Source organism: Vicia villosa, unplaced genomic scaffold (assembly GCF_029867415.1).
Source record: "Vicia villosa cultivar HV-30 ecotype Madison, WI unplaced genomic scaffold, Vvil1.0 ctg.000864F_1_1, whole genome shotgun sequence".
Classification (NCBI taxonomy): domain Eukaryota; kingdom Viridiplantae; phylum Streptophyta; class Magnoliopsida; order Fabales; family Fabaceae; genus Vicia; species Vicia villosa.
In genome coordinates this window covers 27,587-99,675 of record NW_026705391.1, presented here as the reverse complement: position 1 = coordinate 99,675, position 72,089 = coordinate 27,587, and the positions used below count along the sequence as shown (strand labels likewise).

At 37.2% G+C, this 72,089-nt stretch overlaps 2 protein-coding genes across 4 annotated transcripts in view; one reads left to right on the top strand and one right to left on the bottom strand.

The window, feature by feature from the left end:
- Window positions 1-52,088: 52,088 nt before the first annotated feature.
- LOC131631817 (uncharacterized) lies at window positions 52,089-64,218 on the bottom strand. Of its 3 annotated transcripts, none has more exons than XM_058902590.1 (19): window positions 64,065-64,218; window positions 62,686-62,989; window positions 61,967-62,155; window positions 61,751-61,834; window positions 61,185-61,244; window positions 60,578-60,622; window positions 59,868-60,070; window positions 59,094-59,567; window positions 57,829-57,955; window positions 57,525-57,722; window positions 57,315-57,404; window positions 55,188-55,250; window positions 54,746-54,820; window positions 54,595-54,645; window positions 54,197-54,274; window positions 53,713-53,847; window positions 53,372-53,479; window positions 52,650-52,715; window positions 52,089-52,460 (listed from the first exon to the last, which is right to left on the bottom strand). In XM_058902590.1, exons 2-19 carry the CDS (start codon window positions 62,977-62,979, stop codon window positions 52,392-52,394), a joined length of 2,409 nt encoding a protein of 802 aa, XP_058758573.1. In that variant the 5' UTR covers window positions 62,980-62,989; window positions 64,065-64,218; the 3' UTR covers window positions 52,089-52,391. The 3 variants fall into 3 exon arrangements, with proteins under 3 accessions (XP_058758573.1, XP_058758572.1, XP_058758574.1); XM_058902589.1 differs by lacking the exon at window positions 64,065-64,218 and adding an exon at window positions 63,761-63,949; XM_058902591.1 differs by lacking the exon at window positions 64,065-64,218 and adding an exon at window positions 63,114-63,421.
- Window positions 64,219-71,372: 7,154 nt separating this feature from the next.
- Window positions 71,373-72,089, top strand: part of LOC131631821 (uncharacterized) — a 6,888-nt gene continuing 6,171 nt past the window's right edge. The window contains exon 1 of the mRNA XM_058902594.1: window positions 71,373-72,089. This exon is cut by the window's right edge and continues 259 nt beyond it. Within this exon, the coding sequence (XP_058758577.1) occupies window positions 71,373-72,089 (717 nt within the window).

Below are 72,089 nucleotides of genomic sequence, written 5' to 3'. Positions count from 1 at the left end.
AGTCGGTGGCGACTCTTGCTTACCGTGACATTTCTATAAATTCAGTTCACCGTATTACAGAACTGGCGACTCTATTGGGGATTTTTCGAATAAAAGAGGGGTTACTTTAAAAGTTTAGGATCACTTAAATGTTTTCTATTGTTTGCTTTGCTTGCTTTATTTTTCAGGGCTGTTTCGGGAAATAAATGAAGGACAAATCCTATACCCGGATTCAAGTACACTTGAGATAGGAGTGGCATAGTCATGGCGACCTCTTTCACATATGTGGGAGATGAGTCAATATGAATTTCACGCTTGAGTTAGGACTCCATAGCTATATGCACACCTTTCTCAAATGAGGGAGGTCTATGTATGTGCATGTGGGTGCGCCGGAGCTCAAGGACCTTTAGTCACCTTTAACCCATCTTGGCCTTTAGGAAGTAGTAGGGGGACTACTCTTGACAAATGTTGAGAACCTAGTCGCTACCCGATACTACAATTCAGATAGGTTCTTTCCCAAAGTATCATTGCATGATGCGAATGTATCATGTCCGAGGGTGCTTTAGAAGGGCTGACAATTCTGGGTAACTTGGTAGAACCCGTTGCTGATATCATCCTTATCCTTAGAAGTATCTTTGGGCAAGGGTAGTTACCTAGTCAAACTCCATGCAAGCCTTTAAAACTAAGGACATTTGTGTGACTTGTTTGTGTGTGCTACTAACCCTTATATTTCCTTGCAGGATCTGCTTGTAGGACATTTCGACCTTATTACCAAATGCTTTACCTATCGTATTGCATTTCGCATGACATCATGACATCATAACATCACATGTTAACTAACCCTTTCAAGGATCTTAGGAATTTAGGGCGCCCAATTTCAGGTGCTAATTATTAAGGACTAAATTCCTATCAAGGGGTAAGAGGATTTATTTTCCTCTGGCCACATACCTTCCAATTCAGAGACTCGGTACCTATCAAGGGGAAAGAAGATTTATTTTCCTCTAGCCATGTACCTTCAAATTCAGAAGTATCCCGAATCAGAGGCGATGACCCACTCGATATGGTGAGCTTGATTCCCAAAGAAGAACATCCCAAAATCAGATTTCTTCGAACGAAGATGCGACCAAATCATTTTCTAAAACATGCTAACTATATTCCTAAAGATCCTTGAAAACATTGCATCTGAATTCATAACATCGCATAGCAGGTTTCTTACAATAGGGTCTCTCATCCTTCCTCGCTGTTTATTTCAGCATCATGGATCTCGAGCAATCAGTCAAAAATCTTCAGGCTCAGAACAACAAGTTCCAAGAGATGATCCTTAACTTTGCCAAGGGGCAAGAAGAATTAAGGACACTTCTGATCAAGAAGGATAAGAGTCAACATAAGCAGCAAGGTAGTTCAGATAATCGGATATTCAAACCTAAGCGATCATTTACTCTGTTACACATGCCGCTGTCTCAAGTTCTGCAACAACTGCTCAATCAGAACTTGATAACTCTATTACCTCCAAATTCATTTCCTACTAATCCCACTCCTGGGTATAAGTACCATGCGAGATGTGCATATCATTCAAATAGTCCTGGTCATGATACCGAGGATTGTTGGCAATTGAAGCACAAGATTCAAGACCTCATTGATGACAAGATCATTGACTTCAACTCACTTGAGAAGCCTTATATGGCTAATGCTGTGTACAATCGGAAAGGTCGTAATGAACGCAACCAATCTGTGGGGACAATTCTGATCTCTACACTAGTTCCACAACAACGACACAAGCCAGACGCACCTAAGCGTCAGTTCACAAATATCAATATGTCACTAGCTCAGGCATTACAATACTTGATGAAGTTAGAGTTGATTACTTTAAAGGATCCCTCCAAGAATCCTAGTACTTCCGCTCGCGGCTATAATCCCAATGCAAGGTGTGCATATCACTCCGATAGTCCCGGGCACGATACCAATAGCTGATGGGCATTAAAGATCAAGATCCAAGACATGATTGATGCTGGTAAAATTGAGTTCAATCCTCCTAAGACCCCTATGGTGATCACTGCTCCCATACCTAACCATGACAAGGCTGATTAATGTCTAGAATGATGGACTATTGGCTCATTAGCTTTACTTTCATTCGCAACTTCTATTTTGTTTGTTTAAACATTCGACTTATGATAGACATTATCTGTTTTAATAATCATCATCAATGCATTGCATATGTTTGTCTTGAATAAATTATTTCGCTATCACTCATTTAAACTGTGTTTCACTTTGTTTTATTTTGTGATATTCAACTCCTGCTAAACTGTAAGCCTTTTGAGGGAGGATGACGAAGACGATACCGCAACCTCATACAATATGCTTTCGAACAGACTATGCTGACGATGTACAGGCATTGTTTCAATTCCTAAACAGTGGAGATATAAGGATGTTAATCCCTCGTCAACCCCTTTTGAGCCTAAGGAGTAGAAGTTTTCTTTCATATGCAATTTAAAACCCTTGATCATAACCTTGGGCAGGGTAGTTATTCAGTTAACTCGATTATACTAGCCATTGTTTACACAAATAATGATGGATCCCCATAACCATTAAAGCCATGCAATCAAGATCCACCAGAAAGAAAAAAACTATTAAGTCAAAACCTATGAAGGAGACTTATCGAAAATCGAAATATCCCGTTGATTGTAATCTCAAAATAAACAGTTCAGGCAAAAGTTAGGGACAACAAAGTCAAAAAGAGGTCGCTAAAAATCCTCGACAAAATAAAACGTTTCAAAAGAGGCCACTACAAATCCTCGACAAAAAGAAAGTATTACAACAAAGGATGACTGCCTGTCCAAAATAAACCTCTGATACTTTAACCATCATCAAACATCAATGTTACAACTTCAAGTTTTGCTAAAGGCTTAAACACAGAGTTAACTGAGCATAGGATCGAAGAACATCGTGAAGATTGGGATGGGTATAAATAAATTTTTGAGCCAATATCCTTTGTTTCTTAAACCGCAAACCAAGACACGTTACCACCCTTGAAAGTCCTAACTGAAGCATGGTTAGTTCGAAAGCATATTGTCACCAAAAAGGTATCCTGACTCCTTAAGGTTTGCCATAAAAGCTGAGTTGATATCTCCTTTTACAAACATCACGTTTTATAAACATCGCGCTTTTTACATCTTCTGTTTTAATGCTTTCAAAAAATCAAGACAGACATATGCATTACATCTCATGAATTCATTATTAAACATATTATGTTCCATAATTTCAAATGTTTGCAACAGGAAGAATCTGCACAGGGTACGACTGATGACTAACAGTTATCCCGACATACAAAAACACTTCAGCAGCAACATCTCTTATAACTGACTCAGTTGATTAGAAGTCAATAAATACAAGGGGTATGACATGCTTCGACTAGTCAATCTGAGGCAATCAGGTCAAGATTCAGAGAATCACTCAGAAACGTCAAACAATCAAGGGCATGCACCCAAGTGGGTCTGAAGCTACTTCCCGATCCTTCAGGGGCATCATACTAAGTACTAGGGGCATGTCACCCATAGTACACATCTCATAAGGTCCTCGCGAGGCGAATCTCTTCAAATTCCCTAATAGCTGGGGCAAAGCTATGCAAGGCATGTTCAATACTTCGATCAATACTCATTGGTGTGTTCCAATCAATACGAGTCCAGGAATGGCAAGTGATATAATCACTGGGGGCAACGTTCAAGACATCCATATCTTCCCACAAAGCCGGTTTCACAGGGATCATATCCCCACAGAGCAATCATTAAGAAGATACCTTCAAATGTTCTCGTCCCAACAAAGACTTAGTTCCTCACGGAGTTTTACATCTTCGACACTGCCGATTCCCAAACTCTTTTCTCTTCTCCAAACAAGGTTATTCATCTCTCTTAGCCCCAGTCAGGGTACATCAAGATCAATCATTCAAATGGCTCTCATCCCCAAGCAGAAATCATAAATCCCCAACTGAGCATCTTCAAAACAAGATCAGACATCAAAATCACAATGATATAGAGATTTATTTTCTCAATCAAGAAAAATACTAATATACTCCAGGAAGGACAAATCATGTTCATGCATTCATACATCATGTACCCCATGGCATATGCATAACACTCTCATTCATTTCAAAAAAAATTACAATACATGCACTACGACATTGCATAAAACTAGTGTTTCTTTTTCAGTCTATTTCTACAATCAAATAAACATTATCTTCTAGATATAGTGCAGAGATAATCAAGTTAGAGATTTAATTCTGACACTCATTCTAGATGGAGATTTAGTTCTGATACTTAATTTTGGATGTCTTCAAGAGATGGTTCAGAAATAATCAAGACAAAGATTTAGTTCTGAGACTTAATTTTGGATATCTTCCAGAGATAGTTCAGAGATAATCAAGACAGAGATTTAGTTCTGTTACTTAATTTTGGATATCTTTCAGAGATAGTTTAGAAATAATCAAGGTAGAGATTTAGTTCTGACACTTAATTTTGGATATCTTCCAGAGATAGTTCAGAGATAATCAAGATAGAGATTTAGTTCTGATACTTAATTTTGGATATCTTCCAGAGATAGTTCAGAGATGATCAAGGCAGAGATTTAGTTCTGATACTTAATTTTGGATATCTTCCAGAGATATTTCAAAGATAATCAAGACAGAGATTTAGTTCTGATACTTAATTTTGGATATCTTCCAGAGATAGTTCAGAGATGATCAAGGCAGAGATTTAGTTCTGACACTTAATTTTGGATATCTTCCAGAGATAGTTTAGAGATAATCAAGACAGAGATTTAGTTCTTATACTTAGTTCCGGGTATTCTCCAAAGATAGTTCAGAGATAATCAAGACAATGATTTAGTTCTGATACTTAGTTCTGGGTATTCTCCAGAGATAGTTCAGAGATAATCAAGATACATTCAAAGATATAATTCTATCATCACGAACGGTGTAGACACGATCATCTTTCAAAGATATAATTCTATCATCACGAACGGTGTAGACACGATCATTCTTCAAAGATCTAATTCTATCATCACGAGCGGTGTAGACATGATCATCTTTCCAAGATCTAATTCAGTTACTACGAACGGTGCTGACACGGTCAATATTCCAAGATCTAATTCTATCATCACGAACGGTGTAGACACGATCATCTTTCCAAGATCTAATTCAGTTACTACGAACGGTGCTGACACGATCAATCTCCAACAAACACTTCCCAATACATCGAGCTCAGATACAGCCTAACGTACGGCTCATTCTGGTACTTCTCAATACAAAGGATCCAGTCTAGCGTATGACTCATCCTAGGATACAACCTGACGTACGGTGTATTCTGACAACTATCAACACAAGGGACCTGGTCTAACGTACGACCTATCCTACAGCCTAACGTACAGCTTATCCAGACATTTATCAATGCAATTGAACCCAGTCTAATGTATGACTCGTCCTAAAGTACAGCCTAACGTACGGCTTACCTATCCAGACATTTATCAATGCAAATTGGATCCGGTCTAACGTACGACCCATCCTACAGCCTAACGTACGGCTTTCCAGACATCTATTGATGCAAACTGGACCCAGTCTAGTGTATGACTCGTCCTAAAAATATAGCCTAACGTACAGCTTACCTCGACACTTATCAATACAGTGGGTTCAATCTAACATACGACTCATCTTAAGTATATCCTTCAGATACGGTCTAACGTACGACGTATTCTGACTCTTAAGTCTATCGAGCTGGATGGCATCTTTAAGCCCATCTCAATCAAGTCTCTCAATATCCTGGCCCATACTGCTGATAAGAAGCTCTGGATCCATTTCTTTCAAGAAAGTCAATCAGGAACACAACTGGAATGGTACTATCAACTCGAGGGTGCCAATATTCGTACTTGGGAAGACTTGGCTGTTGCTTTCTACCAGCAATACCAATACAACGCTGATCTTGCACCGACTCGCATGCAATTACAAGGCATGTCTATGGAGCCGAAAGAAAGTTTCAAGGAGTATGCTCAAAAATGGAGAGACTTGGCAGGCATAGTTCAACCCCCTTTAGGGGACAGAGAATTGGTGGATATGTTCATGAGTACACTAACTGGTCCTTTCTATAGCCATCTAATTGGAAGCTCTTCTTCTTGTTTTACCGACCTCATACTGACTAGGGAACGTGTTGAAAGTGGAATCCGAAGTGGTAAGATTCAAGTGACTTTAACTTCTAGTGTCACAAAAAAGTTGTACAATGGGAGGAATGAATCCGACACTGTTGGGGCAATCCTGGTCTCTAATCAAGCATCGATACATCAACAAGACAACCAACGTAAACAAGGCGCATCCAAAAGACAATTCACAAAGATCAACATGTCTTTGACTAAAGCGCTGCAACACTTGTTGAAAGCAGAGCTACTTACACAGATAGCTCCTCATCCAAATCCCAACACTTCCTCCCCTCGCTATAATCCCAACGCGAGGTGTGCATATCACCCCCAATAGTCCTGGACATGACACTGACAATTTCTGGACATTTAAAAATAAGATTCAAGACATGATCGATGTTGGGGAAATCAAGTTCGACCCTCCTGCAAACCCTAACGTGATCATTGCTCCCATGCCTAATCACAACAAAATTGCTAATGCTGTGGATGGCTAGATGACAAACTTTTGGATCATTAAATTTACTTTCATTTGCAATTTCTATTCTGTTTGTTTAAACCTTCGATGTATGATAGACATTATCTGTTTTAATAATCATCATTAGTGCATTGCATATGTTGGTCTTGAATAAATTGTTTCTCTATCACTCATTTAAACTATGTCTTTACTTTGTTTATGTTTTGTGATACTCAACTCCTACTAAGCTGTAAGCTTTTTGAGGGAGGATGACGAAAATGATACCGCAACCTCATACAATATGCTTTCGAACAGACTATGCTGACGATGTACAGGAATTGTTTCAATTCCTAAAAAGTGGAGATATAAGGATGTTAATCCCTCGTCAACCCCTTTGAGCCTAAGATGTAGGAGTTTTCTTTCACGTGCAAATTGAAACCCTTTAATCATAACCTGGGGCAGGGTAGTTATTCAGTTAACTCAATTATACCAGTTGTTTTTACACAAGTAATGATGGGTTTCTGTAATCATCCAGTCAGGCAGACAATATCCATAAAAAAGAAAAGGAGATAAAAATGTTAAGTCAAAACCTATGAAGGAGACTTATCAAAAATTGAGACATCTCGCTGACTGTAATCTCAAAATAAACATTTCAGGCAAAAGTTAGGGATAACAAAATCAAAGTCAAAAAAGGGTTACTGCAAATCCTCGACAAAAGAAAAAAAGAAAATATTACAAGAAGGATGACTTCCTGTCCAAATTAAACTTCCTTACTTTAACCATCATCAAATACCAATGTTATGACTTCAAGCTCTGCTAGGACTTAAACGAATGGTTAACTGAGCATAGGATCGAAGAACATCACGAAGATTGGGATGGGTACAAATAAACTTTGAGCCATTATCCTTCGTTTCTTAAACTGTGAACCAAGCCACGTTACAATCCTTGAAAGTCCTAACTGAAGCATGGTTAGTTCGAAAGCATACTGTCACTAAAAGGGTATCCTAACTCCTTAAGGTTTGCCATAAATGTTGAGTTGATATCACGTTTTTTACAAACATCACGTTTTCACAAATATCACGCTTTTACATCGTTTTTAATGTTTTTCAAAAACTCAAGACAGACATATGCATTGCATCTCATGAATCCATTATTATACATATTCTGCTACATAATTTCAAATGTTAGCATCAGAAAGAATTTGCACAAGGGTACAACTAATGACTAAAAGTTATCTCGACAGACGAAATCACTTCAGCAACATTTACTACGTCTGACTCAATGAATACAAGGGGAAGGACATGCTTTGTCCAATCAATCAGGGGCATGCACCCAAGTGGATCTGAAGCTACCTCTCGATCAGTCAGGGGCATCATCCTAATTTTATGATTACTAGGGGCAGGTCACCCACAGTATATATCTCAGAAATTCCTCACAATGGAAAATCTCTTCAAATTCCCTACCAGCAGGGGAAAAGTTATGCAAGGCATGTTCGACACTTCGGCTGATACCCATTGGTATATCCCAATCAATACGAGTCCAGGAATGGCAGTTACTATAGCCACTTGGGGCAATGTTCAAGGTATCCATGTCTTCCGACAGAGCCAATTTCACCGGATCATATCCCAACAGAGTAATCTTCAAGAAGCTATCTTTGAATAATCTCTTCTCCAACAAGGGTTGGCATTCATAGTCGAGCTTGGTCAGATGGAACATCGGAGATTCTATTCACCTCTCTTATCCCCAGTCGGGGTACATCAAGATCAACCATTCAAATTACTTCTTTCCCCAATCAGAAGTCAAAGATCCCCAGTTGAGAATCCTCGAGCATGGAGCGGGAGTTCCTACTAAAACAGAAGACTTATACTCTGTATTCTTCACAACAGTCAGGGATTTATTTTCCCCGCCAGACTATTCTACGATCTACTGTCATCATTGACAACATGTTGCATACATACGTCATTCATAATCAATCATTACATAAATACATACCATGCATCATGGCATTGCATGTTGCTAACTTTGTTTTTCAGGCAAGTTTCCAAGCAGATGAATATCATCAACAAATCAATCTCTGTCAGATATACATTCTGGAAAGCATATCCCTCCAGACATTCTGAAGACACCTACATCAGATATACATTCTGGAAGCTCGAATCCCGGACATCCTGAAATTTCCAATCAGATGAACATTCTGGAAGCTTGACCCCCAGACTTCTGAAACATTCTTATCAGATATACATTCCGGAAGCTCGAACCCCGGACATTCTGAAAGTTCCAATCAGATGAACATTCTAGAAGCATGACCCCCAGACTTCTAAAACATTCCAATCAGATATACATTCCGGAAGCTCGAACCCCGGACATTCTGAAAGTTCCAATCAGATGAACATTATGGAAGCGTGACCCCTAGACTTCTGAAATATTCTTATCAGATATACATTCCGGAAGCTCGAACCCCGGATATTCTGAAAGTTCCAATCAGATGAACATTCTGGAAGCGTGACCCCCAGACTTCTGAAACATCCTTATCAGATATACATTCTAGAAGCTCGAATCTTGGACATTCTAAAACTTTCTATCAGGGGCATATTTTGACTTGTGACAATTATCTCTTTCAGATGGCATCTTTAAGCCCATCTCACAAATCCTTCTCATCATGTTAGTCCCCTGGCAATGACATCTACATCAGTCCCCTGGCAGTAATCGAAAACATTCAAAGATCTAATTCTATCATCACGAACGGTGTAGACACGATCATACTTCCAAGATCCAATTCAGTTACTACGAACGGTGCTGACACGATCAACATTCGAAGATCTAATTCTATCATCACGAACGGTGTAGACACGATCATCCTTCCAACATCTAATTCAGTTACTACGAACGGTGCTGACACGATCAATCTCCAACAAATACTTCTCAATACAGTGGATTCAGTCTAACGTACGACTCATCCTAATTATATCCTTCAGATACAGTCTAACGTACGACGTATTCTGACTCTCAAGTCTATCAAGATGGATGGCATCTTTAAGCCCATCTCTGAAAAGTACCTTCACCATCAGCAAGGGCAAATTTCTTGGTATTCTAGTGTTCAATCCTCTTCCACCTTCAGATTCTGATAGGCACACAAGCCAATCTACATCCTCAAGTGTAATAAGATTGAATAGGGGCAGCTATCATACTCCAAAATTTTCCCATCATATTTCAATATATCTTGACTCATATGATCTTCAGTTAATCTAGCATATGCAAGAATTGGGCACACTTACTTATCTCCTAAGCAATCAACCCACAACTAGGGTTTTACTTCTCTCGAGATCAAATCAAGTTCTAAGACCTCAAATGGATCGCATGGTATCTCATATGCTTCAAAGGATCCTCATGCCAAGTTTCAAGCTCTGATTCATAAGATTGCTCAGTCAACTGCTCAGATGGTCAACAGTCGATCTATTTAACCTAAAAGTCAACTATGGTCAAAATACATTCAAAACTCCTGATTTTTGGTCAACATCCTTCATTTGAAGTAAGATTCATCATTTGATTAAGAATTGATCATGATTCATCAAGAAAAGCTCTAAAATCATCAAAAGTCCAAGTTTCTAAATTAGGGTTTCGAGGAGAAAGTCAACCCAACTTTGACTGATCATATCTCTCTCATACTTTATAAAAAATTCCCCATCCAAAGCCTATTCTTAAGGAAATTTCATTCTCTACAACTTTGATGTTGGGCTCAAGGTCAAGAAATGCTTCCGCATAAGAGAGATATGAGCCAATACATTACAGGTCCTTCTAGGAGCTCGCAAAAAGCAGTTTTTTCTCAGAAGCCATATCATCAAGATAAAATTTCTAAATGGAAAAAGGGTTTGAAAGGGGCTTGTAGAGGACATCTTTGGATTTCCAAAAAGTCCTAGATCATCTCCATATGACAAAAATTGAATGATTTATGGCTTGCATAAGTTGGTCGATTTTGAGAAATTGCACTTAATGCAAAATGGAGAATTTTGGTATTTTGAATTCTTGGGCCTAACTCTTGGACCTAAAACATATCCATGGACCATACCAAGACTTATAAACCTATTTATTTTATTTTTATGATATTTATTTCATTTATTTTAATTTTATTCATTTAAATGTTAAATAAATTAAGTAAAATATGAAATAATTAGATTTTATCAAAAGATGGATTTCACAATCAAATCCAATCATCCAAACATGATTAATATGGATTAAATTTCCTACAAAAGGGATTGGAAAAGATGGAAAATAATAAAATCCAAAATTAGCAAGTTTTCACATTATTTTTCAAATCAAAATATTTTCTCTTTAAACATGAGGTCCAAGCCCATCCTTTAAACCTAATTCTTCTTATAAATATGCAAGAATGTGGCAAGGAATAGGGGACAAAAATCGGTGAGAGAACTAGGGTTTACAAAGAACAAAAACTCAATAGACATTGAAGTTGGCGTGCTCTTAATCCAAGGGCTTCTTAATGCTTCTCAACCATCTAATCTTGTTAATAAGGTATCAAAGGGTAAGAATGGATAACTGACCAAGTCGCATGCCATCCATATTGTATAATACGCATTCATGTTATTCTTGGTGCATGAGTTTTCGTTTCCAATTGTTCACTATGATTTAATAAAATCTAATGCCTCTAACGTGTTTCTGGTGATGTTTAGAAAAGGATAGGACCATTAGTTCTAAGCTTGATCGTGTGGAACGAGTTATGCCATGCTTAGGGTTTCCAAGAAGAGCGTTTTCGTTCTCTCACATACCAGGGGTTACAAGCCAAAACGAAGGCATCATTACACTTGTATCTTGATATGGATATGATCTGGGTGCTTAGGTTGAGTGTTTAACGTCGCTTCTTTGAGTTTTTAATTTTACAAGAACGGCCACGAAAATTTGATGCAGAATCCATAGCTAAATCGCAACAAAATCGTAGCAAATCCTGGTGCCCAAACGAAGAAGAAGATGGAATAGTGATGGGGACTTTTCGTCCACGCGTGGCACTGCCCAGATGGCTGATCAACCATTAGCGACCTTCTCTCTTTACGTGATTGGTGGTTCAACGTCTACCTGGGCCCAGTTTGACTATTCTTAGAATTCGCAATTATTTTTTTATATATTTATTGGTGACGGAACCATTAAACGAATGAAAAGTTGGCTCGGTTGGCAAAAGCACAGGTTCACAATCATTAAGACGCTGGTTCGATCCCCAGCGGTCACCCCTTTATTTTTAATATGGTTTTGTTTACAATTATTATCAGGTTACATGCAGCGCCCTTACGCAAGTCTGTGGTAGTCTCTCAGCCTTCAGCCATTGGATCTCATCATGTCTGAAACCTGTTAGACGATAGGAATGGTCTAGAGGGGGGTGAATAGACCACCTTTTTTCGACTTAAGAAAATTTTAGTTTTTGAAACGTGACTTCCCTGAATCACTTAATCGTCTAAGAGCGATTATGTTATCGGGGACCGGATATGTGCACTAAACCGAACGGATGAAAATGTCAAGTTATGAATTACGTTTTTAACGAATGTCTCAATTGTATCAATTGCACACTATATGGTATATTACTCACAATGAACGTTTTCACTAAAATTTGAACAAAAATTTGATTGAGTAATTTTATCGAACACTTGGTGATCGATATTTTACCTAACCTTAGTTTTTGTTCAACAATGGTAATAAACGAAAACAAATGGAAATATGATAAAGTAAAAGTGATAAGGAACACGATATTTGTTTAGGTAGTTCCTCTATCGTCCTCGCAGGAGTACGTCTGCCCCTAATTTCAAATGAAATTGGGAAAGTTTTATTAGATTGCAAAATGTTTAACAAGGATAGAAAGTACCAATCACCAACTACACACATGCAGTAAAATTGAATGCAATTCGATCCTCCCCTTGATTCAAGTTGAATCAAGTCAATGTCTAAGATCTTCACGATCAAGACCCCGATCGTTCCTTTCTCAATCCTCCGGTTGTAGCAAGTTTGTTGAGCGGATCTTCAATCCCTCAATCCCTTATGCACGGCTGAATTGATTACCAAAGCGAATCGATCGTCAAAAACCTTCAAACAAAATCTTTGATGAAGAAGGAAAAACCCTAAGGTTTTATACAAGAAACACCCTCAACACTCTTCACTCGAACAAGATGAATGTCTACCGTCGAATCTCGAACAAGACAAATATCTACCGTCGAACCTTATCAACATACGTTCCTTACTTCGATCGAGAAAGATGATTATGTTTGATTCTCGATTAATAAGCGAAAGGTTGAAAATGAGAAGAAGCTGAGTCTATCTTTCACGTTTCTTGTTGTTTTGCTTGAGAATGATCACTTGAGTATTTATAACACCCACAATGTATAAGCCAACTTGAAAACAGCAGAAAACAAGGTTTATTAGCGACAGGTCGACCTGCTCTCTGCATAGGTCGACCTATTGAGTGTATAGCACCTGAAAAAGAGCAAAGTGTGACACTTGCGTCGACCTGAAGGGTCGGCGTGCGCATTCCCGTGAGTTCCCAAAATGATATGCGTCGACCTAGTCACTCAATGCGTCGACGCATTTTGCTTTTTCATTTGAATTTCAAAGAGTGGATGCGTCGACCTGAAGAGTCAGAGTGCGCATACCCGAGATAACACAAAGTTCCATGCGTCGACCTATTCATGTGATGCATCGACGCATTCAGCCCTTACACAGAATTTTTCAGAAGCAGCTTGCACTAGGTCGACCTGTTGTGTCTCTGAGTCGGCCTATTAGTGTCTTGTAGCCAAAAATACTTGTCTTGGTTGCATTTGCTCGGTTTCTAAGTTTCCACTTAAGTTGTGGTTGATTCACAATGATTTGACATCATGAAAACCCATGAAAACTGCACCTTGCTCTCACATACTCCCCCTTTTTGATGATGGCAAAAATTGTGAATCTTTGTCGAGGCGTTGCTTAGCCGAAGTGCTTGCTCCCCCTTTCTGTATGCTCCCCCTTACTAGGTGTGTTTGTTTTCCATTGCTTGTTGATTCACTCAGTTTTCTCCCCCTTTGACAACATCAAAAAGAGATAGACAATATTATGCATATGTGGCGGAATAACATAACTCAATCGTGATCAGTACTAAGCCCTTTTGCCATCATAATCATAAAGCAATCATTCACATAAAACAATGCTTAATGATAAAATAAACGACAACATAACATAAATAACTAAACGCATAATGAGCACATAGCTCAATTCAAATCCTTACACAAACACAAAGTACGGTAGAATTTTGTCCAGCATAAAATAAAATGAAGTCACAAAATACAATAAAATTGTTCATGACAATATGTAAATGATGAATGCAAAAAAAAATCAAAAGAGAACACTAGGCATTGGCATCGTCATCTCCTTCTTGAGCCGGTGGTGGTGGTTAAGCCGAATGAACTGGAGAAAAAGGGTAGTGTTGCATGAAGGCACTAGTGAAGGATGAGATTTGGTTGCTCTGGGCATCCAACATGCCATAGAGCGTGTTGTACCTTTGCTCTTGAAGTGTTGAGTAGGCGGTAAATTGAGCACCTTGCTCAGTGACACGAGTGGTTAGAGTAGTTAGGCGATCATTCATCAAATTTTGATTTTCAATTTGTTGAAGACGCATAGCCTCCATCAACTGTATAATGTTTGAGCCGGCAGTTTCAGCACCCACATCTTCATCTTCATCTTCACCTGCAATATCTTCCTCTTCATCAATGTTCATTTCATCCTCATCTTCTCTATTGAGGTCCGGATTGTTTCCTCGTAGAACAGCTCCATAGGCACCCGTGGCGCGATTGTAGAAGAATCCCATCATATTCAGTGTCTTCTTTGTGAATTCTTGGTCAATGGAGATGGTCTTCTTTGGAAGCCGCTGAGATGGAATATTGACTCTATTAAGCACCCATTGGATGAGAGATGCATATCCAATAGCGGTGCATCTACCTGACTCCTTTAATTTAAACATGCGCTTCACAATAAAATTAGGCCAATTTACCAGAATTTTGCTCTTGATCAACCAAACCAAGTACACTTATTGTTGGTCAACACGAGAATATCCACCTTGTTTAGGTCGGATGATTCGTGCCACAATCCATTGTAGAATTCTATCAACAATGTTTAAGAGACCTGTAGTAGCGGACCGAGGGAACAAGTTGCTTTGAACTACATGGTCAGCATGAGGGCGCCTCAACATGTTGTTCAGATCAACATTATAGTCAAATTGGGTCAATACGTTGGTATCAGTTACCGTGACGGCATTCTCACGGAGTGGAAATAGACCTAATTGCCTCCAAGTGTTGTCGGTGATGGCGTATGTGGTTGTACCCATCTGAAAGTTGAAGGAACTGCCTTGGAAGTGTCCTTGCATACCATTGTAGAAAACCCTTACCAAATCCTCATTGTACTCATGGCTTAGTTCAAGAAAAGTACCCAAATTTTGAAATTCAAGTAGTTCCATTACCTGTTGAAGATGAAGTCTTCGTAGAGTTCCTGTGAACAGCATGAATTGTTTGATGACTTTTCGGTTTCTGAAATGGGAAGAGTAGGATTCCACAAGAGCATCAGGGATAAGAGACAAAGCATCCTCTATTTCAGGTTGTTGTTGAGAGGAAGAGTCTTCTCTACTTGCTCTCTTTCTTAGTGATTTGTGGGAAGCCATGGATGAGTGAGAGGGAGGAGATGAGTGGTGCTTAGGGTTTGTGTGAGGGGGTCGGCGCAGGGAGGAGAAAGAAGAAGTGAATTTGCTTTGTGTTCCCTTTTTAAATGTAACCTAATTTTGAAATTCTGCGAACGATGCGTCGACCTATGCAGTGAGTGCGTCGACGCATTAGCCTTAAATTTTTAAAAAGGGTTAATACCATTTTACCCCCCTGCCATATAGGTCTTTTCTGATTTTGCCCCCTGTAAATTTTTTTTTTGAAAAACAACCTTGTAATTTCAAAATACTAACATTTTAGTCCCTAAAGTCAAAATCCGCAGGAAAATCGAAAAGAAAATCCGCAGGAAACCTGCAGATTTTCCTGGGGATTTTGACTTTAGGGGCTAAAAAGTTAGTATTTTGAAATGACAAGGTTGTTTTTCAAAAAAAAAATTTACAAGGGGCAAAACCAGTAGAGACCTATATGGCAGGAGGGTAAAATGGTATTAACCCTTTTAAAAATTATTTTTGAATAGGTCGACTCACATAAGGAGTAGGTCGACCTAAGGCTTGCAAATTTCAAAATTTGGCTGTATGCAATGAATGTATGCATGTTATGACCAAATCTTGCAAAGAATAAGCATATTGATGAACAAATATCAACTTTATCATAGTGATATATTAGCATGAAGTGAATCTAAGGTTGAAACGATATTACATTTACACAGGAGAGAGGAGAAACAAGCCCTCACAAATCTTTCAATAAACACTTAAAAAATAGTGAGAGCATAGATAATAATAATAATAAAAAGCATATGCAACTATTCATAGTTGCAGCCTATCCGATATATCAAGGACGCCAAGTTCCCTACGGATGTGAAAGAAGGGCTCGGTAGCTAGTGGTTTTGTAAAAATGTCGGCAAGTTGATTTTTGCTATCAACATGCTCAAACACTACATCACCCTTGTCATACCCTAATTTTTGACCCCCCTGAGATGACATATCTTCAGGATTTTCATCAGGTCAAAACTAGTGCCCAAAGCAGTCACTTCTTCATCTGGCATTTAATCGAGGATGCTCAAAGACAAGAAAACTCAGGCAAAGGATCAATCAGTAGAAGAATTAGTCTCTAACATAATCATAGGACTCAAGAGCTTAATTTTCTCACCTATGATTGATTAGACACCCAGTCCTCTGAATACAGATTTACTCAGGTCACCAGACTAGGGCTTTTGAGCCTATCAAGGACTAAAATCAGGAATCACCTTTGGGAAACCCTAAAAAGCCCCAGGGGATCATTCAAAGACATCAATCATCTTCAAATAGCTCATATAACAAGATCCACTGGACATTACACCTCAATTCAAAGTCTACAGTCATCATTTTCATCTGGTCGACAATTAGGGTTTTTGACCTAATTCACCAGGATAGTTGACTTTTAATCAGAGGCATGGATCCAAAACTCAAGACATGATTCAAGAACTTTTACCACCTCAATATAACCCATTTACATCACTCATTTGAGGAGAAGATCTTGATTCTACACAAAAGTCCAAATCTCACTTTATCTGGAAAAAGTCAACTGTATGGGATCACCTTTGACTTTTAAGATTTTTGGTCAAACCATGACTTTCAAGGATCAATATCATCAATATATGGATATTAAAGTCATTTGACCAAAGAAATTCAAGAAGAATCTTCAAGGAGCAAAAAGTTGGGAATTAGGGTTTTTGAGGGCATTGTGGGAACTCAAAATTTCACCTACACAACTCAAAAAACTTCCAACATGAAAGTTGTAGATCTTGCAAAATAAAACAACATCTTACAATGGAACTTTTTTCAAAAGATCAATCATTTAAGAGTTTTGGAAATTTTGAAGTTTTAGGTCATAAACACTTAGAAAATTTTCTAAGTGTTTTAACCTAGTTTTCTTCCAACTTTGGCCTCATTTTTCACAAATTTGCCAAAGGATTCTGAAGAAACTCCAAACTAATGATTTGAAGTAGATGTTTAGGGCTTTCCAAATTGTGTTCAACCTTCTCCAAATTCATTTTGAGCTAGGAGTTATGCTTGTTCAAAGTTGGCCTCATGAAGTGAAATTATAGGTCATGCATCATTTTTGAACTTTGCAATTTTGTGCACATGACCTCAATTATGGATGCTACACGACCCATAACACATCTGAAAGCATGCCATGCATTCATTTTCACCATGCCATGATAATTGAGGAAGATTCCTAAAACAAGAACATGTGATTATGTAATGATTACATTTGAGAATTTATGGCAAATTGATGAATCACCCAAGGAATCTTCTCACCAACCAATTAGAGCTCACTTTGTATCTGAAATGTTCCCTAAGATCAGATAGAATCAATGGATAGGGAGCTGGCTCGAAAATGCAATGATCGCACTTGGATATTCTTTGAAATTTCTTTATGGCTAAGAAACCAAACTCACTTCACTAAGCAAGCTCACTCTCTCAATCAGTACTGAACCATTTGCCTATAAATAGAGGGCTCTTTCTCATTCAGAAAACACACCAAAGCAACCATATTCCTTGCTTTCTCTTTCTCTTCTCATGCTTATTGTTTTTCAAAGTTCTTTGGCAAGAAGAATCGTTTTCTTCAAACCAGAGCTTATCTTTGGAAAGTAAGCATTCTAACATCTCAAGGGGGTTCATTTGAGGTGATCCAAGCACCTGGATCATTTCTGTAAGTGAGGGAACGCCATTGTTGCTCTCACTTTGGAGCTGTTGCAGTTGGAGGTCCATAGAGCAATTCAGAAGGTTTCCAACAAAGCCAAGCATCCAGGCACATTCCATAGGAGGTAGTGGAGCTATCTAGATGGTCGCAGCTCATCTGTAACTGCAGATTCATCATCCTCCATGTTCACTTGAAGCTCAAATCGAGGGAGGTCCATAGAGCAATTCAGGAGAATTGAAGTTACAATAGGCATTCAGTTAGCATCACTGAGTCCCAAGGAAGCTTTTGGGATCATTCATACAAGCCCAGGTGCTCTCTAACATCCTCACGACCTTCATTTTCAGATGTAAGTTTCTCAACTCCACCTCTTTGATTCGTGTATCTTTCTGGCTAAAACTCAACACCATTCTATTCAGCATCATAAGAGGATTAAAAACCCTCTATCATCAGTCATTTATGCTTCAGTATAGTCATTTAATTTGAATTCCAAATTTTAGGGTTCTTCACGTATTTTAGATAAATCACTAGATATAGTTAATATAAATTCATAATAGTTATATATCTAGAATCGTGAGTGAATTTAGAGCAAGTTTGGTCTTTATATCGTTGCAAATGGTTGAGAATTGAGAGAGTTCAGAAATTCAAATTGTTGGAGCTTGAGGAAGAAGATGATAATGGTGGTGGCGCGCAAATTTCAAATCTGAGGGCCAAGTTTATTTTATTTTGAATGGTTTGTGTTTTACAAACGAATTCATCGTTTGCTCTAGTGGCCTCACATGCGCTCTTAGTCTCCTCATGCCCAAGGTCTGGGGTTCGAATCCCCCTCGCCTCAGACCTTATGATTTTATTTTCTTTTTTTTTTTGCTCCTATACACTTGAGCAATATATGAATTGCATTGAAGCCAGTTTGCTATCACCACACGCGCGTTGGCTCAGTGGTGTTTGTTTTGAGTGTATGACCTAGAGGGCGTGGGTTCAAATCCTCCAAGGGCCAAACTATTTTTTTAACACCCATTTTCTTTCATTTTTCTCACAAACTTCACACAATTAATTCACCTATCAAATTAATTCATTTTCACTTCATTTTTCACACACTTGTTATTTAATATACCTATTTTATGAATAACCAAAAAAATCATAAAAAAATATTATTTATTTCATGTATTCTAATTAGGTTTAAAATAGTATGTTTTAAATGTTTTCTTAAATACTTTAAAATATATTCATTTTGTTTTAACCTAATTACTTTGTGAATAATGTTATGATAAAACCCTATTTATTTAGGTCTTAATTAGGTATAGATTTCATCTTTGCCTTAATTAAGTTGACTTTTGTCAATTTGCAAAACTGTTTTCAATCTCCGATCAAACCAACGATTAAGGTTTTCAAACAACAAAACCTTATATCATTTCAATCATTTTCAACTGTTTCTCATAAAACAGTAAATCATTTTCAAGTGGGCCTCTATTAGAGTGTAAGACCCAACACCTTCTTTCTTTTCATAGTTTGTTTTCAAAAACTGTATTTACAAAATCTTCTTTCTGTTTTCAAAACATTCTTTTGGTATTTGAAGGGCATTATTCCCGGTGAAACTCTTCAGATACCTATGTGACCTTGTCCATCTTCACTTCTTCTGTTTTCAAAAACCATTAACTGTTTATCATATATATTCAACTGTTATCCATCAATTGCTGGTAAGGCTTTGTACATACTTCTTCAAAGGCCTCCACTCCATCCAGGTTAGGCTTTACAAGCTTTCAATTTACAGTCTTTATTTAAATTACTGTCAAATATAGAACTGTGCATATATATATATATATATATATATATATATATATATATATATATATATATATATATATATATATATATATATATTAGTTTAGAACTACGTTTGAGTGTAAACCCTAGGACAGTTAAACTATATATATATTATAGGAATATGGCCTAGTATTGAGAATGTCTTCCCGGTGAAGGCTCTTTCCTAATTAGAGATATGTAGTTCAAACTCCCGAGATGAATTATTCCCGGTGAAACATCTTGGCAAAAACCTTAGAACCCAAAATAGGACACATCCACCCAAAGAGGAATTATTCCCGGTGAAACCTCTTACCCATTTGCTTAAAGCCAAAATAAGTTCAAAACCACATAGCTTTCTCTTGTGCTATAACAAGGACCCTCGATGACCCTCGATTAGCCTCCTCTTGGGCTTTGTACAAGGACCCACAGGCTTCTTAAAAGCATTTCCAGCTTCCTCTTGAGCTTGTATACAAGGACCCATCAGGTTTCTTACAAACATAGGAACAGGTCTTTAGTCACCTTTTAACATACCCTGGTGAGTTTCTTCCAATTTAAACCAGACTTTAAACAAGCTAAGTTTGTCTCAATTTTACATTGAGTACACCTTTTGGAATGAGAGACATGGACAGTCTCTGTCACCCTTATCTTCATCAATCTTCCTTAGCAGAGTCTAGGATCCATGTTTGCTTATCCTCAGCAAGTGTCAGCCTTCATCTTGGGCTTTAAACAAGAAGTCTCCATTAGATAATCTTTCTGCCATTCATTTTAACAAAACCCCTGGAAAGGGTTAGCCTCCACACATTCTTTCATTTTTAATAAAAACCCCTGGAAAGGGTTAGCCTCCACACATTCTTTCATTTTAACAAAAACCCCTAGAAAGGGTTAGCCTCCAAAATCACTTCTTTAAAAACCAAAGATTCATTTCTCTTAGGAGATAATTTCCCCAAAAGAGTCAAAACCCCTGGAAAGGGTCAGCCTCCAAAAACATGACAAAAATCAGTCTTTTAACAGACAATTTCTCCAGCTGAGTCAAAATCCCCGGAAAGGGTTAGCTTCCAAAAATCAGTCTTTTAATAAATAAATCCTTCAATAGAGTCAAAATCCAACAAAAATAGTTAGCCTCAACCTTGGGCTTCATACAAGGCACCAAAACAATAAAACTCCCTGTTAATAGTCAGCCTCAACCTTGGGCATTGTACAAGGCAGATAATAGAGTCTCCCCTAGTGAGTCCTTCATTGTTCAGTAGCCACAACCTTGGGCTTTGTACAAGGCAGATAAACCATATTTCATGTATCAAAGATTCCTAACATCTAGGATCTTTTCCCATAGAGTCATCCATACTCAGTTTATTTAAGAGTCTGCCACAACCTTGGGCTTTATACAAGGCAGAAAATAATATTTCCCCCTAGTTAGAGTCAGCCTCAATTCTGGGCTTTGTACAGAACACCAAATAAAATCCATCAAAATAAACACTCCCCAAGTAGAGTCAGCCTCAATTCTGGGCTTTGTATAGAACATAAAAATCTCTTGTAAATTAATCCCCAGTGGAGTTTTCTCCCAGAGTCATAATCATAATCAATCAATCAAAAAGCCTCAAGCTTGGGCCTCATACAAGCCAGCTAAAAAGTCAAATCTTTTATACAATAGATAGACATAGCTTATCTCTATAGAGAGATATTTCTACTACTCTACCACATTCAAACAAACAAACATTTCAACATTTCAATTTCAATTTCAATTTTAATCAAGTCTCCCATTTAGGACTCTGAAAGACATGCTCTGGCACATCCCCAGACTTGTACACTTTCCCTAATTTGGACGAGCATCTTTCTTTCATGCAAGAGATACTAGCATACTTGCAAACACACAAGTAAGGTCACTCTCTTAATGAAATGAATCCAGTTATTTTGTCACTCTTTCAAAATGTTTGTGGTGGAATAGTAGAAATACCTCTCTGTAAAGATGACTTCATGTCTCTTTACTGTAAACAGAGATTTAATTCAAGCTTCAACCTTGAGCTTCAAGCAAGGCACCCAAAAACAATTAATAATTAATTAGTTCCCCGAACTACATTAAGCTCTGACTTCCACTAGGGATATGTAGGCATGAGGTTCACAAGGAACCTCAGCGAGCTAATAAAATACCAAAAATAGTCAGTCAGTCTGTCTGTCTTTCTTTTATTCAATTCAATTCCTTCTCCTAACACAAAGGAGAAACTTTCCCAATAATCATTAGCAGCACAAACACAATGACACAAAGAAGGTTCCTGTAGAGTACTACAGATATGTAGGGTGTTTAAACACTTCCCTATGTATAACCGACCTCCCGGACTCCAGAATTTCTAGTCTAGGTGTAATCCCCACACTTAGCAAACTCCTAGGGTTTAGTTGAGATCTTTTTTCCCCTTTCCTACTCGTAGGACAAATAAGAAAGTTCGTGTGATATCGTAGGAAGAACTGAAATTAAATTCATCCCACCACGGGCGCATTCTCCTTCCAAATTTCGCGTGAAGGGTCTAGCGTGCCGTCCTCCCAAGTGAAACGGGGAGGTAAAAAAAACGACACCCCATAAAAATGGCGACTCTGCTGGGGATATAAGAGTTAAAAACCTTGGTTTTTCATCCAAACCAATGGTTGACCTGTTGCTGGTCCAGCCCCAATGAGGAATTAGGGATGCCAAATTCCCCCTCAAACAAGAGAGGTCCTGCCTAACCTCTGTGTCATTTCATGTGTTTGCTGCATTTATATTTGTTTATTTTGTTTATTCTGTATCGGGAAAGGGCTTGATTCCCCCTTGTGGTGAGAAATCCTATATCCGGATTTGAGTGCAACATAAGATAGGATGGAGGATGTCTTCCCGGTGAAGACCCTCTAATCTTGGTTCACAATTCTACTCTTGGGATTTGCCTGGCTGGTTGTGATTAACTGCGCCAATGCATTCCGAGACTGATTTGTACCAGGAGGACCTAGAAACACATTAACCCCACTTAAAGCCTTTTTTAGGACGTAGAGCGGTGATTACGAAATTAATTGTCACGCAGATACTACACTCAGAGAAAACTCTCTTATAGATACCAATCAACGTATCTTTAAGGTTGAGCAAAAACTCTGAGACCCCTAGAACCCGTTCTACAGGTACAAAAATCCTTATCCTTAGTTTACCATTGGGGCGAGGTTTGCGTTTTGACTTCATGACCACTATACCCTTCAGCGTCATGTTTGTTTAAAACTTCTGTGTGTGCATTCATGCATTCGTGCATCATTCATTAATAACAACTAAAAACAAAAAGAGTCTTTTTCGAGTCGTTTTTCAAGGAAACTAAATAACGAACGTTTTAAACTTCATAGAAAGAGAGAAACGGAGAAAGGACTTAAGGATCTATACCATGGATTATGGGAGAAAGATAGCTAGGAAATACACCTTCAAGATTCCCCAGGTCGAGGAACTGGGAAAGCTCGGAAAACTGGTGGTCAACCCCTAGGCTTTCAAAGAGAAGTATGGAAAACTTCTGCCTTTGCTCAATACCAACATTGTGGATGGGATCCTTCCCACCTTGGTACAGTTTTACGATCCAACGTATCACTGCTTCACCTTTCCAGATTATCAGCTCATGCCTACGTTGGAGGAGTACTCTCGTCTGATTGGAATACCCGTGTACGCGCAAGATCCGTACTCCGGTTTGGAAAAGAATCCTGACGACATTATCATTGCTGCAACTACTCCTTTGAACGTAGTCGACATCAGAACTCATATGGTGAGTAGAGGAGGAATTCAAGGGTTGCCCTCCAAATTCCTGTTTGATCAAGCTCGGTACTTTGTCAGCATCCAAGATATGAGCGCTTTTGAGGAAATCTTGGCTTTGCTTATCTACGGATTGTTTTTGTTCCCTAACATTAACGATTTCTTCGACATCAATGCAATTAAGATCTTCTTAATTGGAAATCCAGTTCCAACCTTGCTTGCGGATGCTTATCACTCTGTGCATTCAAGAAACCTGCAGCGAGGAGGATTAATCACATGTTGCGTACCGTTGTTATACGAATGGTTCGTTTCGCACCTGCCGAAGTCTAGCACTTTCTGGAACATGAGGGATGGCCTTTACTGGTCACAGAAAATCATGTCCCTCACTCATACGGACATTGAGTGGTGTAGTCCTGACAACGACGAAACCAAGATCATCTTCAGTTGCGGAAGTTTTCCCAACATACCCCTTATTGGAACTAAGGGAGGAATCAGTTACAATCCAGCTTTAGCCCGTCGTCAATACGGCTATCCCATGAAAAATATACCAAGTAACATCCAATTGGAGGGTCTGTTCTTCGAGAACATCGACGATCATGGCAACATGCTGAAGAAGGAAATTGTCCAAGCCTGGCGTCTTGTTCACAGCAAAGGGAGAAGATTGTTAGGAAAACATCTTTGCATCTCCCTGGATCCTTACCTTCAATGGGTACGCGTCAGAGCATTCAAGCTCAGGATGCCATATCAACATCAAGAACCTATTCCCCTAAGGGAACCAATTTACCTTTTCTCCACCGATGTTGAAAAACTGCAAGCGGCATTAAACAAGGTATGTCAAGAAAGGAATGCTTGGAGGAACAAGTATCGAATCGTCAACACGGAAAACGTTGAGATTCATAACATCCTAAGAAGGAAGGATGAGTTACTTGAAGTACTCGATCGACAAGTGTCAAAAACGTCACTTTCTCATCATATCCCTCCTGCTTCCTGGATTATCGATCAGCTCACGTCAGAGAACGCTCAGCTCAAGAAACAGAAGAAGATGTTAGAACGTGAAGTCGGCTCTTCGTCAAAGTTTTAGAGTCCTTTCTCTCAGTTTCTCTGTATTTCCCTTTTCAAAGTGTGTAAAAACGGCGTTTTCGCTTAATTAATAAAAGTTTGATGTTTCATAACGTAATTATGGTGTTTCCTTGAAAAATATTAACTTAATTGCATATCATACATCGCTTTAGTCGTACGCACTGACACGAGAATTGTCGCGGATCTAATAGTCACTTTCCTTTCTCCAGAAAGAGAGGAGGAGAAGGAGGTGAACCAAGACTTTCAAGCTGTCTCATCCATACAACACTCGTTCAAGTCGCAAGAAAAGAATGGAAGACTTTGAGCAAGAGAATGGAGAACTCAGAGAAGAGGTTAATACTCTCAAAGATGCTATTGAAAGGCTCAATAACATGGTAGAAGCCCTGGTAGTTGCACAGAATCGACCAACGCCAGAAGAACCACAAAGGACTGTGGTTTCCGAGATTGTTTCTACTCCTATTCCTCAGTATGCCATGCCACCCGATCGACCTTGGGGCATGCCGTATAACTTTACTCCAAAAGGGTACATACCCCCAGCTTCTGAAGTTCCAAGAGCTACAATGGAGATGCAACCACCGGAGGGTTACAAACCTCTGGAAATTGAAGTTCCAAGAGCAACGGCAATGGGTTTCACACAACAGAATGCTGAGATTCCAAGATCTGCTGTCATGGTTTCTCCACGGCCGATTATGCATACTTTTCCTCCACAGGGCGGACAAGTATATCATCACGCTCCCAGTGAGGACGCTGGCGTGTATGAAAGATTGGACGAGTTCCAAGAACAGTTTCTGCAAATGCAGAAGGAACTCAAGACTCTTCGAGGACAAGATTTATTTGGAAAGAATGCTGCAGACCTCTGTCTGGTTCCAAATGTTAAGATTCCTCACAAATTCAAAGTACCAGATTTCGAGAAGTACAAAGGGAATTCATGCCCACAAAGTCATCTCGTAATGTACGCTCGAAGAATGTCAACTCAGACTGATAATCAACAATTACTCATTCATTATTTTCAAGACAGCCTGACTGGTGCTGCACTCAAATGGTACATGAACTTGGACAGTTCAGAAATTCGTACTTTTCGAGACCTCGGAGAGGCCTTCGTCAAACAGTATAAGTACAATCTGGATATGGCTCTCGACAGAGATCAACTCCGGGCCATGACTCAAAAGGATAGAGAAAGCTTCAAGGAATACGCTCAGAGATGGCGTGAAGTTGCTGCTCAAATTTATCCACCACTTGAAGAGAAAGAAATGACAAAAATCTATCTCAAAACTTTGAGTCCATTTTACTACGGACGAATGGTTGCAAGTGCACCAAGTGACTTTACCGAGATGGTAAACATGGGTGTACGTTTAGAAGAAGCAGTTCGGGAAGGACGCTTGAACAAAGAACCAGAATCTTCTATTGGTCCAAGGAAGTATGGAAGTTCTTTCCAGAAGAAAAAGGATCAAGATGTCAGCAATGTCTTGCACAAAATCAAGAAGAAATTTCAACCTCAAGTTGCAGCAATAACTCCGGTTGTTAACTCAGCGCCAGCTTATCAACCTCCGGTTTCGCAACAACAAATTCAACAAAGGTCGCAGCAACCTCAGCAGCAGGTTCGACCTCCAAATTACAACAATCGGGCTCCAAGGTATCCTGCCTTTGACCCCGTACCAATGCCGTATGCGGAATTGTTTCCAACATTACTGGCAAAAGGACTCATTCAGACAAGGAGTCCTCCAAATCCTACAAACAGTTCCTCACCATGGTATAAGGCTGACCAATCCTGTCCCTATCATCAGGGGGCACCAGGTCACAATATTGAGAACTGTTTCCCTTTCAAGATTGACGTCCAACGATTAGTGAAGAGCGGAATGCTATCCTTCAAAGATACTAGTCCAAACGTCCAAGCAATTCCTTTGCCGCAGCATAAAGAAGCTTCAGTAAATCTGATAGATCAACACCCTAACGTCATTCAAATCTACGACATTCGTCAGATAGGGGAAAATCTTGTCAAGATGCACGCTAAACAAGCTGGGTACGGCCATGTACCACCTCACAACTACTTCACATGCGATATTTGTCCAAAGAATAATCAAGGATGTGCCGTAGTTCAAGCTGCATTACAAGAACAAATGGACTTAGGATGGATTCAACATATCCGAGTCAGAACTGAACATGACATCAACATGGTTCAAGGATGTCCAGGAGAATACAAAATCTACAAAGTTGAAGATCTCGAAGGATCGGTAGTCAGGTTCCATAAAACTTTAAATGGACTTGCCTACTTTGGAACAGATTTCCACGCTTACAGTAGATGCAGAATTTGTCGAAGAAATTCACAAGGATGTTTGCGTGTTCGCAACGACATTCAAAAGCTGATGGATGACAATACCATTACTGTTCTTGCCAACAGAGAAGATGACGAAGTCTTTACCGTATCTCCTCAAATTAATCAAGTTGAACCAATGCAAGTTGAGTATGACAGCAGGAAGACAGCAATTGCTCCATTAGTCATCTACTTACCAGGTCCTGTACCGTATGAGTCCAGCAAGGCTATACCATACAAGTACAACGCTACATTCGTTGAAAATGGTAAGGAGATACCATTACCGTCTGTTGTCAACATTGCTGATGTTAGTCGAGTCACCAGAAGTGGACGAGTCTTCAACAGAACAACAGAAAATGTGGAGAAACCTTCGGAGGAAGTACCACATAGGCAAGACAATCATCCGACCAATGATGTTCAAGCGAAAGAAAATGATGAGATCTTGAAGTTAATCTAGAGGAGTGAATACAACATTGTAGATCAATTACTACATACTCCGTCTAGGATTCCTGTCCTTTCCCTGCTATTGAGTTCTGAAGCTCATAGGGAAGCTCTACAGAAAGTTTTGGAACAAGCTTTTGTAGAACCTAGCGTCACAATAAGCCAATTCAACAACATCGTTGCCAACATCTCCGCAGGAACTAGCCTAAGTTTCTGTGACGAAGATCTTCCTGAAGAAGGAGTGGACCACAATCTTCCACTTCACATCTTAGTTGGCTGCATGGGTGATACACTCACAGGAGTCCTAATAGACAATGGATCCTCTCTCAACGTCATGCCGAAATCAACATTGTCAAGATTATCTTTCGAAGATTACCCTCTAAGAAAAAGTCATGTCATCGTCAAAGCATTTGATGGATCAAGGAAGTCAGTTTTTGGAGAAGTGGATCTTCCCATAACTATTGGACCTCAGACGTTCAAAATCACTTTCCAAGTTATGGATATTCCAGCACAATACAGTTGTTTGCTAGGTCGCCCATGGATTCATGAGGCTGGGGCAATTACTTCAACACTTCATCAGAAACTGAAGTTCATAAGAAATGACAAATTGGTAACCGTGTGTGGAGAACGAGCTCTAATCGTCAGCAACCTGTCATCATTCTCCGACATAGAACCAAAAGAAGTTGTTGGAACTAAATTCCAAGCACTTTCCTTGGATAAGGAAAAAGGAAAGGAGAAAGCAGCGTCTATTTCTTCCTACAGAGATGCAATCCAAGTTGTAAAGGATGGCACTACCAGTGGTTGGGGGCACATTAATATTCCTACCAACAACAAGAACAGAACAGGAGTTGGATTCTATCCAACATCATCAAAGACTATTCCAGGAATTGAGGTAGTTCTTCCAATTCAAGAAACTTTCCGCAGCGGAGGTTTTCTTCAACCTGTTCAACAAACAGTCAATACCATCGGTACGAAAAAACACCGATGAAGAGGAATGGCTATCCTATCTTAACAAAGCAGGATACATAGCCCTATCAGAGTCTGAATCACCTTGCTGTTATCCGACTAAGGGATCTGAAAGTAAGACTCGACCAAGCAGTGATGAAGTTACAAATAGCTTCACCACCAGAAGTCATGGTTCATCAGAAGAAGTTCCTCCTATCCCCGAAGAGACTTGGGATACATTAGGAGAACCAAGCGGAAAATTCGACTACATGATGAAATACTCCGCTCTTGAAAGCTCAAAAACCTCTTTGGAAGATATTGTTCCAACGGGATGGAACATTGATCACGAGTACCTCTCTCAGCCAAAAGAGATGTATAACCCTTACTATTCATCATCATCGACTGGTGAAATCATCATTGAGGATTATATCCCCAAGTCACCTTCCGAGGCTACAGATCTAGGGTTCACATATCTAGTCAATGCCATCTTGGGAGAAGAGCGAGACCAAAATACAGAAGAGGATGATCTCGAAAGTGTCTCCGACAACGAGTCTCTCCATTCAGAAGATTAGAAGTTTCCTCAAAAGAAAGTTCGACATACTCCACTTGGAAATGGGTATGCTCACACCGCTCAGTCTGCTGAAGTAGAAGAAGATCGTCTGAGTGTTGCAAAGACAGTGGTTGGTAAATCAAGACCTACCACAGGCCAGCTTAAGCCTAAGGTTCCAGATTACCTAGTGCACAATGGGGTTCGCCACTATTGGACAGCTGTTGAAGTTACAACTGTTGTTCGCACTCCTAAGTAGGAACTTTCACCGTTATTTTATCCTCTCACCATAGCCCAGGGTGAAGAGATGTTTAATAGGGCTTTGCATTTTACTATTTCTTAGGAAAGTGTTCCTCTTTGCTTCGCCCAAAGCAATAGAGTTTTGTTTTATAGGGTCTTTGTTTCAAGAAATGACTGTCAATAAATAAAAATGTCATTTTGTTCCGTCGTTAGTTTTTCCTTTTCTTTTTTTCGGAAATTGGTAATCCTAAAAAACACCCTTAAAAAACATCAAAAATTCCATTAACTGCATACACCGAGTCTTCCCTCGTTGTCTAAATAAAACTTATCACACATATGCAGATTAATCATAAAACACCCCGTAGAAACGTGCGACCGTATGACTTCTCCAAGCTTTGAGTTTCCTGTATTCGAGGCAGAGGAAGAAGAAGACGAAGAAATATCAAAGGAAATTTCACGATTACTTCAACAAAAGGAAGAGGCCATTCAGCCATACAATGAGCCTCTAGAGATCATTAACCTTGGTTCCGATGGAAACAGAAAAGAGGTTAAGATTGGAGCTTCGCTTAGTTCAGAGATCAGAGAGAGTTTGATACAGCTGCTCAAAGAATTCTCAGATGTCTTCGCTTGGTCTTATCAAGATATGCCAGGGTTGGATACCAGTATAGTGGAGCATCACTTGCCATTAAAAGCAGAATGCCCTCCGGTCAAGCAAAAATTAAGAAGAACTCATCCGGAGATGGCCATGAAAATCAAAGAGGAAGTTCAAAAGCAGATCAACGCAGGTTTCCTCGTCACTTGAGAATACCCTCAGTGGTTAGCTAACATTGTTCCCGTTCCCAAGAAAGACGGAAAAGTCCGCATGTGCGTCGACTACAGAGATTTGAACAAAGCTAGCCCTAAGGATGATTTTCCTTTACCACATATTGATATGTTGGTAGACAGTATAGCAAAATCCAAAGTTTTCTCGTTCATGGACGGATTTTCAGGATACAACCAAATCAAAATGGCACCTGAAGACATGGAGAAAACAGCTTTCATCACCCCCTGGGGCACGTTCTGCTATCGTGTTATGCCTTTTGGACTAAAGAACGCAGGGGCAACTTATCAAAGAGCCATGACTACACTTTTCCACGACATGATGCATAAAGAAGTGGAAGTCTATGTGGACGACATGATTGCCAAATCAGAAAATGAAGAAGATCACATACAAAATCTGACAAAGTTATTTCAACGCTTACGGAAGTTTCAGCTTCGCCTGAACCCCAACAAGTGTACCTTTGGTGTCTACTCAGGAAAACTCCTTGGTTTCATTGTCAGCAAACGAGGAATTGAAGTAGATCCAGACAAAGTCAAGGAAATTCAAGAAATGCCTTCACCCAGAACCGAGAAACAAGTTAGAGGATTTCTTGGACGTCTGAATTACATCTCGAGATTCATATATCTCATGACTGCAACTTGCGCTCCTATTTTCAAACTTCTACGGAAAAATCAAAGTTGCGTCTGGACAGACGATTGTCAGAAAGCGTTCGACAGCATTAAGGAATATCTGCTCGAACCACCCATTTTGTCTCCTCCAGTGGAAGGAAGACCTTTGATAATGTACTTAACCGTCTTAGAAGACTCCATGGGTTGTGTCCTTGGACAGCAAGACGAGACAAAGAGAAAAGAGCATGCCATTTACTACCTAAGCAAGAAATTCACTGACTGTGAATCCCGCTACTCCATGCTCGAGAAGACGTGTTGTGCTTTGGCCTGGGCTGCCAAGTGTCTCCGCCAGTACATGATTCGACATACTACTTGTTTGATCTCTCATATGGATCCAATCAAGTACATCTTTGAGTAGCCTGCCTTAACCGGGAGAATTGCCCGTTGGCAGATGTTGTTATCAGAATATGACATTGAGTATCACGCACAGAAAGCCGTGAAAGGAAGCATTCTAGCTGAGCACCTGGCTCACCATCCACTCAATGGTCATGAATCAACCAGTTTTGACTTTCCGGACGAGGACGTCATGTACCTCAAGATGAAAGATTGCGACGAGCCACTACCAGACGAAGGACCTGAGATAGGATCCCAGTGGGGCTTAATCTTTGACGGAGCTGTCAATGCTTATGGACGAGGAATTGGGGCAATCATTGTTACACCTCAGAGTACCCATATTCCATTTACTGCCAGATTAACTTTCAAGTGCACAAACAATGAGGCCGAATATGAAGCTTGCATCATGGGTCTCGAAGAAGCCATGGATCTAAGAATCAAACACTTGGATGTATATGGAGATTCTGCTTTGTCATCAATCAAATCAAAGGAGAATGGGAAACACGCCAACCAGGGCTAATTCCTTACAAAGACTACGCGAGAAGATTGTTACTATTCTTCGACAGGGTAGATTTTCATCACATTCCTCGTGAAGAAAACAACTTGGCCGATGCATTAGCCACACTCTCTTCCATGATTAGGATAAATCATTGGAATGACATTCCTCAGATCGATGTTATGCGCCTGGATAGGCCCGCTCATGTTTTCACAGTAGAAGCAATCATCGACGACAAACCGTGGTATCACGACATCAAGAACTTTCTTCAAAATCAAGAGTACCCTCTTGGGGCGTCAAAGAAAGATAGAAAGACTTTGAGAAGGTTAGCTTGTAGATTCGTCCTGAATGAAGATGTTCTGTACAAGAGAAACTTCGACATGGTTCTGCTCAGATGCGTTGACAGAAAAGAAGCAGAAGTACTCATGAGAGAAATACATGAAGGTTCCTTTGGTACTCACACCAATGGACATACCATGACAAGGAAAATACTGAGAGCAGGATATTATTGGCTGACAATGGAGTCAGATTGCTACCAGTACGCAAAGAGGTGTCACAAATGTCAGATCTACGCCGATAGAATTCATGTGCCACCATCTCTTCTCAACATACTCTCTTCCCCTTGGCCTTTCTCCATGTGGGGAATCGACATGATTGGAATGATCGAGCCAAAAGTGTCCAACGGACATCGCTTCATCTTGGTAGCTATAGACTATTTCACCAAATGGGTTGAAGCAGCTTCATATGCAAACGTTACAAGACAAGTTGTCATCAGGTTTATCAAGAATCACATCATCTGTCGCTATGGCATTCCTAGCAAGATAATCACTGACAATGGGTCAAATTTGAATAACAAAATGATGAAGGAGCTTTGTGAAGAATTCAAAATTGAACATCACAACTCATCTCCTTACAGGCCAAAGATGAATGGAGCTGTAGAAGCAGCTAACAAAAACATCAAGAAAATCATTCAGGAGATGGTCATCACTTACAAGGATTGGCATGAAATGCTCCCGTATGCTCTTGAAACAAATGTTTTCATAAAATAAAATGAATTTACTTGCAAAAAAAATAAAGGTGAAATTTCTTTCTAAGGTTTACAAACAATAGGAAGAATGCAAACAGTTGCTCCAAGAACGGTTGAGACTCCGGGAACCAAGATTTCCCCATGAGGTCGCTTTGCGAACATCTCCCGATGAAGGATCTTCACTTCAATTCATATTACTCACTTCGGACAGCGGACAACTGATAACCAGGTATTCCCAACAGAGTTCGAACTACAAGAAGAAGACATCTTCTGATCAACAAGATTCAAGTCGTATCATAGGATTTTACATCCGCGACAATTCTATTCACATTCACTTTACATTTTATATTTGTCATAATATTCATGCATACATTATAACTGCATAGTCGAGTCAAGCTTTGATCATGTGAATGCCCGAGTCATTAAAGCATATACTCAAGATTCCCCTGCAAAGTTGTGAAAGGGTTTTTCTTCTTCATAAAGAAGGTTCATACACCTAAAATTCCCCAAGCAAGTCAACAAATGGTAGTCTCCCTCAAAGAGATAGTTTGTTCACTTTTGGAGTTTCCTCAGCCGAGATCCTCCCGCAGAGCGACACTCGACAATCTTCTTCATATAAGATAGTCTATTTCACATTTTAGAATTCCCTACAGGGTCGATGAGCGGTTCTCTTCTCCAAGTAGTGTGGATTCCCTGACATAATTGACAAGTGGTAGTTTTTCCTCCTGGAAAACAGTTTGGTATTTCCCCAGCAGGGTCAAGAGATGCCACTCTTCGTCAAAGAAAATGATTGGGAATCTCCCCAACAGATCGACGAATGATCCCCAGTGGAGTCAGTGAATGGCAGTCTCTTTCGGCAAAAGACAGTTCGCTCACTTTTTCGGACAAAAATAACGAATGGCAGCCTTCTTCATGAAGACAGTTCGTTTCGCTTAAAGATTCCTCAACAGAGTCAGCAAATGGCAGTCTCTTTCAGCAGAAGACAGTTTGCTCACTTTCTTTCACGACAGGATCAGCAAATGGCAGTCTCTTTCAGCAGAAGACAGTTTGCTCACTTTCTTTCACGACAGGATCAACAAATGGCAGTCTCTCCCAGTAGAAGACAGTTTGTTCCCCTAGCAATTGGCAAATGGCGGTCTTTCCCCAAGGAAAGACAGTTTGTCTGTTAAAAACTCAAGAAATCGACGAATGGCAGTTTCTTCAAACAGTTCGTCTGTTTCTGGGATGTTTCATCCCCTTCAGAGTTGACAAATGGCAGTTTTCCTCCTAGGAAAACAGTTTGTTAATTCCCCTCAGAGTCGACAAATGGCAGTTTTCCTCTTAAGAGAAACAGTTTGTTGATTCCCCGACATGAATCGACAAATGGCAGTTTTTCCTCTTGGGAAAACAGTTTGTTGGTTCCCTGGCACAAGTCGATGAATGTTGGTTTTCACCCCGAAAACAGTTCGTCCGCTTTCAAGCAAAGTCATTAGCCCCTCAAAAGATCATGAGGCCATATGACATTCTTTCAAGACGTCAAGTCAAAAGGAAAGATGGTGAAGTTTCTTTACTACCATCAAATGGCGTCTCATCTCCAAGTGCTGATGAGAAGTTTGATGAGGAAACAAACCTTTAAAGTTTCTTTACTACCATCAAATGGCATCTCATCTCCAAGTGCTGATGAGAAGTTTGATGAGGAAACAAATCTTTGGAAATTTTCTCTTTATCTGAGATATTGTCCAAACACGGCTGAGACCAGTTTCGAGATATGGACATCCGAAACAAGGGGGAGGTTGTTTACCTTTTTCTAAGTATCAACACTTAGTTAAAGAAGATGGATTGCGCATCCTACACTGCCATCCATTCACCAAGAGTCCACATCAAGTATTTCTACAGGAGTTTGTCTCCTCATCCCCCGCCGAGTGCGACAACGGGATCAAGTCATGCAAGGATTTTATCAATTACAACATCTCAGGAGCGCCCAAAATTCGGGCATTCTTTGATATTTAAGTCTCTTTCACGCGGGAGAGATCGAGATATCAATCTCTCTCCCTCCAGATAAAAGAAACTTAAATAGGGGCATCTGTCATACCCTAATTTTTGACCCCCCTGAGATGACATATCTTCAGGATTTTCATCAGGTCAAAACTAGTGCCCAAAGCAGTCACTTCTTCATCTGGCATTTAATCGAGGATGCTCAAAGACAAGAAAACTCAGGCAAAGGATCAATCAGTAGAAGAATTAGTCTCTAACATAATCATAGGACTCAAGAGCTTCATTTTCTCACCTATGATTGATTAGACACCCAGTCCTCTGAATACAAATTTACTCAGGTCACCAGACTAGGGTTTTTGAGCCTATCAAGGACTAAAATCAGGAATCACCTTTGGGAAACCCTAAAAAGCCCCAGGGGATCATTCAAAGACATCAATCATCTTCAAATAGCTCATATAACAAGATCCACTGGACATTACACCTCAATTCAAAGTCTACAGTCATCATTTTCATCTGGTCGACAATTAGGGTTTTTGACCTAATTCACCAGGATAGTTGACTTTTAATCAGAGGCATGGATCCAAAACTCAAGACATGATTCAAGAACTTTTACCACCTCAATATAACCCATTTACATCACTCATTTGAGGAGAAGATCTTGATTCTACACAAAAGTCCAAATCTCACTTTATCTGGAAAAAGTCAACTGTATGGGATCACCTTTGACTTTTAAGATTTTTGGTCAAACCATGACTTTCAAGGATCAATATCATCAATATATGGATATTAAAGTCATTTGACTAAAGAAATTCAAGAAGAATCTTCAAGGAGCAAAAAGTCGGGAATTAGGGTTTTTGAGGGCATTGTGGGAACTCAAAATTTCACCTACACAACTCAAAAAACTTCCAACATGAAAGTTGTAGATCTTGCAAAATAAAACAACATCTTACAATGGAACTTTTTTCAAAAGATCAATCATTTAAGAGTTTTGGAAATTTTGAAGTTTTAGGTCATAAACACTTAGAAAATTTTCTAAGTGTTTTAACCTAGTTTTCTTCCAACTTTGGCCTCATTTTTCACAAATTTGCCAAAGGATTCTGAAGAAACTCCAAACTAATGATTTGAAGTAGATGTTTAGGGCTTTCCAAATTGTGTTCAACCTTCTCCAAATTCATTTTGAGCTAGGAGTTATGCTTGTTCAAAGTTGGCCTCATGAAGTGAAATTATAGGTCATGCATCATTTTTGAACTTTGCAATTTTGTGCACATGACCTCAATTATGGATGCTACACGACCCATAACACATCTGAAAGCATGCCATGCATTCATTTTCACCATGCCATGATAATTGAGGAAGATTCCTAAAACAAGAACATGTGATTATGTAATGATTACATTTGAGAATTTATGGCAAATTGATGAATCACCCAAGGAATCTTCTCACCAACCAATTAGAGCTCACTTTGTATCTGAAATGTTCCCTAAGATCAGATAGAATCAATGGATAGGGAGCTGGCTCGAAAATGCAATGATCACACTTGGATATTCTTTGAAATTTCTTCATGGCTAAGAAACCAAACTCACTTCACTAAGCAAGCTCACTTTCTCAATCAGTACTGAACCATTTGCCTATAAATAGAGGGCTCTTTCTCATTCAGAAAACACACCAAAGCAACCATATTCCTTGCTTTCTCTTTCTCTTCTCATGCTTATTGTTTTTCAAAGTTCTTTGGCAAGAAGAATCGTTTTCTTCAAACCAGAGCTTATCTTTGGAAAGTAAGCATTCTAACATCTCAAGGGGGTTCATTTGAGGTTATCCAAGCACCTGGATCATTTCTGTAAGTGAGGGAACGCCATTGTTGCTCTCACTTTGGAGCTGTTGCAGTTGGAGGTCCATAGAGCAATTCAGAAGGTTTCCAACAAAGCCAAGCATCCAGGCACATTCCATAGGAGGTAGTGGAGCTATCCAGATGGTCGCAGCTCATCTGTAACTGCAGATTCATCATCCTCCATGTTCACTTGAAGCTCAAATCGAGGGAGGTCCATAGAGCAATTCAGGAGAATTGAAGTTACAATAGGCATTCAGTTAGCATCACTGAGTCCCAAGGAAGCTTTTGGGATCATTCATACAAGCCCAGGTGCTCTCTAACATCCTCACGACCTTCATTTTCAGAGGTAAGTTTCTCAACTCCACCTCTTTGATTCGTGTATCTTTCTGGCTAAAACTCAACACCATTCTATTCAGCATCATAAGAGGATTAAAAACCCTCTATCATCAGTCATTTATGCTTCAGTATAGTCATTTAATTTGAATTCCAAATTTTAGGGTTCTTCACGTATTTTAGATAAATCAGTAGATATAGTTAATATAAATTCATAATAGTTATATATCTAGAATCGTGAGTGAATTTAGAGCAAGTTTGGTCTTTATATCGTTGCAAATGGTTGAGAATTGAGAGAGTTCAGAAATTCAAATTGTTGGAGCTTGAGGAAGAAGATGACAATGGTGGTGGCGCGCAAATTTCAAATCTGAGAGCCAAGTTTATTTTATTTTGAATGGTTTGTGTTTTACAAACGAATTCATCGTTTGCCCTAGTGGCCTCACATGCGCTCTTAGTCTCCTCATGCCCAAGGTCTGGGGTTCGAATCCCCCTCGCCTCATACCTTTTGATTTTATTTTCTTTTTTTTTGCTCCTATACACTTGAGCAATATATGAATTGCATTGAAGCCAGTTTGCTATCACCACACGCGCGTTGGCTCAGTGGTGTTTGTTTTGAGTGTATTACCTAGAGGGCGTGGGTTCAAATCCTCCAAGGGCCAAACTATTTTTTTAACACCCATTTTCTTTCATTTTTCTCACAAACTTCACACAATTAATTCACCTATCAAATTAATTCATTTTCACTTCATTTTTCACACACTTGTTATTTAATATACCTATTTTATGAATAACCAAAAAAATCATAAAAAATATTATTTATTTCATGTATTCTAATTAGGTTTAAAATAGTATGTTTTAAATGTTTTCTTAAATACTTTAAAATATATTCATTTTGTTTTAACCTAATTAATTTGTGAATAATGTTATGATAAAACCCTATTTATTTAGGTCTTAATTAGGTATAGATTTCATCTTTGCCTTAATTAAGTTGACTTTTGTCAATTTGCAAAACTGTTTTCAATCTCCGATCAAACCAACGATTAAGGTTTTCAAACAACAAAACCTTATATCATTTCAATCATTTTCAACTGTTTCTCATAAAACAGTAAATCATTTTCAAGTGGGCCTCTATTAGAGTGTAAGACCCAACACCTTCTTTCTTTTCATAGTTTGTTTTCAAAAACTGTATTTACAAAATCTTCTTTCTGTTTTCAAAACATTCTTCTGGTATTTGAAGGGCATTATTCCCGGTGAAACTCTTCAGATACCTATGTGACCTTGTCCATCTTCACTTCTTCTGTTTTCAAAAACCATTAACTGTTTATCATATATATTCAACTGTTATCCATCAATTGCTGGTAAGGCTTTGTACATACTTCTTCAAAGGCCTCCACTCCATCCAGGTTAGGCTTTACAAGCTTTCAATTTACAGTCTTTATTTAAATTACTGTCAAATATAGAACTGTGCATATATATATATATATATATATATATATATATTAGTTTAGAACTACGTTTGAGTGTAAACCCTAGGACAGTTAAACTATATATATATTATAGGAATATGGCCTAGGATTGAGAATGTCTTCCCGGTGAAGGCTCTTTCCTAATTAGAGATATGTAGTTCAAACTCCCGAGATGAATTATTCCCGGTGAAACATCTTGGCAAAAACCTTAGAACCCAAAATAGGACACATCCACCCAAAGAGGAATTATTCCCGGTGAAACCTCTTACCCATTTGCTTAAAGCCAAAATAAGTTCAAAACCACATAGCTTTCTCTTGTGCTATAACAAGGACCCTCGATGACCCTCGATTAGCCTCCTCTTGGGCTTTGTACAAGGACCCACAGGCTTCTTAAAAGCATTTCCAGCTTCCTCTTGAGCTTGTATACAAGGACCCATCAGGTTTCTTACAAACATAGGAACAGGTCTTTAGTCACCTTTTAACATACCCTGGTGAGTTTCTTCCAATTTAAACCAGACTTTAAACAAGCTAAGTTTGTCTCAATTTTACATTGAGTACACCTTTTGGAATGAGAGACATGGACAGTCTCTGTCACCCTTATCTTCATCAATCTTCCTTAGCAGAGTCTAGGATCCATGTTTGCTGATCCTCAGCAAGTGTCAGCCTTCATCTTGGGCTTTAAACAAGAAGTCTCCATTAGATAATCTTTCTGCCATTCATTTTAACAAAACCCCTGGAAAGGGTTAGCCTCCACACATTCTTTCATTTTAATAAAAACCCCTGGAAAGGGTTAGCCTCCACACATTCTTTCATTTTAACAAAAACCCCTGGAAAGGGTTAGCCTCCAAAATCACTTCTTCAAAAACCAAAGATTCATTTCTCTTAGGAGATAATTTCCCCAAAAGAGTCAAAACCCCTGGAAAGGGTCAGCCTCCAAAAACATGACAAAAATCAGTCTTTTAACAGAATTTCTCCAGCTGATTCAAAATCCCTGGAAAGGGTTAGCTTCCAAAAATCAGTCTTTTAATAAATAAATCCTTCAATAGAGTCAAAATCCAACAAAAATAGTTAGCCTCAACCTTGGGCTTCATACAAGGCACCAAAACAATAAAACTCCCTGTTAATAGTCAGCCTCAACCTTGGGCATTGTACAAGGCAGATAATAGAGTCTCCCCTAGTGAGTCCTTCATTGTTCAGTAGCCACAACCTTGGGCTTTGTACAAGGTAGCTAAACCATATTTCATGTATCAAAGATTCCTAACATCTAGGATTTTTTCCCATAGAATCATCCATACTCAGTTTATTTAAGAGTCCGCCACAACCTTGGGCTTTATACAAGGCAGAAAATAATATTTCCCCCTAGTTAGAGTCAGCCTCAATTTTGGGCTTTGTACAGAACACCAAATAAAATCCATCAAAATAAACACTCCCCAAGTAGAGTCAGCCTCAATTCTGGGCTTTGTACAGAACATAAAAATCTCTTGTAAATTAATCCCCAGTGGAGTTTTCTCCCAGAGTCATAATCATAATCAATCAATCAAAAATCCTCAAGCTTGGGCCTCATACAAGCCAGCTAAAAAGTCAAATCTTTTATACAATAGATAGACATAGCTTATCTCTATAGAGAGATATTTCTACTACTCTACCAGATTCAAACAAACAAACATTTCAACATTTCAATTTCAATTTCAATTTTAATCAAGTCTCCCATTTAGGACTCTGAAAGACATGCTCTGGCACATCCCCAGACTTGTACACTTTCCCTAATTTGGACGAGCATCTTTCTTTCATGCAAGAGATACTAGCATACTTGGAAACACACAAGTAAGGTCACTCTCTTAATGAAATGAATCCAGTTATTCTGTCACTCTTTCAAAATGTTTGTGGTGGAATAGTAGAAATACCTCTCTGTAAAGATGACTTCATGTCTCTTTACTGTAAACAGAGATTTAATTCAAGCTTCAACCTTGAGCTTCAAGCAAGGCACCCAAAAACAATTAATAATTAATTAGTTCCCCGAACTACATTAAGCTCTGACTTCCACTAGGGATATGTAGGCATGAGGTTCACAAGGAACCTCAGCGAGCTAATAAAATACCAAAAATAGTCAGTCTGTCTGTCTGTCTTTCTTTTATTCAATTCAATTCCTTCTCCTAACACAAAGGAGAAACTTTCCCAATAATCATTAGCAGCACAAACACAATGACACAGAGAACGTTCCTGTAGAGTACTACAGATATGTAGGGTGTTTAAACACTTCCCTATGTATAACCGACCTCCCGGACTCCAGAATTTCTAGTCTAGGTGTAATCCCCACACTTAGCAAACTCCTAGGGTTTAGTTGAGATCTTTTTTCCCCTTTCCTACTCGTAGGACAAATAAGAAAGTTCGTGTGATATCGTAGGAAGAACTGAAATAAAATTCATCCCACCACGGGCGCATTCTCCTTCCAAATTTCGCGTGAAGGGTCTAGCGTGCCGTCCTCCCAAGTGAAACGGGGAGGTAAAAAAAACGACACCACAACCCTTCTCAACATGATCCCTAAGGAAATGATGTCGAATTTCTATGTGTTTAGTGCGAGAGTGTAAGACCGAATTTTTGGTTAGATTTATAGCACTTGTGTTATCACAAAAGATAGGAATATGATCAAGCTTGACATTAAAGTCAAGTAATTGTTGCTTGAGCCAAAGAATTTGAGCACAACAATTACCAGCCGCCACATATTCCGCCTCGGCGGTTGACAAAGCAACGGACACTTGTTTCTTGCTATGCCAACTAACCAAGGAATTTGAAAAGAAGTGACATGTTCCACTAGTGCTTTTCCTATCCATTTTGCACCCGGCAAAGTCGGAATCGGAATATCCAACCAAAGAGCAATCACTACCTTTGGAGAACCATAAGCCATGCTTAGTTGTACCTACAAGATACCTAAGTATGCGCTTAACGGCTTTTAAGTGAGACTCCTTGGGACATGATTGATATCTTGCACACATGCACACACTAAACATAATATCGGGACGGGAAGCGGTAAGGTAAAGTAGGGAACCAATCATACCTCTATACCTTTTTACAACAATCGGCTTAGCATTTTCATCCCGATCAAGATTTACCGCAGTAGGCATAGGAGTGTCAATGGCCTTGGACTTTGCCATATCAAACCGTTTGATGAGTTCTTGACAATACTTGGTTTGACTCACAAACGTTCCTTCTTTTAGTTGCTTTATTTGAAGTCCAAGGAAGTAGTTTAGTTCACCCATCATGCTCATTTCAAATTCTCCCTGCATAAGCTTAGAAAACTCCTTTACAAGAGTCATGTTAGTAGAACCAAAGATAATATCATCCACATACACTTGAACTAATATTGAATGCTTTTCATGTCTCTTAATGAATAGGGTGGTATCAACTTTCCCTCTTGAGAAACCTTGATTAGTTAGAAAATTGCTAAGCCGCTCGTACCAAGCTCTAGGAGCTTGTTTTAAGCCGTACAAGGCACGCTTAAGTTTGTAAACATAATCAAGATAATCAATGTTTTCAAATCCGGGAGGTTGAGACACATAAACCTCTTCATTAATAAACCCATTTAGAAATGCACTCTTAACATCCATTTGATAAAGCTTAAAGTTTTGTGAACATGCAAATGCAATTAACAAGCGTATTGCCTCAAGTCGGGCGACCAGAGCATAGGTCTCCTCATAGTTGATCCCTTCCTCTTGGCTATACCCTTGAGCAACAAGACGGGCCTTGTTGCGAGTGATGATACCGTTTTCGTCTAGTTTGTTCCTAAACACCCATTTAGTGCCAATTACTCGATGGTCTCGCGGAGGAGGGACAAGGTCCCAAACCTCATTTCTCTTAAATTGGTTTAGCTTTTCTTGCATAGCTAAATACCAATGCTCATCGACTAATGCATCTTTTGAGTTTTTAGGCTCAATTTGAGAGACGAAAGAATAATAAAAACAAAAGTTACTTATCCTTGACCGTGTTGTCACCCCTTTTGATATGTCTCCTAGAATGTTCTCCATAGGATGGTCCTTAGAAGATTTCCATGCAAGAGGAAGATCACTCTTCTCGCTTGGTTTATCTTCTACTTTTTCTTTAGGTGTTTGATCCACTTCCTCTTTATTATTCTCGGGTAAGAGGGATTCTTTATCTTTCTCAAGCTTGGCATCCGGATCATTAAGAAAACTCTCAGTTGAGACACCTGCACCATTAAGAACACTACCTTTTCCGACAACTTTCGGACAAGACTCATCAAAAGAGACATGTACGGACTCTTCAACAATATGTAACCTTTTGTTGTATACTCTATAAGCTTTACTACATTGAGCGTATCCTAGAAAGATACCCTCATCCGCTTTTGCATCAAACTTGCCAAGATTTTCCTTTCCATTGTTTAGAACAAAGCACTTACATCCAAATACATGAAGGTGAGAAATATTCGGTTTTCTCCCTTTCAAGAGTTCATATGGTGTTTTGTTTAGAATAGGACGTATCAGGATCCTATTCAGAACATAACAAGCCGTATTAATGGCATCGGCCCAAAAATATTTTGGAAGCCCATGTTCATTAATCATAGTTCTCCCAAGTTCTTCCAACACACGATTTTTACGTTCCACAACTCCATTTTGTTGGGGAGTTCGTGGTGCGGAGAAATTATGATTAATGCCATGATTGCCACAAAACTCTTCAAAGAGATGGTTTTCAAACTCACCTCCATGATCACTTCGGATGGATACTATGTTATTGTTTAATTTATTTTGAATTAACTTGGCAAATTTCTCAAATGCGGAGAAGGTGTCACTTTTATTTGCTAAGAAAATTGTCCAACAATATCTAGAAAAATCATCAACTATGACATACCCATAATAGTTTCCACCTAGACTTTTTATTCTAGATGGTCCAAAGAGGTCCATATGGAGAAGTTCAAGAGGTCCTCGTTTGCTTCCCCATTTGGCACGCATCACATAAGTGATCTTTGGAAAACTTTATTTTAGGTAGGCCGGACATTAAGTCTTTTGAGACGATTTTATTAAGCAAATCAAAGTTGACGTGAGCTAAACGTCTATGCCAAAGCCATGAGTCTTCACTCATAGTTGCTAGACATTTTGCATCAATTAAGGATACATCATTTAGATCAAGCATGTATACATTACTTACCCTCAGGCCTTTGAACACATCATCTTTCTTGTCATCATTTCGAATTATGCAACTTTCTTTAGAAAATGATACTGAGTATCCTTTGTCGCATAATTGACTGATGCTAATAAGATTGTGTTTAAGGCCCTCAACTAGAAGGACATCAGAGATAGTAGTAGAAGAGGGATTACCTACACTACCTTTACCGAGTATTGCTCCCTTGTTGTTATCACCATAGGTTACAAATCCTTTCTTCTTAGCCACAAAGTCATAGAATAAAGATAAGTCACCCGTCATATGTCTTGAGCATCCGCTATCTAGAAACCATCTTCTCTCGAATGGCTCAAGACATTCCACCTACAAATTTAAACAAGGGAAATAGGTACCCAATTTTCATTGGGTCCTTGTGTGTGAGTGAAACAACAGTTGCTCTTAGGAGTCCATTTGAAAATGCCTTTGGGAACCAAGAATCTCCTAAAGCGACATTTTTTAATGGTATGCCCCCTTTTGCAACAGTATAGACATCTTGAGTTTGAGTAGTCATCACATTTACTAGATTGATCCTTTATCACATAAGTGTATCGTTGATACGGATTTATCATACTATTTTTGAAATGTGATCGATCAATAGCATATGTGATTTTTGGTTGTGAGGCCTTGTCTAATTTGGCTTTGATAGTTTTAACTTCTTTTTTCCAAATGTGACAAGTTTCACATCCTCCCCACTTAAACCAAGGACTCTTGTCAACAACACTTGTGTCTTTGATACTTTTGATCATAGATTCCTTGAGAGTTTCTAATTCCTTTTTGGAATCGGAAAATTTCTTCTCAAGGTATTTGAAAATTCTTTTATTTGAAGCTAAGCGTTGAAATGCTTCCTTAGCTTCATAATGCAAGGTATCAAAGGCATGCTTTAATTCAAAATAAGACATAGCATCAACATTATTATATTTATCATGACTTACAATCTTTTTCTTCTTTTGATGTGCCATGAGACATAGGTTGACGGTTTCCTCTTCATCGCTTGAGCTTTCTTTGCTAGATGAGTCACTATCACTTTCCCAAGCGATGTAAGCTCTTCTTCCTTTTGGTTGCTTCTTTTGAGGTTTACTCTTTGTCTAATATTTCTTTAGCGAAGGGCAATCCGGTTTGTAGTGACCGGGTTTTCCACAGTTGTAACAAGATCCTCTAGGTTTAGTCGTCTTGTACTCATCTTGCTTGTTAGACTTTGATTGGCGTCTATAATTAACTAGATTGTTCTCTGAATGCTTAATTTCATTCTTTCAAAGATATTTGTTGTATCTTCTTACGAATAATCCCATATCTTCATCCGGACTATCATCTTCATCACTAGACTCACTATCACATGTATCTTTGGTGGATGACTTAGAACTTGAGGCCTTTAGAGCAATAGACTTCTTTTCCGTGTCCTTTGACTTTTCTTTTCTTTCTTTTCGTGCTTGTTTAGGTTCATAAGGTCTTGCTCATGTTCTTCAAGCTTTCTGAATAGAGCTGTGAGATCCAATGTAGTAAGATCATTGGCTTCTTTGATTGCCGTGACCTTCGGTTGCCATTCCCTACTAAGACATCTCAAAACTTTGTTAGTAGCTACGGCATTGGGAGTAATATGTCCCAAAGTGTGTAATCGATTGATAATGTGAGAGAATCTCTTTTGCATATCCGCAATGGTTTCACCTTGCTTCATATGAAAGAGATCAAACTCTTGTGTTAAGGTATTGATTCTAGCTAGCTTAACATCATTAGTTCCTTCATGGGCGACTTGTAATGCATCCCACATTGCCTTAGCCGACTGGAAATGCGACACACGAAAGTACTCATCGACCCCTAAGGAATCTATAATCATGTTTCTAGCTTTCCAATCATACCCGTAATTCTTTTCATCTTTTTCATCCTATTGTGCTTGAGGTTTAGGTCCTATAATGCCAGCATCGTTGGTTATGGTGATAGCCATAGGACCATTGATGATGACATCCCATATTTTTCTATCAACGGAGTTGATATGAATGCACATACAGTCTTTCCAATAACTATAGTTTTCTCCAGTGAAAACAGGTGCTTTAGTATACGCCCCTTTTTGACCGTTCTCCATTTTCTAAAAAGTTATATCAAGCACTAGAATGAACTGGAGCTCGTGATACCACTTGTTAGACGATAGGAATGGTCTAGAGGGGGTGAATAGACCACCTTTTTCCGACTTAAGAAGATTTTAGTTTTTGAAATGTGACTTCCCTGAATCACTTAATCGTCTAAGAGCGATTATGTTATCGGGGACCGGATATGTGCACTAAACCGAACGGATGAAAATGTCAAGTTATGAATTACGGTTTTAACGAATGTCTCGATTGTATCAGTTGCACACTATATGGTATATTACTCACAATGAACGTTTTCACTAAAATTTGAACAAAAATTTGATTGAGTAATTTTATCGAACACTTGGTGATCGATATTTTAGCTAACCTTAGTTTTTGTTCAACAATGGTAATAAACGAAAACAAATGGAAATACGATAAAGTAAAAGCGATAAGGAACACGATATTTGTTTAGGCAGTTCCTCTATCGTCCTCGCAGGAGTACGTCTGGCCCTAATTTCAAATGAAATTAGGAAAGTTTTATTAGATTGCAAAATGTTTAACAAGGACAGAAAGTACCAATCACCAACTACACACATGCAGTAAAATTGAATACAATTCGACCCTCCCCTTGATTCAAGTTGAATCAAGTCAATGTCTAAGATCTTCACGATCAAGACCCTGATCGTTCCTTTCTCAATCCTCCGGTTGTAGCAAGTTTGTTGAGCGGATCTTCAATCCCTCAATCCCTTATGCACGGCTGAATTGATTACCAAAGTGAATCAATCGTCAAAAACCTTCGAACAAAATCTTTGATGAAGAAGGAAAAACCCTAAGGTTTTATACAAGAAACACCCTCAACACTCTTCACTCGAACAAGATGAATGTCTACCGTCGAATCTCGAACAAGACAAATATCTATCGTCGAACCTTATCAACACACGTTCCTTACTTCGATCGAGAAAGATGATTATGTGTGATTCTCGATTAATAAGCGAAAGGTTGAAGATGAGAAGAAGTTGAGTCTATCTTTCACGTTTCTTGTTGTTTTGCTTGAGAATGATCACTTGAGTATTTATAACACCCACAATGTATAAGCCAACTTGAAAACAGCAAAAAACAAGGTTTATTAGCGACAGGTCGACCTGCTCTCTGCATAGGTCGACCTATTGAGTGTATAGCACCTGTAGATCACTTGAGTATGTATAACACCCACAATGTATAAGCCAACTCAATGCGTTGACGCATTTTGCTTTTTCATTTGAATTTCAAAGAGTGGATACGTCGACCTGAAGAGTCAGCGTGCGCATACCCGAGATAACACAAAGTTCCATGCGTCGACCTATTCATGTGATGCGTCGACGCATTCAGCCTTTACACAGAATTTTTCAGAAGCAGCTTGCAGTAGGTCGACCTGTTGTGTCTCTGAGTCGACCTATTAGTGTCTTGTAGCCAAAAATACTTGTCTTGGTTGCATTTGCTCGGTTTTTAAGTTTCCACTTAAGTTGTGGTTAATTCACAATGATTTGACATCATGAAAACCCATGAAAACTGCACCTTGCTCTCACAAAACCAACAAACCAAGATGCGCGCCCATGGTACTCACTCCGGAGGTTGTTACGCTGGAATATACACCCTGGCTTCTTTTCAGAATTGGGCCAGACATTGCTGTTTAAACCCCACTATTCCAGATTGTACCCCACGCCCTGGACTCATCTTCTCATTGGGCTTGATTGTTGGGCTTCACCAATCCTTCCAGACTACACCCCAGGTTCTTTAACTCTTTTATTTTTATTTTTATTTTTGTATTTCTTTTTGAGTTTGTTTTTTTTTAACTAAAATGCAATTAAAATTAATTCACTAATAGACCACTAATTTAGAAATTAGGATTAACATAATTAACTTTAATTTTATTTTAATCAATTTAATTAGTTAGGTTAGTTATTTTAGTTAAATAACTTAATTGGTTAACCTATAATTAGGATTAATTAGCTTTTTTATTATTTGAATAGTTAACAACTAGTAAACTTAAGATAAATAAGTAGAATTAGGATTAATAATTGAATTAACTTAGGTTTTCAATCAATCTCCTTTAACCCTGATTTTTCCAACTTTGATTTTCTCGCTACTCTCTTCTCATCTCAAAATCCATTGAATGTCGCATGTATGAATATTTGCTATTTAATTTTCGTCATTATTTAAATTATGCTTTTATTTAATTATGCTATTTATTTAATAATTTAATTTTCGTCTTTTCAATTCTATAAGGTGTATAGGTCGCTCATTCAATTTTGATGTAATAGTAATTAGGACTTTTTACTTTCTGCATTTTACTTTCCGCACCCATAAACTGTTTTAAATTTTTGTGTACTATTAACTGTGTGGTTAGTAAAATAGGGAGTGATAACTAATAATTGAACGTAGCTCATAAACTGCAAAGATGAATATTTGAACTGAACTCACGTGATTGGTGCACACACACACCTTTAGGGTGACTCCTTCTGCTGCCTTTCGATCAAATAGTCGAGTCCCTTCGAGCGTAAGGACTCCTTAGCCTGTTGCCTTCGATAAAATCATCATAGTCCCTCGAAATAAAAGATCATAGTCCCTTCGAGTTGCCTCCGAATAAAATGATCTCGTCCCTCGATGTTGCCTCGATAAATGATGATAGTCCCTTCGAATGCTAAGGTATCCTTACTGTTGCCTAAAATGACTATTATATCCTTCCCTTAGACTACCTGCCCTCTGTATGGTATGGACAGTCTTGTGGAGAACGATGACTCCGATGACCCTTAAACATCCAATTGAAAGACTTCCTGCCCTCTCATGGTATGGATAGACCCTTTCGCCTGAAAGACTTAAAGAACATGAAAGACAATCCTAGGGTAGGTGTTCTTAAATGCTTGCTCACATTCAATTCAAAATCCAAAATGCTTTTCACACCTCCTTTTCAAAATGATTTCCAAAAGGCTACGCTTATTTACAAGTTAAAGTCCTTATTCAAATCTTTTCTAAACACACTACATTTCTTTTCAAATAACTCAAACAAACAAGTGAGCTAAGCAATTAAGAGTCCATGGATAACCATAGATACAAAGGGTGCTTATACCTTCCCTTAGTATAACCTACCCCCCGAACTCAAAATCTTTCAAAGGTCTTCCCTGTTCTTTTTCCCTTTCCAATTGGATAAAATAAAAGTCGGTGGCGACTATTGCTATCCGCAACATTTCTAAAAGTCAGTTCTCCCGCCGTATTACACGTCCACAACAGAATCCGCAGGAAACTCGAGGAAGATGATGAATAGTGCTAGTTGAATATTTGACTTCCGTCGTGGCGTGTGCAAGGGATCCCATTCGCTGGTCAACGAGGGATGATTCTCTCTCTTGCCTTGATTCGTTCTTCCCTCCAACAATGGGGCCCAGTTGACTCACGTTTGACTTCCCTCCACTAATTATGTTTTTCTTATTTATTTAGTGTGATCCATTATTTAATCAGCAAATGCAGATGGCTTGGTTGGTAAAGCGTTCCATATAATAAGCGCGAGGGTCTGGGTTCGAACCCTCCCTTCAACGCTTTATTTTTTATAACTTGTGTGTTATAGTTTACTCATAGATCCAACGCAGCGCTCTCACGTGCACCTACGATACACCCCCAGTTTCTTCCCTTGGATCTCCTGTACGCTCGGATCTGAAGGTCGGGAAGCGCAGCTCTACCATGGACCATCAGGAGGAGCATCACACAGAATTCCAGGCGCTGGTATTTTAATTTTTTTCTTTTTTTCTTTTCTTTTCCTTTCTTCTTTAACAATTGTTTTTATTTGGTTTCTTTTACATTTTTTTTTAATTTTCAAACAATCTAATTAGTTAGTTTAATTAAGCTTATTTAGGTTAATTAAGTTTTAATAAATAATAAGGATAAGCAATTAATTTAATCAAGTTTAATTAGTTAGATAATTGATTTAAATTAGGATTTATTTTTTTAAATAATTAGACAATAATTTATAAATTAGCTAATTTAGGATTAATTGTTTATTAATTAGTAATTAGGTCAAAAGTAGTTTTTCAAAACTTAATTTTTATTTTCAACCCTGATTTTTCCAACACGATTCTCTTCTCACCTCATACTCAATGATTGGCGCGTGTTTTTTTATTTGATTCAATTATTGCTATTTAATTTCCGTCATTATTTAAATTGTGTCTTATTTAATTATGTTATTTATTTAATTATTTAATTTAATTTCTGTCATTTAAATTCTAGAAGGTGTATAGGTCGCTCATTTAATTTTTATGTAATAGTAATTAGGACTTTATACTTTTCGCATTTTACTTTCCGCACCCATAAAGTGTTTTAACTTTCTGTATACTATTAACTGCATGGTTAGTAAATAGGGAGTGCAAGATAATTAATTGAACGTAGCTCACTAATTTACTGGATAATGTAATTGAACTTAACCACCTGATTGTGCCACACACACAACTTTAGGGTAACCTCTTTTGTTGCCTGTGGCCTTTCAATATTAAAATAGTCAAGTCCCTCGAATTTGAGGATACCTAAAGCAAATGTTACTCTCACTTCATCATCATAAGATCACAGTCCCTTCGAAGTCGCCTACGATAAAAAGTGATCTTGTCCCTCGATGTTGCCTCGTTAAATGATTATTTGTCCCAATTGCTAAGGTATCCTCGCTGGTTGCCTAAAGAATAATGACTATTCTATCCTTCGCTAAAGACTACCTGCCTCTATATGGTAGGGACAGTTTTATGGCAAACGATAATCTTCGATGACCCTTCAATATCCAATGAAAGGACTTCCTACCCTCTTATGGTATGGATAGCCCTTTCACCCTTAAAAGCTAAAAGAACATTTTTTCTAACTTAGGGTAGGTGCTCCTGATTGCTTACTCTTTTTAAATTCAAAACTTTTTTTCCCACTCATTTTCAAATACTTTCAAAAACAAGGCTACGCTTATTTACAAGCTAAAGTCCTTAACAAAGTTTTTTACTATTCACACACGACACTTCAAACTTTTTGAAAACAAAGTGAGCTAAGCAATTAAGAGTTCATGGATAACCATGTATACAAAGGGTGCTTACACCTTCCCTTTGTATAACCTGTCCCCGAACTCAAAATCTTTTTAAAAGGTCTTTTTCTGTTCTTTTAGCCTTTCTAAATTGGATAAAATAAAAGTCGGTGGCGACTCTTGCTATCCACAACATTTAAAAAAGTCAATTCTCCCACTGTATTACAGTTCCTATTTCACGTTCTTCAGTTCTCTCCTTCAATTCTCTCCTTCAGCTTCTCTTCTTTTCACGTTCTAACTTTTTTTTTCTTATTTTCCCTTTGTTTTATGAAACATAAGATAAATTAGTAATGGGCTCAGTCACTTAGCACCCTCACATTACTAACACCACCATTTGACTCAATGACTAACATTTTATAATTTCCCAATAATTCCAATAAAATACTAATTCCAAATAATTAATTTAAAACTTAATTAAATTAATAAATAAGAATTTTCGGGGTGTTACACACTACACTCTATTTGTGAAAATATCAGACTCGTAACAACAAAATGAGATATATAAACTCTCTAAAGCGATGCAACTTTTGAGGATGCAGTGAGAACAAAATAAGATATCTAAATACTCTAACTGACGCAGCCTCTAAGTATGCGGTTCATATTGATAATATTTTATAAAATAACAAATCATTTGAAATTTGTCTTTTAAGTTCAAAGAAATTCAACAAGGATACACCAAAACAACCATATACTTACTTTTAACATTAAACAACATGTTAATATACAATTCGTGAAATACATATTAAAAAATAATCAAAGTAACATCAAACCAAAGGAGTTTAGATAAAAGGTAAAAATTATGTGAGAAAAAGCACGAACAATGCATATTTTTTATCTTATAATTCATGGAGAACAGGTTTCTAAAATAGCTTTTATAAAATATTAATTTAAAATAAAATCAAAATCACTTATGTTTATAACGAAAGGCTCGTAGCATCCAATAAAAATCAATTATCATACAAAATATTCATTACATAAGACAAAAAAGCATAAAATTAAAATAAAATAAATGATTTTTCTTACTTCATGACCATTATTATTATAAACTATAAATTTGACCATTAATCAATTATTTCATACCAACAAAATCACTTCAATTAACGTCTGAATTTGCAATTTCAAAAATAATAATAATAGATTTTTTCTTGTTTGAATTATAAAATATGAATTTAATTTGGATAGTAGAATTCGAAAGAGTATTACTTAAGCACGGAAAATTAAGGAGAGAAAAAGAATTATGAAAAGTGACAAAAGAAACTCAAACAAGTTAATTTGAATTAGTTCCATTTACAACAACTTAAAAGTATTATGCAGTCGAGAAGAGAAAACTAAGTGAAAGATTGTAATTATAGTGGACTTGCATACATTGCTCTTTGAATTAAATTAAATGAGCTACCCAATAAAACACTTCAAAATGTAAGAATTTGCATACTCTCTTAAATGACCTTCCTAATAAAACATTTCAAAATGTATGAATTTTTAATTTTAATATGATTTTTCTTAATTATATCTTTTAGTTAATATTATTTATAGCATTTTTAATTTAAACTTGATAGAAGATAATTGTATATTCCCACCCAGCCTACTAAAACTAAGCAATGGAGCATCCATCAGATTTTGTTATGTTAAAACTTCAATAATGATCACCAATAGAGACATTAAACACAACTATGACAGACACACAGATCTCTGCAATGTTTTTTCTCTTTTGTGCGACACATCTCAGATAAATTTCCAAGACATTTTCTTGCTTAGTAAAACTCAACACCATAGCCACAATTCAATAACATTAGTCATATCCTACAAAGCACTGATTTTACATGTGTATAAAAAAATGTCATTTACATTAAATGAAAGCACCTATAATCCTAATGAAGATTGAATTCTCACTTAACTATGTACAGGTTGTACTAAAAGCCTAGGGGAGAAAAGAGAACAGAACTTATCACTGCATGTATGGGGACAAAATTTTACCTCATAATTTAGAGAAATTATCCAGCACTGAACTTGTGTGAAATCCTTTACAAAGGAAGTAATATTCTAAAAATGATTTGTAATTCATTCCTATTCCTTTTGGAAGAAAGAGAGCACAAGATCTGTGTGTACAGAGAAGAGTTGTGTATCCACGAAAAGCTGTTTAGACAGAGCAACAAAGGAGAAACAATCAGCATTAACAACGATGAGGATAATACACATGATACCAAATATAGGTTTTGAAATTAGGTTAAACTCTTTGGAAATCACTTAAAACCAGAAAGTATATAAGAATAAAATTTGTTTGCATAATTAACAAAGGGTTGATTTAAGGTTCGCAAATCATACCTTCATGAAAGACTGCTCGCGATAAGGGAATGAGTCGATGAAACTTTCCCTCAAAAGCAAGGATACCTGAATAACAAGCCACACCATACTTCAATATACTTTCTAAAATATTTTATTTCCAGTACATGTAAATGTTATAAATGATGATGTTCTTATACCTTACCATTACAATTTACAACCCATAAATTTACTTAAACTTGTTTAATTATTAATTTAATTGTATGTATTTTTTCTTATTGAAATTAATATGATCTTATATCTCCCACCATACTTCAAATTATCTGCCCAGTTTTTGTCATATTGTGGATCTTGAAAGTGACGTCCATAGAGAACTATATTGAATTTGGGTTTTAGAACTAATTTCCCTCTCAAGAGTAGAGACAATAATTTAAGTGGAAAATTATAATATTGGTCAATACTCCCTTCGTTTCTTTTTAAGTGTCGTTTTAGAATAATTTTTTTGTTTCTTTTTAAGTGTCATTTTATAGTTTAATGTTATAATTTGTCAATTATACCCCTACTTTCTTAATAACTACACTTCACATTTTCCATAAAATTAATGAGAGTATGATTGAGTTTATTTGGAAAGAGAAAATAAATGAGGGTATAATAGAAAAAATAACTCCAACATTCCACTATCTTAGTTGAAGAGTTTTATGCTAAAACGACACTTAAAAAGAAACGGAGGGAGTAATATTTAACATGGTGACAAAAATACAGACCTTATCATCATTCGATTGTACATTGGTTATTGTATGTGAACGGATGTTATAGCAAAGGGAATCCAAATAAGATCTTAACACGGATAAGAATCCCTTGGCAGCTTCTACCTGTTGGACAAAAAAACAAAAAATATGAGAATATAAACAATATGTTGAGAAGATCGTTAACAAACTTTATAATAAACTAGATGAAATTTTAAAATAAAGTTGAACTTATTAATCAAACAGATAACTAGCCTTTCAAAATGGTTGTTATTCAAGATACCAAACAGGAGAGTGACGGCAATAATGAGGAAATAAGAGAATATGGTATAATGAAGAGATGAATCATGAGAGCACACCTGCATTTCCGTGCATTCATACACTGGCCTTCTCCTACCCAAGTAACTTTCTCCTACAAGAGTTGCATGATAAGGACGTAAAGAAGACATTAGCTCTTTCTGTCTTGGCAGTTGAGGTAGTGACGGTGACTTCACCTATTTAAAAACAAAAGTATAAGAAACCATGTGTATCTCTCTGTAATTTAGAAAGTAAAGAGGTATAAAAACGGAGTTCAAATATAGCAATATTGAAAACAATTAAATTCAAGAGCAAAGCCCCAATTTTTTATAGGGAAAAACTAGAGTATGCACTCACAATTCCAAAAAAAAATACTTTTTTTATTAGTTTGGCTTTTGTTTGCCAAAAGAATCAGAGGTGTATTCAGATTAACAATTTCATTTGAAATGTTTCTAATGTAGAGTTCAATAAATAAATACTATATAGTTGGGGAAGAGGAATCACTTGATTTTATTGGCATTGGAAAAATGCAGAAAAATTACAAACCTGGTTTCTGTTGGCATCAACCAGAATAACATTGGTTAACTTTGACTGAACTTCATTTGTCTTGTGCCTAACACCAACCTATGAAATTAATTTTTTAACAAAGACAGATGTCATAAATGATACTATCAATGGAAAAGGGCAAATTAACAACAGTTGAACCAAATTTTCAACAACAATAACAGACCTAATTTTAAGCTCCAATTTATGAAACATAATAATAAATGGATTTTACAAGCTACAAAGCAATATATTTGATATCATTATCTAAGTAGCAATTACCTGTGTACAAAGAGCATGCATTCAGCAACTCAACATGGATTAAAGTAGAAATAAATAATAAATAATAGTTTCATGAGTTAAAGCAGATATCGTTCTTTAAGAATGAACAGAATACTCACTATGTAAGGGACAGGAGCGTCCAGAAAATCAAGCATGTCATTTGGTAAAACCTGGAAAGTATGTTCTCATCAAATACTATGAAGTGGAGAAGAGATGTTTAAAATATGAAAATTAATATTTACTTTAAATGTAAAGGGAGAGAAATCATACCGGCATTAGCAGGCTTTGCCATTGATAGGGTCGGATTAATGGAATAACTGATAGAATCGACGCAGATAGGATTCCCTGATCATGAAGAAAAAAAGTTCCATCAAGAACTTCAATGAAAATATCAACAATTCAAATGGGATAAGTTAAGATTGGGTTTCAAAAGTAGTATGATCTCCACAATTCATTGTGAGAGTGGCTAACTAAAGGTTAAACACTTTCCAAGATCTTAAAATAATTAACATGACTAGTACACTAAAAATTCAAGTACTATTGTCCCTAACAGTGGCATTTTAATAAGCTAATAATAATGAATCTGAAGAACTAAACCATAAACATGTGTATAAAAAGTGGCACTGACACATTTGCATCAGTATGCAAGTTGAAGAGTTAGGTCCATCATCCAACACAAGATCATTACTAACATAATTTGAGGAACACGTACCAAATTAGAACAGACAACTACAATCTGCTTCTCCAATAGAGCTCCAGCAAAGAATGTTAACACCTGCAAACCAACATCATCTAGCTGTAAGACTAGTCGACAATTATTATGAAACAGTTATGCTCAGATCGCTACATTTCAGCTCTAGTGGCCAACTACTTCAACATACAGCCTTAAACGTGATTAAATCAATAACTAATATCACCTCTTTTAAATCATGAAACAATTGTTATATACATTTTAATCTGATAGGAAGTAATATATTTTCCGGCGTGGGACTCTTAATATACACACTCACACTCAGCACTATTGGCCCTCATGCGTGAATATAAATGGTGGGTGGTCCAATAGCAGAAACTTGATCGCAGGTGTCCCAACAGATCTTTGAACAAGTCTTTGATACCATCTTAGAATTGTGGTTGGGTCTAACTCAACTTACAAAACCAGCTTATGAGGTGAGAATTGTCTCCACTTATACCATATATTCGGGCCATATATTTTCCGATGTACGACTCTTAATAGTATGTTTTGTTTGTCTCTCTTATAGTTGTTTGGGTTATGGCGTTTGTTTGTGTTCTTCGAGATTCCAACAATGTTAGGTAGATTGTTTTGATCACAGTTTTTTGGCTCGTAATAGACCCTACTTTTCCTCTACACTTGGCATGACGGAACGTGATACCTCATCTTAGGTTGCTACTGCTTTTACCCAGCTCGCCACTGTCTCCTTTACTTGCATCTGCTCTCATTTGATGATTGTGGCTCAGAAACAGCTCAACCCTCCTTTGTTGTGCAGCACTGTTAGCTTTTATGGATCTTCCAGTGAAGGTGTAACATAGGCCCTCTTTACTTCTGCTATAGCTCATGCCTGTGCATTTCTGTGTACTTGAGTTTCTATGCTGCTGTTGTGTTAGCGCTTTTATTTTTTAATAAAGTCAGCGTTGTTTGTGTATTTCGGGGCATGGAAATTGGCCTGGCCAAGCTTTGCTTAAACGAGTCATGCCTACTAAAAAAAGCGAAGGTGTAGGCTTGGTCTATTACCTGACATAGATTTTATTTTAAGCCAGAGCTTGGCCATTTTTAAGCCTGACTTGACCTACACAAATCTGTTTAAAAGCCTATTTTGTGTTGAGACTTCAAAAAATCATCCGACCTGCTTCTTAAAAGGTTAACAGAAAAATCTATAATAGAAAAATATCCGACCTGCATTACATTTAATAATTTTCCCAAGAAATATTTCATATCATTATTATATATAGGCCTAGTAGGTCTGGGCCTGTTTGGATAAACAGCTTTCAAATTAAGCGCTTATGAATAAGCTTGCATAAACTATTTTTATAACAAAAGACTGAATGAATTTAAAAAAGTTTAAGAAAAGTTTCATAATCTGTTTTGATAAGGACTACCAAAGAGTGTCATAAAACATATGTCAGTAGATTAGCGTTAATAAGCCAGTCCAAACAGACCCTAAGTCTGGCTTGTTTAAATAAATAGGTTTTTTAAAGAGTTTGAACATGACTTTTTTATTAAACGGGCCAGGCCAAGCCGAAACTTGAGTAGACCAGGCCATAAGCCCCTTTCAGGCGACCTGACCCATTTCCACCCCTACACGTCGTAGGTCCCACTTTTGGTAGTTTCTTAACCGCTGTTTAATTGTTTTTTAGGCTGTTTGGACTCCTTTGGCTCTCAGTTGTTCATAGGCATCGTCTTTGCCTCTACTCATTCACACACCCTTGTTGTGCATTAAATTTTGAGTGTTTCTTGTCAAGGTTCCCTATATTATTTTTTGCCTCAATCTCTGTTACATTGTGATTCGGTTTGCTTGTTGTTCATGAAAGTTGTGGTTTTGAGAATGATTGTGTATTTGTATTTGCTTATTTTTGCATTTCAAAAGCCATATTTACAACAAACATAGTTTAAGGAAGTGTGTTAGAATATATGAAATATCTTATATTGATATTAAGATATAGTTATTTAGTTTATCACATATGATTGGTTTTCCTATTACTTATTTCTCTCCTTTCTTTATGTTAAACCAACAAGTTCAACCGGTGTTACCATGAATAAGGATTTTCATAAAGGGTAAAGGAAAATGGATTTCATAAAAACATTGGCAGAAACAGAACTCACATGTTCAAGTCTCAAGGTACCACATAAGCACGCTACAGCCCATATAGATAATGCTGTTGCCTCCTCTGCAACCAGAAGACAATTTTGTGCCTGAAAAGAACAGACCAAAAACGAAGTACTTGTTTACCATGACCATCAAACATGACAACCCAAAAGACGAAAAGTAAAATAGAAGTAATTTAGCCCAACCAAAATTTTATTCCAGCATACCTCGGCTAATCCCAGACCCGTACTACAGGATTTCAAACCAATAAGTGAACCAGACAGATAAAGAGCGTTCTCATCTGGCCTGTGATATTCCAAGGAATGAAGGTGCTCCAAAGGATGAAAGATAAGTGTCGATCCCCTTGTAGGACAACTAAAACGATAATACTCACTTATAATTTGTAAGGGTCCACAATTATTAGCCTGTGAATTGGTAAAATAATATCAGCAATAATAACACCGTTAATGTATTATTAGTACAAAACAACAGACAATAATAGCAAAATTAGGTGTATTTACAATTACAAACCTTGGCCCATTCAAGAATTTCATGTAGGTCATTTAAATCTTCTTGTCCCGAGACTGAAGCATCTTCTGTCTCAGTATCATCAGCATCACTCCTAAAATTTCTATCTTCACAAGGTGAACCTTGAAAACTGCATAAATCAGATCATGTGTTTGAAATGCATTATAAGAAATGGATGATAAATAACTCCCAACATTTCTATGTTTACATGGTGAAATTTGGAAGCTGCATAAAGCAGAGACTATGGGCCTGTTTGAATTAGCTTATCTAACTTACTCACATAAATTCGGTGAGACTGATAGGGAGAATTTATGAAAACAGCTTATTATATTTTTCATAAGCTAAAAGCTTATTTTCATAAGTTTTCCAAGATATATTATGAAAACAGCTTATAACATATACAAAAACAACTTAACATTATTTCATCATTTGCTATATGATAGAATTTCCGCCTTCATTGCAGCCTTCATTATGTTCGGTTTGAAGGGGTGAATTTAGTCCAACATTGCTTAGAGACATGGCTTGTATTGTGCTTATAAGTGGGGGCAATCCTCACCCTACAAATCGGTTTTGTAGAGATGAGTTATGCCGATCCCAAATTCTGAGACTATAAAAATAGCTTATGTAAACTTATTCGTAAGCGCTTATATATTGGTAAGCACTTGTCGTATAAGCTGAAAATAAGTTGTTTACCCAAACAGGGCCTAAATGTTTTAAATGAACCACTTAGAAGAAAGGGATAATTGCAACGCAACAGAATTTGTTTGGATAGTAAAGATTGTTCATTATAGAGAGAGATATTAAGAAAAAGAATAAGAGATGTAGAAAACGCAACCATCCCAAGAAAAGAGAAACTACAGCTAAGCTGATATAAATCAGAGACTCCATTTATCTCTATATTAAACCACATCAAGTCTCTAAATTAAACCACATCAAGTGGCAGGTATGAGATACACCAGAGCATAAGCAACAATGAAAGACTATGTGCCTCCCACTAACATAAAACAAAATCCATTCACATATTTGCTGTCAAATGAAGTCAAGCAATAAGCAACAGACAATTATTTAAACCTATATAGAAAGCTCATTAAACAACATACAGAACAGATTAATGTATAAAACTGTTTCTTATTTTTAGTCATTTCAGATGTGATTGAAAAAGTAAAAAACTCATAAGATAGGTGATGGCACCGTATGCACCATTATTTCATGTGGAGGTCAATAAGATATACTGGCAAGATGCACTAGACAATCACAATGTCATGTACCTGCAGGAAGATTCGGAGCTTTCGTACTGGCTATACCGAAGGAGGGGCAAAATAGCATTTGGTAAACGCCTATCTTCTGACTGTTTGTTTGTTGCCAAGGCATTGCCATACGTATTACTATCTTCAGCAATTGTAAGGCCAGACATTTCTTTGACAATTTCTCCATCAGTTTCAGGATGAATAGGTACAATATTATCATCATCTGCTCCCTCCTTAAGTGTATGCATCTCCTCATTTACCATTTGTTTCTCTTGATGATTACTATCATCCTCGGAGTTTTTGGGTTGGGAATTATTTAGGTTTGATTGAGAAATTCTTGGATTCTCATCAAGTTTGTCTTCGGTAAGCCTATCATTCACCACAAGACGCTCTGAATTTCCTTCCAAGTTTTCTCCCTCATAACTACCTTCAGGAAATTCATTAAAATATTCAACGCTTCTTGTCAAGCGCTCCAGCCTTTCTTGCATGAAGATGCTACAGAGATATCAACATACTAAGATAAGTGAGTGAATGCCATAGCAAACACTGATAAATGTTTAAAAAACCACACAAAATACATGCATATATAGATTTCAAAAAGAACTTAAGGTTAATCCCGTAAAACTGAACCAAATCAGACGTGTTCACTAAACAGTTTTTCAGCTTTGGAGCATGCATGACAATGTGATTGATATTGCAAATATTTATACAATAGGTGACAATGAGATTGCAAACATTTTCAACAAATTACCCCTCATTGTGGGAGGGAACTCAGCATTATTATAAAATACCTACCTGTTCAATACACCAAAATGCAACTCAAAAAATGGGAGCCTTGAGAGAATGCAGTAACATCTTTGTGTGGTTAATATATGGCGTCTCAAAGAAGAGTTGGATGCCGCCTGCTTCTCCGGAACCATAGAAAGCAATCCAGAGGGTTTATGCACTAGCTCTTCAACTAAGACACAACACCCATAAAGTGTTGAATTATCAGCACCCTATGACGAAACAATACAAAATATTGTCAGTACAGGATTGAGTTCAACATGAAAAATAAAAACTAAATAAAGGACGCTTAAGAAACAGTCTTTAAAAGTTTGAAAAAGGATCAATTGAACATAAAATGAGTAACTTATGAGCCACTCTGAACATTGTTAAACAATTACCAGATTAAAAATCCTAAGTAGATTTTTATACCAACAGCCTCTTTTCATATAATTTCTAAAATAGTATTGTTATGAATAATTTAAAAGATCCATTGGAGAGGAAAAATATTGAAAATGCCAATGAATAGTATTTTCCCATTATCTCTAATATAGTCCCACATCATGTTATGAAAAAAGTTTCCTGTGATCCAATCCTCGTCCTTAAAATGTATTTGTTTAGGACAGAACAAAAGCCCAGAGTTATATAGTCAGTCATCAAAGCACTTGAAAAAAAACAACCAAAGGTAGAAAAAGTAAAGGTGAAAAAAAAAAAAGTAAGGATTAAATCTCTTCAGTTACCTGTAACCTAAACACAAATGACAGATCCCTTTGTTTAAAATGTTCCTGAAAAAAACAATATACAAACATGACAATTGGTACTGCTATCAGTGTTTTAAAACTTATGATATGCCTAAATAAATTAGCATTAATATACTTACAAATATATGAAACTATAATTAAAAAAATCTCACATAATATCTGACAAAAACAAGTGATAACAAGACAGTTGCAGGCGGCTTGCAGCAACACAATCAGTTACAATTTACAAAACATTTAGCAGGACAGACTTTAGTAAAAGACGCATAACTGGCTCAGCAACCAGATTCTGAAATGTTTTTCATAGATACGGACAACCACTAAAAGAATAATAACTATTAATACAGTGTCTTTAATTTAAAAAAAAAAATAATAATAAGTTTGAAATCTTCAAATTTTGAAGAACTGAACATCAAGCAAGAGTAAAATGCCCTTGGTACAGAGTAAGCTTACAAATCTATCATGCTAATATACAATGAAGTTGAAGATGCATGACTTGTTAACTAATTAAAATAGCAATCCAACAATGACCAAGAAAATAATATGCATATTGCGTAAGCTTTACAGAAGCATAATATTACGTAAATACCTGCCCGAAATGAATTTCATTTAATTCACTCATGGAAGGGGTTTTCTCAACAGCATTAACCTAAAATCACATCCAGGATAAAAGAAAATTTTAAGTAAAGCTTTACAGAAGTTATTCACGTTAAAATACATAAATCTGAAGGCAAGCAGGTATATATATTCCAATAGATGACACACAGATCAATGAAATAATTTTAAATACTATAAAACATGAATGATGATCACGGTGATGATTTAGGGTACATGTACTGTTATTATACTAATAGACAGTCGGTACCAAGCTATATTCTTTGCTTTCAAAATAATGACAGCAATAAACCCAAACTCCATTAAAAACTAAAGAAAATACAACAGAAGATAGACATGCATACACCATAAAATTTGAAAGCTTTCATGGTCTAGAGGTAATTTGCCAGAACTTTTTTTTGCTGAAATAATTTCCCAATGCTAGATGTAACCCGGGTTGATCTTACTCTTATGAATGTAGGGTGTACAAATGGTGATGATAGTAATAATGATAGATAGGAATATTATTAGACATAAATGTTCATCTAGCTTAGACCTAACCTCAAGACCTCCAGGGAAACAGAAAGAAAGGAGATCTTTTTCTTTAAGAGGTAGCTGCTTTTCTGGAGGATAAACAAATAAGACCTGCAAAAAATTTCATGATATTGATACATAGTAAGCATAAACATATAAAAACTACAAGCACAAGACAGACACAATAAGAATGAACACTACAGTACTAATGATAATTCAATATCTGTATCCAATGATCAAAACCTGAGGTTCAACATTAGGCTCCACGCGGGATTGATTTTGATAACCAAGTGCACTTCTCAATTTACCAGAGCCTTCAGACCTCCTCACCAAATATTGCCTTTGCAGCGCCTGAATGTCAGAATTAGGATGAAGTCCAACAACCACCATACTTTCAAACAACTTCGTTGGCTCCTTCCAAGACTTATGATCCTAAGAAAACAAAAACCAGAGAGTGTATAAGAGTTTGGAACTACCTATGAACCCCTTAGTTTATGAGTTTGTGTGTGGAGTCAAAAAGAAAAGGTGTAAAGACAAAAACAAAACTAACGATAGCATGTGGCTAGTAGAAACACATACATATACTATGTTTAAAAGTTGAAATTTCAAATAAGGAACCCATGCTAGGGGCCAAAACAAGGAAAAACAACAAAAAGAGGTATCCAAAAAGATCCTACAATAACAACCAGTCTGTGTTGTCCAAGGCAGATGGTGGTCCATGGCAGAGAGCCAAAACCCCGCCATACAGGACGCTTTGGGGTGCCATTATAGCGGATTATGGCTGAAAAACCCACAATATCGCCCGATATTTACCATTGTGGTGAGTCCAAAAACCACCATGTATATCAGCCATAGCACCGCAATTGCGGATATTTGATAACACTGCAACCAGCTTAAGTCCTTTATACTAGTTTATTATACCCAAAAGGGTAGAAAATGAACATTCAATCAGAAGACATTACATTGTACTGCAAATGAAAGTTGGCAGCCCATTGCCTCTTCTGACTCGTCAAGATTTCCGGATTATAATTCGCATATTTAACTTCAGGAGGGCGAGAAAAGCCTTTTATCATCTTCGTAACTTGATACTGCAGCCTTTGAAGTTGACTACCACCCTGTTCATTTTTCGACGAATAAATAACAGAAGGCCGTGGAGTATTCATAGCAGCAGAAACAGCTTTAGCCACATCTTCCGTTGTCTGCATAAAAAACGAAGCACCCCAACCCGACTCTTCCTCCTTTGCAACCCCAGACATCTGTTCCTTCCTAAAAAAGACAAACACAAAACAATTTCTCTTGGAATCAACTTCAATTCAAAAGAAAACAAAAGTATGACAAGTAGTAAAGCTACAACAAATCCCAAATCTCAAATCCAATCTGAATAACTTACAGGGCAATACAAAAAAAAAAAACTAAATGAATGAAAGTAAAAGCATAATGATTTATTCCAAAAAAACAAAAGCATAGTGACAGCTATGTACTGGTAGTATACCAACAACAACAACAAGTGATCAAAAAATACAAGTCACTCTCAAGAATTAATACTATTTCATAAGCTTAGAAAATGGAATCTAGCATATATTGGGTCCCACAATCATATCCTTTCATCTCTCTCAAAGCTTCTACATAAAACTTGTCTTCAACAAACAAAATTTACAATAAAAAAATCAAATTTAAAAAAAAACACTTTTTGATCCTAATAACATATACTATCCAAAATCATACACATAGATTCCTCAAAGCTACTACCTTCAGTTTCATATTCTGCTAAGAAAGTGAAAAAACCCTGATGCATAAAATTGAACTAACAACAAAAAACAGGAAGAAAAATAAAATTAAAAAACATTTAATTGAATTAAAACACCTCAAAACCTGAAGAAAAAAATCAAAAATAAAAACATGAAGAGATAAAAGATGGAAGAAAAAGCACGTTTTCCAAATTAAGGTTAGAGATGAAAAGGAAAAAATGAATTGAAGAGCTGAAACTGGAAATTGAAAATTGAAAAAGGAAAAAGGAAAAGCGAGATTGAAATTAACCTTGAAATAGGGGAATAATGGAAAAGCAGAGAGAATCTGAGAGAAAACGAGGATGAATGAAATGAAAAAGTAATATGAATGGGAATGGGGAAAGAAGAAAGAAGAAAAAAGGGTTCTTGTTGGTTGGAGGGAGAGAAGAGAAGTAGAAAAAGCGATTGTACAATAATTAATTAATTGGAGGAAAAAAAAGCGATTATTAAAAAAGTCAAATATAAGTTATGATGGCATGGCATTGGAAAAGGTCATAGAGAAGAATTAGGGTAAATAAATTGAAGGAAGAAGTAGAAAAAAGGTGAGATTTTACCAGAAAAAGATGAAGAAGCCTCGTGCGTGTCGAAACGGTGCGTATTGAGCTTGTTTGTTGGGGATTCGTGTTTTGTTTGGGTTAATAGATTTGGATGCTGCCGACTATGCCTCTTCTCTCTCGTTTTCACACTTTTGTTCAACGTGTTTTTCTTTTGTTTTTTGTTTTTTTTTTTTTGTTTTTTTTTTTTCATTTTTGTTAAGTTTGAGTTAGAGTCCGTTAATCTATTTAATAATTCAATAAATTGTATAATCTAACTGTTAAATATTTTATTTTGTTTAATTAAAAGTATTGATTGGATGGTTAATCTTTAGACTCATATGGAATATGTGGAATTGTTCTTCAAGTTGGTGGCACTTTGGAGTGTGTTTAGTGTGGATTGATCGGTTTAAAAATATATATGGTTTGGTTTAAGTATCTTATGCTATGCTAACAATAGTAAACATATAAAAAATTAAAAACATAGAGAAAGAGAAAGGATTACACCAGAATGAACAAAATGAACAAAATTGGAGAATAAGGATTACACCAGAATATAAATATTATATGTTATTAAAGTATCAAACTATTCTTACAAAATTATAATAAATATAATTACATCTCCCCTCTAACTTAAGATGCATTAGTAGGAAGCATTGAGAGTTTGTCAATCAAAAAACGAAAATGTTTAATGGAATGCATCTTCGTAAACAAATCAGCAACTTGTAAAGCGGAAGAGACAAATGGTAAAGTAATTATCCCATGCCGAAGATGATGACAAGTGAAGTGATAATCAATCTCAATGTGTTTCGTACGTTCATGAAAGACCGAGTTGTGGGCAATTTGAATGGCACGCTTGTTATCAGAATACATAGGAGTTAATTCAGAAAGAATGACACTCATATCAGAAAGTAACCAACGCAACCAAATTATTTCAGTAGTGGTGGATGCCATAGCACGATACTCAGCTTCTGTAGAAGAACGAGAGACAATATCTTGTTTCTGTGGGGTCATCAGCCCAATCAGCATCAGAATAAGCATGTAGTTCCAATGAGGCCGATGAGGGAAAAAGAAGGCTTTGAAATTGGATTCCCTGAAGATAACGACATATGTGAAGAACGGCTGCCCAATGCTCTGTAGTAAGAGAGATAAAAAATTGCCTAACAACGTGAACGGCATAAGCAATATCTAGTCTAGTAATTGTAAGGTACACCAGGCTGCCAACCAAAGTACGATATAAGGTGGGATCTGGTAGAGGAACACCATCAGATGGAGCATACTTCACATTTAACTCGAGAGGACTATCTGTTACTATAGTATCAGAAAGGCGAGTTTATTCAAGAATGTTGACAATATACTTGGATTGAGAGAGAATATAGCCTCTAGGAGAGTAAGCAACTTCAATGCCCAAGAAGTACTGAAGAGTGCCTGAGTCTTTCATCTCAAACTCTTTGGCTAACTGTAATTTCAAATCATTAATTACATCCATATCATCACCTGTAATAATCATATCATCAATATATAATGAGAGTAGAATATGACCATGATAAGTGGTTTTGACAAACAAAGCTGGATCATGATCACTATAACGAAAGCCAATAAATGTAATCATAGTGGTAAACTTCTCAAACCAAGCTCGTGGAGCTTGTTTCAGACCATATAATGTCTTCTTCAACTTACACACTTCCCCTTGATTATGAGAAACACCTTGTGGGGTTACCATATAAACTTCCTCTGGAAGATCACCATTAAGAAATGCATTTTTAACATCCATTTGAGAAATATGCCACTGAAGAACAGATGCAACTGCAATAAGAGTGTGAATAGTAGTCATCTTACCAACAAACGCAAAAGTTTCTGTAGCAACCTGCCCTAAAAATTAAGCTTTTAGAGTCGCCACCTATTCTACCAGGGCGAATAGGAAACCCTACGCAGTTAAGAGATCGGGGTAAGATTATTATAATCAGGTCGAGGGAAGATGTTAGACACCCTCAACCCTTTCCCAAGATTTGAATTGAGAGGCGGAGGTTTATGGCTAAAATTATTAAGTTAATAGCTAAAGAAATGAAAAGGGCAAAAATAAGATTTTGGGGAAGGGGACTCGCCTTGTTGCCAAGTGCCTACGTATCTCCTTAGGGAGAATCAGAGTCAACGTAGTTTGGGACAGGGTTGTACGCCTTAGATTTAGTATGGAGGTTGTTTGAAGGTATTTTGAGTTACCTTATCGAAGTTTTGAAATGCGAAGTTTGCAAGGTATTTTGAATTACCTTATCGTAGTTTTTGAAAATCGCAGTATTGAAGAGATGAATTTTGAGCGTTTTAAGTGGCGTACAACCCTGGTTTAATATGTTACCGTTAGTTGCGATGATCAATAGGTTTGATCACCATAGTTAACGGATTGAATAAAGGATTGCTAACCATTCTAATCGATAGATTCGATTATCACGGATAGCAAATGAATGTGTTTTAAATAATTTAAATTATTTATCGTTATCCCTCGTAATCAATAGGTTTGATTATTACACGATAATGAGTTGAGTATGATAATCATCGTAACCAATAGATTTGGTTAAAACCATTTAGCAAAATAAATGTATTTTATTATTTTATTTCTCACCAATGTGACTATTAGATATAATCGGATCGAAGAGAAAATTGATTAAGGGTCAATTAAACAAGAATTAATATTCTTGCCAAATGGCCAGTGGGATTGGGCAAACCCTAATGCGTTGATAACCTTTCTAGGGTTTTTGTGATCTTTAATTTAAGTCAGATTAAATCGAAACAATCGAAATAATCCGGAAGTATTATAATCCTAATCATAGCCTTAACCCTAATTCATTATCCTAATCCTAATTGAATGATTTAATTAAATTAAACATAAGTAATCAATTAACAATTAATCTAAATATCTAAATAATAAAATAAATAAATGTATAAAACCTGGCTTTTATTGCGTGCGGCAGCTCTGTAGATCTATAGTATGCACCTCTTTTTCAGAAGCGTTGGATCTGAGCTGAGGGAGATCCTATGGTTCATACCTGAGGTGCACCGTAGGCCTTCTGAAGGCGTTATGCGCTGGATCAAGAGCATGTTTATTCATAAAAATATATATCAGAACCTGGGGATCGAACCCAGGTATTTCACTCCAAACCAATCACCCTTTTGCCAAATGCTCCACTTTCACATGCTGTTAGTATACTGGGACTCAAAAAATAAATATAGAAACAAATATAATTAATGGACAGTCAAACAAGTCAGCGCGTGGGTCCCCCAGAGAGCTTGACTGGCCATTAACGTGAGGAGAGAGACTGGACCACTTTTGACGGACCAATAGAAGATCTTGGTGGAGCCACGCATGCAGTTGACTAACCCCTGCGTTTTTGATCCACCGCCTGTGGCTGCTTCCGCCTTCGTCTCCGGCGGCCACCTTTGGCCGAGAACCTGCAAATCGAGCAAAAAAGAAAACAAAAACACCTAGATCCACTAAGTTAGACGCTACGAGTTCAACGGTGCAATTGGTTTTCACTGCAAATGCCTGTAACCATGAATATGCAAGTGAAGGACCTTAAAGCACCAACAATGGTGACTCACTTCCTGGACGTCAAAACTTCAGTATAATGATTCAAAACCTCCTTAAACTATATCAAGAGTCCAAATATATGGATAGTTTGAATTAAAACGTGTTAATATGCGGCATACCAAAATCAAAGCGTGAGTGAAGAGGATGAACATGTGATCCGTGTTCATAGTGTCATGAGCCCTGGTTCTTGATTCAATCTTGCCTTTTAATACCTTAGGAGTAAATTGGGACAACTGGAATGGATTGAAACTCGCTGAGAAAGACTTACACTCATGCCCTAGTTTGATGTAATTTTGCAACCTTGAATCCTATGCCTCCTCTTCAATTTTTCGTCTCCCCCTCTGCTTCTGAATTATTTTAGAATATATATGGCCTCTATTAGGGTTCTTGTGGGCTTGGACTCTTTGTGCTTTGAGAGAAAGAAAATTGATTAAAATCACATGATTTTCTCTCTATTTTTATCCAATATTTTTCTATCATCAAACCAAACGAATTTCAATGATATTGTGATCATGACTTGATTGAAAAATAATCCTTGTGCATCCCTTAGAATATCTCCATCATTTATTTAATTTAAATTGAATTTAATTGGATAAAATTCAATATAAAAGAAATAAAAATAATAGGAAATAGAAGAATGGATTTAGAGGTCTTTATTTGGGATGTGAATAAGTTTGAAGTGAAAATCTTAGGCCCATTAATCAAGAAATCCAAAATTCATCATTTAGGGTTTCATGTATTTCTTGACATTTTGCCAACTTGTGCGTGTAACAACCCGTTTTTTTAGTATTTATTTTATTATAATATTTTATATATTTTTTTTAGAGAGTTAATTAATTATTTAATTATTATGAGACTTAATTAATAATTTGATTAATTAAACTTGAGTGCATTGGTGTTTAATAGAATTAATTAAATTATTAGAGAGTTAGATTAATTGGGCCTATTTATTAGAGTTATAAGCAATTGGGGGTGCTATTAATTTTAAAGCCCAATATAATAAATAAAGATAGTAAGAGGGAAATAAGGCGTAGAGGAATCATTTTATCATTTTGCTGGTTTTGAAGAATAGAAGTGGAGGAGAGGAACAAGAAGAGGAACTAGGGTTTTGGAGGAGAAATCAAGAGGTAAGGGGGAGAATCCCAAATCATTGTGGGCTAGTATAATGGGGTGCTTGGTAGATTATTATAGCTATATTTGTTCATGGTGAATCTTATAATATATGTGTTTAATCTCTATTAATATACTGAAATTTTGGAAATTTAAGATTTATACCGGAATGAACAGTATTGTGTTCATATAACCATGAAAATGAAGTGGAATAGGAATGACTTATAGGTTACCGAGTGACATCACACGTGGTGATGATGACCAATGGCGGTGTCTGTAGGCGATAATGTATGTCGCATATATGTTGGGAATGCACCGTTTTCCAATTTCTCCTTGTTTCTTTTAGGCAAGATTTGGCATGTGGATGTTCCCTCTTGGCTAACTAAGGCGTGGGCCATACTAACATTTACTAAATGAATGTACCACTTGTAATACTCTTCCCACAGTAGCCATACGGTTCATGTCATTATTAAAAAGAAAAGAAAAGAAGGAAGCTACATATCCTAGGTGTTAATAATGAAACGTGTGTAGTTATTTCCTTAAGGCTACTGTAGCATTTCGTTTTTACTTAGGAACAAGTCCATGAGCTACATACTGTAGCGACATTAATGAGAAGTGGTTATTATGGCTACATGCTTTAGTGTATTTTATATGGAAAATGCCATTACTACTAGAGTTGAGATTAAATGGTGATGTAATACATACACCCACTGTAGCGCGTGCTAATGGGAAGAATGAATATATACTCGCCTAACTTACTGTAGCGAGGTTATATGAGGTGAATTAGTATGTCCCTTAGTCAATGAAATGTGCCCTGTTCACCACTTTGGCCAATTGAAAGAAACGAACACCCTTGTAGTACCTCCCTCTACTGTAGCGCATTATTGAAGAATGAATTAATATCTTCTCTTTTCTCTAGGCCTGTTCTGTTTTAACTAGAAACGAAAAAAAAGTTCCTAGGATGAATATATATATATATATATATATATATATATATATATATATATATATACTAAGTAGTGAATGAATGTGTTCTATGGGTATTATTTTCTTAGTTGAACTTTTAGGAGTAGTTAGATGGTATACTCCTAATGGTTTCTTAGTTATCATGAAAAGAGTAAATTCTATATAATTGATAAATTATGAATTAGCATGTGATAAATATTAATGACTAGTATTAATTAAAATGGTGGATTGGAATTGTGTGTTGATTATTATATGTGAATAATGCTTATGTGATGAGAATGTTGTGTACAATATTGTGGATAATTCATTGAGTGAATTATTGTGATATGCTAAATATTAAGATGGTAGAGATGATCTTAATTGCATATGTTTGATTTACATTGTACATACATTCATATCATGGATGCCTTGAAACAAAGGTGGTTTTCTTTGAAACATAAGCGAGGCTTAGATTCTAGAGTGAATCGGAGGCGGTAAACTATATGTTTACATTTGGTGGGCTTTGGTCTTGTCCGAATCGGAAGCGTGGCTTGGATTCTAGATATTGAATCGGAAAGCGGTGAAACCTTGGGTTCACAATTCGGTACCACATGCATTGCGTCACATACCTTGCATTGAGTCACATTAAAATTATGCGATAATTGAGTATGTGAAGTTGATGTAGTTGTGATATGTGTATGAGTTTGTAAATTGAAACGAGTGAAGTTTGAATACTTATTTGATTAGATGTGTGAATATGTGAGAATTATGATTGTGTACTTAATTGAGAATATAAAAGTAGAATTGAAATATTATACTATTTAAGCTTGTTGTATACCCGATAACATGTGAAATATGTGTTGATTACTATTATCTATTCCGTTTTACGTAGTATGACTAATTACTTGAAGTGTTGATTTAACCATTATATTCTGTTATACTTTCTTCATAATGGTTCGTATTCTCACCCTTCTGTTTTAATGTTGCCTCGTTCGGCGACATGCAGGTTCTGGAGTTTAGTAGCCGCGTGTGATCTAGCGGGAGTTTCTTCCTTGGTTATTGGAGATTAGGTAGTGAGTCGATGCTCTGGTCATGTAACACTGGGTAGACTAGGTGTATTGAACTCATGTTATGTTTGTGTATGTATTATGCTATGACTGGTGAACTTATTTATTGGTTACATGTCTTTTGAGAGGCTTACAAGCCAAACCTTTTGATTATGTTTTATGTTGGATCGAGACTACTAGTCGATGTATGAACGTGGTATGGGACATGAATCATTATAAATCACATGAGTATCATATATTTCCGCTGTGAATGCATATCCAGGTTAAATTGTGATTTGATATTAAGTGTTATTAAAATGACCAGGAGTATTGTGCTGTGTAGATAAATGCTGTCAGTTTTTTTTTAAGGTTTTTAGTTATTCTAAAAGCATCAATGTGACGCCCTTTTGAATTATATGCATGTTATTCTCTGATTATATGTTAAATATTTGGGGTATAAAAAGGGGTGTTACATTAGTGGTATCAGAGCATGGTCGACCAGTTGTCAATAGTCTTTAATGTTTTCTTATCTTGTTGTATTTGATTTGTGTATCTGACACGATCGATACTGTTTGTCTGGTTGTTTGGTTGATTAGGACGATGGTTGCAGGCAGAAATGATGATGCTATTGCTGAAGCGTTGAGGATGTTGGCTGGCTCCATTGGTCAGATTCCTCAAGCGAATGCTGGTAACCGAAATGGAGATGATGATGAGTACCGTGCTTTAGGGAGATTCCAGAGGAACAATCCTCTTGTTTTTGAAGGTGAACATGAACCTGATAAAGCTCAAGCTTGGCTGAAGGCGATTGAGAAGATCTTCAGAGTTATGAACTGTACTGATGCTCAGAGAGTGCAGTTTGGTACTCATATGCTGGAAAAGGAAGCTGAAGATTGGTGGAACAACACTCTTCAGAGGTTTGAAGAAGATGGCATTGAGGTTACTTGGGATCTTTTCCGTGATGTCTTCTTGGAGAACTATTTTCCTGAAGATTGTCGTGGGAAGAAAGAGGTGGAGTTCCTTGAGTTGAAGCAAGGAAATGGTACCGTTGCTGTTTATGCTGCTAAGTTTCAGGAGCTTATCAAGTATTGTCCCCACTATAATACTGCTAATGCTGAGAGATCTAAATGTTTGAAGTTTGTGAATGGCTTGAGACATGATATAAAGAAGGCTATTGGTTACCAACAGATTACCCGTTTTACTGAGTTGGTTAACAAGAGTCGGATTTATGATGAGGATAGTAGAGAGAGTGCCTCTATCTACAAGAGTCTGAAAGGAAAGAATCAGGATCGTGGGAAACCGTATGATGACAAGAGGAAACAAGCCGGTTTTGGCAAGAAGCCAAGTTGGGGAGGATCTTCTACT

Coding starts and splice junctions, on each gene's coding strand:
- LOC131631817 (XM_058902590.1), bottom strand. CDS start 62,979: ATGTCTGGGGTTGCAAAGGAGGAAGAGTCGGGTTGGGGTGCTTCGTTT. Junction 61,835..61,966: donor AGCCTAATGTTGAACCTCAG/GTTTTGATCATT, acceptor AATTTTTTGCAG/GTCTTATTTGTTTATCCTCC. Junction 52,461..52,649: donor GCGAGCAGTCTTTCATGAAG/GTATGATTTGCG, acceptor CTGTCTAAACAG/CTTTTCGTGGATACACAACT.